The sequence below is a fragment of the Camellia sinensis genome, chromosome 3 (assembly GCF_055761805.1).
Source record: "Camellia sinensis isolate YWXY chromosome 3, ASM5576180v1, whole genome shotgun sequence".
Taxonomy (NCBI): Eukaryota; Viridiplantae; Streptophyta; class Magnoliopsida; order Ericales; family Theaceae; genus Camellia; species Camellia sinensis.
In genome coordinates this window covers 158969989-159022223 of record NC_138963.1, presented here as the reverse complement: position 1 = coordinate 159022223, position 52235 = coordinate 158969989, and the positions used below count along the sequence as shown (strand labels likewise).

Below are 52235 nucleotides of genomic sequence, written 5' to 3'. Positions count from 1 at the left end.
TTTGTTGTAGTGAAGTGACACTTTTTTTAATTGAAATGCCACTAGAGCCTTGTATGTTTGTGGCTCTATGACATTTTTCTAAAAAATGCCACCAAATATTCTTTTTGTGACATTTTTTAAGAACATGCCACTAGTATGGTGTCACTAAAATATGTTTTTTTTGTAGTGTTGTGACACTTGTTCATTGAAATGTCACTAGAGCCTTTTATGTTTGTCGTTTTGTGGCATTTTTCAAAAACGTGCCACTAAATATCATTTTTGTGGCATTTTCTAAAAATATGCCACTAGTGTAGTGCCACTAAAGTATGTTTTTGTTGTAGTTTTGTGGCACTTGTTCATTAAAATGTCACTAGAGCCTTTTATGTTTGTCGTTTTGTGGCATTTTTCAAAAATGTGCCACTAAATATCATTTTTTGTGGCATTTTCTAAAAATATGCCACTAGTATAGTACCACTAAAGTATGTTTTTGTTGTAGTGTCATCTTGAATCTACAGCATGTGTTACAAGTAGTAAAGAGGAATGAAAGTTAAATAGATAATTATATGCCTTAAAGGCTTACAACTTTCCAAGTCATTGCTTGGTTACAACAAAAGAGAGTCTAACTCTATGCAATTTAAGCCCTTGGCTATACAAATAAGTACAAAAGTGAAGCCCGTGCTCCAAACTCCTTCCGAGCTACTGCCTTGGCGGAGGCATAACATCAATACCTGAAAATGGTTTTTCCAAATAGGGTAAGCCAAAGCCTAGTAAGAACAACCTAACACAGTATATAGATCTTAACAAAGATATAAGTACAATGTGCATTTACAATGCTAGTGAGAAAAAATTTACATTCTATATCATCATAAAGTCCAAAATTTATAGCTCAATCCTTTTTCCTTCTCATCAATTCAGGTTAAATCATTTCATCTCAATTCATGAGCCAATTTCATTATCTTTCAAACAACCCATCTGAGACTACAACTCAGTGGTTCTCAAATTAACACAATCATCACACAAGCACTTCAAATTACCATTTTATGGAAATTTCGTCCGCAAGATCGGCACCCATGTATACGCGTGGTTTCGGGACTTTCACCCAGGATACACAAGCCAACTTAGTTCAATGGAGTCCATCCCCTATCTCCTCCCAAACAATGGAATACATCCCCTTTCTCCTCCCAAACAATCATACATATACAATGTATTCAAAACTTTGTCATATTCAATGACAACCACCAAGCGATTAGTTTCAATTTACCTAATCCTCATGCAATTTCTACAACAATCATAGCTATCCTCCACCGATAGCCAAATACAGATATTTCTAAACAAATATTAAATCCCAAGACAGATAGTTTATTCAAATTTCCAAAAGTGTGGGATAATGCATATCCAACTCCACCATTTACATCAACATTCATCCAATTTCATATTTATGATACCAATTTCATTTATTTATACAAAATAAATATTTGAACCTTTTTAGGTTAACTTCCCTATTTACCAAATACCAACCCAAATGCCAAAATCAACTATTATGACACAATATAACGTCATTTTCAAGCCCCATGACTATTTATAGCACATTCACTAGAAATCCCTTTTTTTTATTTTTACATCCAAAACCCTAGGTTTGCTGAAAATGTTTCCAAAACCCAACATTGTTACACAACAACCAATAACTAAGTTAAAACCCATAAGAAGGTGTAGAAAATCCCTACCTCAAGCTTAGAGGACGAGTAAAGCAAGGAATGCTCTAACTTTTTCTCAAAGGCACTAAGGTGGAGAACCCAATGGATCTAGGTAAAAATGTAAAGAGAAGGTGAGTTTTAGAGAGAGACTCAAGATCTAGGTTTTTGGAAAGTTTTAGAGAGAGAGAAATGAAAAAGTGAACTAAAAAGTCGTCTTCACGAACTAATATACACGCAATACGCTCGAGCGCAAGAAGTGACACTCGAGCACCAGATACATAATTCCGCTCGAGCACAAGAAGTGATGCTTGAACGCAGAATACACACTTTCAGAAGTTTTGCAGACGAAGGACATTGCTTGAACTCAAGATTAGCCACTCGAGCATCCACCTGCTCGAGCATAGAAAATGATGCTCGAGCATAGAATACACTCTTCCAGTATTTTGTAGGTCTGCAAAAAAATACTAAAAATTTGCAAAGTGCAATAAGTGCCGCTCGAGTGCAGGAGCAAAAATCTGGGCAACAAAGGTTCCAAAATCAAGCAACCAACCTGTTCCAAACAAGACCAATACAATCCAATAATCAAATTTAAGAATAAAAGGGAAAAGACATGAACAACCATACGAGGCTACGAAATTCGAGTCCAAAATACAAAATGGATCGAGTCTAAACTAGAAACGCTATAACCTCCCTCCTTAAGGAATTTCGTCCTCGAAATTGCAATTCAGGTTTCAAAACCAAGTTTTAAGCCATTACCACAATGATTACAATTCAATTCCAACACCATGACTCATCTACCGGTCATTCAATCCCATCACATTATGAATATACATTTCATATTTTCAACATATTCAATGTTTATAATAAACTCGTATTTTTCAAAACTTAAACAACATATACAATGTTTTCATATCTCATTTGCATAACAAATTTAATACATGTTCAAACATCAACAAATAAGTCCAGATACTTCTCATGGGCTTCCGACTAGCATTCCTAAGTTGCTTCCTCAACCCCGTGATGTTTCTATAATACCTTAACCAAGGGAATCAGCTTGCCTTGCAAGACTTGGTCCCGAGTATCCAAGACCCTCACCGGTCTCTCCTCATATGAGGCATCCTCATCTATCTCTAAGTCTGTCCAATCCAATACATGCGACGGATCCGGCTCATACTTCCAGAGCATAGTAATATGGAATACGCCATGAACCCCCGAAAGCTGTGGCGGTAATGCCAAACGGTAAGCTACCTTCTCGATCCGCTCAAGGATCTCAAAAGGCCCAATAAATCAAGGGAACAGCTTCCCACTCTTCCCAAATCTCATCAAACCCCGCTTAGGTGATATCTCAAGAAGACATGATCTCCTACCTCAAAAGACAAAGGTCTCCTCCTACGGTCGGTGTAACTTTTCTGGCGACTTTGAATTGTAACTAATCGCTTACGGATAAGTGCCACCTTTTTCGTCGTTTCCCAAACCAACTCTGGCCCCAATAAAGGTGCATCACCCACCTCGACCCAACACACTGGAGATCTACACGGTCAGCCATACAAGGCCTCAAATGGTGTCATGCCAATACTCGATTGGAAGCTATTGTTATAGGCAAACTCCACTAAGACCCTTTGAAGTCAAGGACACAACCTCGAAGCATATCCTCAAGGGGCTGAATAGTACGCTCGGACTGCCCGTCAGTCTAAGGGTGATACACGGTGCTAAAAGTCAGTTTAGTACCCAAGGCACTCTGTAAGCTCTGCCACAACCGAGCTGTAAAACGTGGATCTCTATCCGAAACAATCATCACAGGGACCCCATGCAATCTCATTATGTCCCTGATGTAAAGGTCAGCAAGATAGTCTACCGAATCACTCACACACATACGTAAAAAGTGCGCCAACTTGGTCAACCGGTCAACTACCACCCAAATGGCATCACTACCCCGTTGAGTCCTCGGAAGGCCCACAACAAAATCCATTGTGACATGCTCCCACTTCCACTCGGCTATAGGCAAGGGTTGCAACAAACTCGCTGGCCTCTGATGCGCGGCCTTCACTTGCTGACAAGTAAAGCACTTTGATACAAATACGGCTACATCCGTCTTCATACCTCTCCACCAAAACTGGAAACTAAGGTCGTGATACATCTTTGTGCCTCCCGGATGCACCGCAAGGCATGAATGGTGAAACTCTCGGAGTACTTCCTCTCAGCAAGACTCCGGTACAAACAAATGGTCACAATATCTCACACTGAGGTCAAGATACACATTCATGCCCTTCTCTACCTTCCCACTGGAGATCTTCTCCCAGAGGGATTCTACCTCGAGATCACTCTTGTATGCTTCTAACACTCGATTCATAAGTGTAGGTTGGACAACTACCGTAAACAACGCTGCAGTCTCAACGGACTCACCAAGATGCAAGTCAAATTCGCCAAGAGCACCCAGCATCTCCCATTCCCAGATGGCGATACAAGCTACGTTGCTAATAGATTTCCTACCCAAGGCATCGGCCACAACATTGGCCTTCCTCGGATGATAATGCAACTCAAAATCATAGTCCTTTATGAACTCCATTGTAGCGATCCTAATTTTTTGTAAGTCATTATTTATTATTATTATGATTATTATTACTTTATTTTATTTTTGGTTTTATTGATTGTGTGGTTACATGAGAATTTAATGTATTATTTAGTTAATTTAATGTGTTAGTTAATTATATATAATTAATTCAAATATTTATATATATATATATATATATATATATATTTGTGTATATAAAAAAAGAAGTTATTTATATTAATCTTATATGGGATATATATATATATATATATATATATATTGTATTTATATAATAAAATATAATATAATGTTATTAGATTATAATGGTATTAGGTTAACAAAAGCATAGGTTGCCTAACAAAACAAAAAGAAAACAAATAGGATCATCAGAAAGAGAGAGCAGCAGCCACGGAGAAGAGAAAAAAGAGAGAGAGAGAGAGAGAGAGAGAGAGAGAGAGATTAATCAAAATCAAGAGTGCAAACCGAGAGGGAGAGAAAGAGAGACGGCAAAAGAGAAAAGGAAGAAAAAGATTAGGGTTTTATTTTGGTGACTTTATTAATTATTCAAGTGATTCTTTGATCTTCAAAAAAATATTGTGAGTGCAAAACCCACTTTCCTTGATTTATGTTTAATTTGTTGTTTTTCTTTATTTATATTTATTTGATGTTGGTTTGATTTTGTATTTACATGAAGATGATATATTGATTTTAATTATTTTAATTAGTTGTGTATGTCAGGTTTAGGGTTTTTATATGTATTTATTTTATGGTTTTAATCACACTCATGGATATATGAAATTAACATAAACTTAGAACCCATAGATAAATTCCTTATACTCCACCATGACTCCATGGATTGTTGTTTTATTTGAGTGTTGGTGAGAAAGAGTGTATAAAAAAAAAAGTGAGGATTATGAGATTTATTTAAGTGCCTTAGGCTTGGCATTGTTATGTTTGTTCTCATGAGTAGATGAGAGATTGTGTATATATATATTGTTGCCTCGTTCTCATAAGTAGACGAGTGCTTTGATTTACGCACATACGTATATACTAACCATCTGGAGAGTGTGAGTCAAACTCGGGATGATATTCCCGAGCAAGTTTGGCTTTGAAGCGGTGTTAGGTGTACAGGAGGCACATGGGATATATGTGTAAGTCGGAAGTGAAGGGTCGAAGTGGTGAGATAAGGTACAAAGAATTAAATATGAACTTATTGGTATTGTGTGAATTGCTTTGATTTGTACATCTCGAAAAATAGTAAGCAGCCTTGATAAATTATGAAATTTAGGCAGAGGCATGTATATGTAATTCTAGACAACTTTTGTATTTTAACTTTCTAGTAAAAAGATCGATTAGAGCTTGTAATTGGATGATTTTGGTTATAGTAATTTTTATTCATTTTAGCAATGCAAATTTTAGAGGCTGTTTTAACCCACAAAATGAGCTCATTTTTATTGATTTTCCTTAAACTAAAGTAAAATATTATTCTGAACACTTTTTATGTTTTAAACTTTTTCGAAAAAAAATCATCTTAGGGAAGTTTCTTTTCGTTTTCAGTTCCAGATTTTTCGATCAAATTTCGTTTAGGTTTTTCTATTAAGTTTTTTTCTCAACCTATTCAATTTCTACTAAATTTGTCCGCCTATCCTTTTAGAAATTTGATTCTGTACAACTTTTGTTCTTTGAGTTTTGGTCCATTCGAATGATTTAAGCATGAAACAATGTGTTTTTATACTGCTTCGGCAATTTAATTATGATTAAATTATACTAACTTTATTTTTTTTGCAGAATAGTGAGTCTTACTAACTTTTTATGCAGGGCTGACCCACCATAATTTTTATGTTTATTTTGTTTATTTTATATTCAATTTATATTTAGTTGTGTACGGATAAGAAACTAAATGTCACCGTATCTCGAGAAACTACCCTCCGTCTCAGTGCGGGTGAAACTACTTGTCCTACCCCGTAACAAGAATTAAATGTACATTTATTTGTGTCTGGTGGACACGTGGGTGTCACATCTTGTACTCATACCAATATACTTGTATACTAACCCATTTTGTCTTTTAACATCTCGGGTGCGTTCTATTTAAGCTCAGCTAAGCTTCCTTCACAGGATTAGTTGGGGCTACGATGCTGACGAGAAATAACTGTAGTTTTTGGACATGCCTCTTGGACTTATTTTGTTTTTTTGAGCTTAGGGTTAGTATTAGTTTCTGTATTTATTTTTATTTTTTTATGACCTTTGTATTTTGATAATTTGGCATGGTTTGTAACTTTACATTATTTAAGTTGTTTTGACTATTTGTTATTACTTTAATGTTAGAGGTATTGGATAGTTATGAAATTATAGTTGATGGTTTGATTGGCATTTTGTTAGTTTTTTTTTTTATCCTTTGTAATCTTTTGAGCATGGAAATTTACTTAAACCTTATGGAGATGAGAACGTTTAGATTTTGCTTCACCCCTAGGATTTGGATAATGAAATATTAATTGGGGTTTAGTCCTAATTTAATATTTAATTGTCCAAATTTGGGGACGTGACATCCATCCACCTTCTCTGCCTCAAATTGAAGTCCTTCTGTGTAAATAGATACTTCACACTCTTGTGGTCCGAAAACACCAGAAATTTCTCCCCATGCAAGTAATGCCTCCAAATCTTCAAGTCAAAGATCATAGCTGCTAACTCTAGGTCGTGAGTAGGGTAGTTTCTCTCATGTGTTTTCAACTGTCGAGATCCATAGGCTACTACATTCTCCTCTTGCATCAATACACAATCCAAACCTTCTCGTGAAGCATCGCAATACACTGAATAGCCCAAACCCCTCTCCGGGATAATCAAAACTGGAGCAGTGGTAAGTCTAATTTTAAGATCTTGAAATGACATCTCACGAGTCTCACTGCACACAAATTTGATCCTTTCCTCATCAATCTAGTCAACGGTGAGACTAGCCTAAAGAAATCTTTCATAAATCGACGATAATACCTGGCTAACCCTAAGAAACTACGGATCTCGAAAGCATTCTTAGGTTGTGCCCAATCTTGCACTGCCTCAATCTTGGATGAATCTACAGTCACTCCTTCTCTAGATACCACATGGCCTAAGAACTTAATTTCTCTCAGCCAGAATTCACACTTTCCAAACTTAGCATACAGTTTGTGGGCTCTAAGCAACTCAAGTACTACCCGCAAGTGCTCCTCGTGCTCCTCCTCAGAGGGTGAGTAAATCAATATGCCGTCCACGAAGACGACCACGAAACGGTCTAGAAACTCACGAAAGATCCGATTCATCAAGTCCATAAATATAGCTGGGGCATTGGTTAGCCCAAAGGACATCACAAGAAACTCATAATGACCATACCGTGTACGGAATGCCGTCTTCGGAATATCCTCCTCCTTGACTCTCAACTGCTGATAACTCGACCTCAGATTTATCTTAGAGAAGCAACAAGACCCTTTCAACTAATCAAAAAAATCATCAATACGAGGCATTGGGTGCTTGTTCTTAACAATTACCTAGTTCAACTTTCGGTAATCAATGCAAAGTCGCAACACTTCATCTTTGTTTTTAGCAAAGGCAGCCGATGCTGTCCAAGGTGAAGTACTAGGGCGAATAAAACCCTTATCTAATAACTCCTGGAGTTGAATCTTCAACTCACTCAACTCGGCCGGTGCAAACCTATAAGATGCCATGGATCGGTGTTGTACCAAGCACTAGGTCAATAGAGAACTCTATCTCTCGATGAGGGGGCAAACCAGTAAGGTCCTCCGGAAAAACATCCGGGTATTCACAAACCACTCTTGGTAACTCGAATCGGACTTCATCACACTCACCACTTAAGAAATTTTCCAAAAGACAGCTGAGTTCACTCCACCCACGCGGGTCATATACCAATGATGAGAACCTACCCACCCGGTCCCCCAAGAAATTAAAACAATCACCGCTCAAGGTACACACAGTAACCCTCTGATGATAGCAATCTATAACAGACTGGTATGACATTAGCCAGTCCATACCCAAAATAACATCGAAGCTAGACATGTCAATCAACACCAATGAAAATGGAAGTCGGCAATCGGAGACCTCTACATCACAGCCCCGACACCCCTGCTTTAAAATCATCTCACCACCAATAGGTGACTCTACACAGATAGTGTAACGCCCCCAAATTATTACAATAAATCCAATCCTTAAAACAGAATGTTGATAGAAATAATATGCTTTTATTTGTTAGAGTTCGTATTACAAAAGATAACACATGCAGTATACATTCATTAATGTTCATCTTGAATCTATAGCATATACTACCAATTAATAATCAACAAAAATAAATGACCTACAGGCTTACACCTTTCCAAGACATTTCTTGGTTATGTAGACACCCCATTTTATACTACCCTTAAGACTTGGGCGCTTTATTCTGAACACCTGGTGATGAAAGTTATACTGTGCAATCATTTGAATTCTCAGCGAAAAAATTTGGATTCAAGCTCTAATCCCAAGATTTGCACCCCATTTTGGCCAATTTATTTTAGACCTTAAAACCCTCCTTTTCAAAATATATTTTTAAAATGCTTCTACGATGTTCTGAGGCTCGCATTTCGTTTAAAACATTGCAGTTTTCGGTAAACCGAGTAAAGACAAAGTGGAAATAAAAGAATGGACGTGAACTCTTTGAAAAATATTTAAAACATATTATTTATAGGTTTGGATTTGAAGAAAATAGGAGGGGAGGGAAGAAAACTAGTGGGCGAAGAAGTTGGGCATCAATCCATTAGGATACAAATGAGCAATCTTCACTAAAATAGGTATATCTCTTTGTACACTTAGAATTTAGATATGAGGAGACCACCATTTGAAAGTAGACTTCTGGGGCTTCAATTTAGACTCAAGAATGACCTAGAACCAAGTTTGAATGAAGGAGATATGCCCGTTTGAAATCGGTCCTGAAGTGTAGTCATTGAGACCCAGCCGGGTCCATTGAGGCCCGGCCGGGCCTCAATGAAAATTTCTCCTGAGTGTGTTTTTAGACCTTGCTTTGTATTTTTAGGCCCGGCCGTGGGTTTTAAGGGCCAGCCGGGTCTCGATGGCACCAAACAAACAGTTGGCAGGAATTGAACAAATATCTTTGTTTGAAGATATTTTTGACCATTTTGGCTCAAATTCTATAAATAGGACCTCTTCTTCAGAATTCAAGGTTAGAAAAACCTTCCAAGAGGCTTAGACATTGATGACCTATCCTTGAACCTCCTTGAACCTTCAAGCCTCTTTTCTTCTCTAAATCAACTTCCACCCTCCATACACCATTAAAGCTTGGATTTGAAGCTTTCTTGTAGAGAATTTACAACATATTTTCAAAACCTAGAGGGTTAGCAAATTTTGCAAAAGCTTTGAAGAGCTAAAAAGACCTCCTTCCATCCTCCTTGCTTCCTTTAACCTTCGAACCTTTTTTGAACTATACATACACAATACATACACCAATGGAGCTTGTTCTTGAAGCTTTTTGCTAGAGTTTCAAACCATATTTCATAAACTTGAGGGTGCCTTGGAATCAAGTTTGTTTAACCAAATCATTCTCTCTTCAAGAGGTATAAGCTTGTCACATTTTTCCTTGCTTTCATTTCCATATTTTTCTATCTTTTTCTTGTGTTTATACAGTGTTTTGGATCCATTCCAAGTGCTGAAACTTGGGGTTAAATGGCTACCAAAGGTAGAGAGGTTTAACCTTTCTTGCACCTTATCCCATAGCTCATACCCCTTTGTTTTCCCACTCTTTTCTTTGCTTTTTACACTGATTTTCAGAGTTTTAAAAGGCTGAAAAACACGGTTTAAAAGTCTCAAAAGTGGAGGGGCTAGCCACCTCTCCTTAATTTTGCTTACTAGCTTTATATTTTTTGTTTTTTTCTATCTTTTTTGTGCTATTTAAACACACTTTTAGCCACTGTTTTTGGGTTGTTTTGGGACTGTTCTTGGAATGTTTTGGGGCTGAAACATGTGATTTAAAATTGCAAAAAGTGGAGGGGTTAGCCACCCCTCCTTAGGCTTTATTCCATAGCTTTTTATCTACTTTTTTTACTTACTTTCTCTTGCTTTTAGCTACTGTTTTTCACCGATTATGGGGCTGTTTTAAGGCTATTTTTATTTATTTAAATAGCTTATGCTTTGATTAGTTTGCTTGTTGTCTCATATGTTCATATACATAGCTCATTGCATGTTTGTTCTAGCTTTTCTTTAAGTAATTTCCATATTTAATAACCTCATTTTAATAATCAAGTTGCCACTCCTTTCTTTCATTTGAGAGTTGTTTCAAATGGTTGATGGTTATTCAACACATGAACTAGAGTTTTGTGCTTAATGACTTAATCTCTACGAAGATTCATTGTCAACGGTGTAATCTCTCTTTCATGTTGAGAATTACTTCCCATTTGATGTTTCTCTCCTTTTAAAGGACTTAATCATCATTTTGGACAAATGAACTAAAGAATGGAAATGACTAAAAGAATTGGATTAAAAGCAACCAACACACTTAAAGAAAATGAGTCATCTTGCTTAGGCTTGGCCAGACGTTATGCCAAGCTTATTGAGTCAAGAGTGATCATGCGCTAATTCATGGTGTTTTATGATTCTTGAAGCGTCTCTACTACCCTCTTTGAGTTCATTCCGTGATAATAGAAATGGGTGGTCTTATTCATTGCATTCATTGACTTTTGTCCAAACTTGTATTCGGAATCATCAAGCAATCAACTTGCTTGTTAATGGTTTTGGGACCAACTTCATCCTTATCTCGACCCTCTCCATGATAGAGAAGGAAAGATGGGACAAACAGAGCTTGAGAACACTCTGTTTGCACTGGTTCACCTCAGAACACAAAAACATAGTTTTGCAACAAATTAAGGCACGGTCGGCCATCCATAGACTCGGCCGGCCATCATTGATGCATGGTCGGCCCTCAATGTGTGGCCAATAGTGTAGTTTTGCAGAAAACCGAGGGCAGTGGTTGAGGTGAAACAGAACAAGCTTGGGACAGACAGAGCTGTTCTTAAGCATTGTGCATGTGCATGCATACAATTCTTGCGCATCCTCGCTTCTATTGATTAGTATAATTAATTAATTTAATGTCGTTTATTGTAATTGGTCTCGTTAAATATTAAGTGTTGTATTTATTCATTATTGTCTATTTGTAATTGTTGTACTTAATTAGTTTAAATAGCTAGTTTTCTTTATCTTGATTATCCTTGTTGTAATAGCCTAGATAGCCTAATTAGCTAGTTAATTAGCTTAGCCTATTCTATTCATTCGGTTTTGTAATAATTAGTTTAATTCGGATTTTCAGACTTTGATTTGCACCCTCCTGCGTGAGGGATCAAATGTTGTAATAATGTGTGTCTTCCAACCCCACATCTTTCTCCCTTTTATTTAATCGCTTACCATGATTAGTATAGGGCATCACGTTTCATTAGCATTCTCATGTTTCGCATCCATTCGTCATACATGCATCTAAGGATCGGCTCATCATGCTAACCTAATATCAATGCCCAAACTCATTTCTTGAATACGTGCCTCATCGCATGTCTTGAATGAAATCATATGCCATGCTCATAGCCGAGCCTATAAAATACATAATGTGTGTGTTGCATTAGTCATATTGCATTAATTAGGAACATGCATATTTTTTCTAATTATTTTGCTTTGTTTTGGCTCGGAGTACTAGGTGAGCTTTTTATTGCTTTAAGCATCTTGCATGAATGTTTGTGTTGCCATGTCCAAAGCATAAATACCATGAGGCTAATTGCTTAAATGATATAATTGTTTAAATGCTTGTGAATGAAGGCTAGTTGCTTGAATTGGGATAGTTTGATTAATGTCCATTTTAAGCCCACCTTTTTAAGTGGCAAATTCACAAGCTCTTTTCAAAACTAAACATGAAATCAAATGTTCCAATTCTTACAAATTAGTCTATATTTGTGTGCATCACATAGTAAAAATAGCTAATAAAACTGGAACAAGAGCATATAATGTAAATAAGAATCAAATCATGATTAGTAGAGGCCAATCTTTGATTGGGCGAGTGGGGTACTCAATTCATGACCTTCCCTTCTTGTACCTAAGTTCATGAGCCGAGACACTTTAGTGATGACGGACTAATGGCCTTTGGCACGAGTCTTGAGTTTCCTAAATTTTCTAAAAATACTTAGGTGGCGACTCTGAAATCTGGCAAAGTAGTCCATTTTTGGCATTTGATTCAAATATCGATTTTCCAAAAAGAATTGCTGGATTTGGACTCTTTTTGTGTTTTCACTGTTTCACATTGCACTCGTGAAATCAGATTCAAAACCACAAGTGGAGTTCGAACTGTAGGGCTATTCACCTTCCGAAAGGAGCGCGGAAAGTCGGGCTACAGATTACAATAAAAGAGAGTGTCATAAACTCTGTACATATAAAGCCCTTGGCTTGAATAAACATTAAGTACAAAACAACAAAATAGAGCATCCAGCTCCTAGGTCCTCCCAAGCTACGTCCTTGGAGGAAGCATGTCACCGGTACCTGAAAATGGTTTCCCAAAGTAGGGTAAGCCAAAGCCCAGTAGATACAATCTAACACAGTATATGAGAATTAACAAGGTATAAGTATGATGCACATTTTCATTGTCCTACAACAAAATCTTTATAACTTTCTCCAAAACCATAGTATACCAAACTTACATTTCATTCCATTCATTTTAGTCCGATATATATAGATATATATATATCCACTACATTTTATCTACTCAACAGAGGATACACCTTACAGGTTTCTAACAAATTAAAATCATCACATAATACATTCACTTCTATTTGCTATTTTACGAAAATTTCGTCCGCGGGTATCGGAACCCATGTATACAAATGGTTTTTGGGACTTTCACCTTGGACACACAGGCTAACTTAGTTCAACGGAGTCCATCCCCTTTCTTCTCCTCAAAACATGGAGTACATCTCCTTTCTCCTCCCAACTATCATACATATACAATGTATATCATTCATAATCATATTCAATGATAATGGTTAAAGGATTAGTTTCAATTCGCCTAATCCACATACAATGTCTACAACAATCATGACTATCCTCTACCGATAGTCCAAAACAGTTATCTCTAAACAGATATACAATCTTTATAGCAGATAATTCATCAAATTCCCATAGGTGAGTGATTAAACAAATCCAACAACACCATTCATGTATACATCCTCCCAATTTCACATTCCTCATACCAATTTCATTATTTGTACAAAATAATTATCCAAGACATTTTAAGGCAAAACTCCTTATTTTCCAAATATCAACCCAAAGGCTAAAATTAACTATTTTGACACATGATAACTTCACATCCAAACCCCATAATCATTTATTTAACATCCACATAGAAAACCCTCTTTCAAACTTGAACCGAAACCCTATGTTTGCTCAAAACATCCCCAAATCCCACCCTCTTCACACAACGACCTATAACTAAGTTAAAACCCATATTAAGGTGTAGAGAGTCCCTACCTCAAGTTTAGAAGACCAATGGAGCAAGCACGAAACTCCAACGATGCCAAAACCAAATTTCAATCGGATCAAAGTGAAGCTCCCAAGATGCTTTACCCTTTTTCCAAAGGCACTAGGGCGGAGAGATCAATGGATCTAAAAGAAAACGTAGAGAGAGAAAGAGAGAAAGAGAGAGAGAGAGAGTCGCACTTCAGTGTTTTTGGAAGAAAAGATCTAAAAAAATGATGTAAAAAGTCATTTTCGCAATCTGATATACGCACGGTCCGCTTGAGCGCAAGATTTGACGCTCGAGCGTCAAGCACAAAAAGTTGTTCTACTCGAGCGCAAAAAGTCCCGCTCTAGCGCAAAATACACACCTCCAGTACTTTTGCAGACAACAGACAAACTGCTCGAGTGCCCACCCACTCGAGCATAGGAAATGCCGCTCGAGCGTGAAAAACACCCCTCTAGTACTTTCGTAAACCTGCAAAGTACTGAGAGTTTGCAAACCCCGCTCGAGCAGAGGACCAAATTCTGGGCAACACAAGGTTTGAAAACTAAGCAACCAACCTGTTCCAAACACACTCAACGCGTCTAAATAACCAAGTTTAAGTAGGAATAAGGAGCAAAAGACAATGGACAACATTCAGAAACCATAAACCCGAGTCCGGACTACCACAAGCATCGAGTCAAAACCGGAATCACTACATATAGGAGATGCTAATCGAGCCAACTCTAACCCCAAAATCGATACAAATGCAGACGAAATAAATGAATGGGATGCACTCGTATCAATCAACACATTAGCAACTGAATTACAAAACAAGAAAGTGCCTCTCACTACCGAAGGCACTAGTACCAGATCCGGCGCTGTAACAGCATACACACGCCCGGTAGGTCTCTGCTCAACCTGTTCACCCCTTGGAGCATATGCCTGATGCACTAACTAAGCCGAAGAGGCTCCCTGATTGGTCCTCAAGGCCTGTGCTGACTGTGCAGGCTGATGGCTCTACGTCTGCCTCGAGCCAAACGCACCAAATGTGCCACCCAACTAAGGGCAAAATCTCTTCATGTGCCCCGCCTGCCCACACTAATAGTAAGCGAACAGCTACCCTCTCCTATGATTCTGGCCCTGAGAACGAGCCGATGATGATGCTACTCACTGCCCTCCTCCTCTCTGCGAGCAAGCTGGAGACTTATGGCTAAGCTGACCACACTTGTAACAAGTCACATCTCCTTGACCACCCCTCCCAAAACCCGAACTCGGTACTGGAAAAGTGGACCTCGGCTGTGCTTCCTAGGACGACTGGGGGTTAGAACCCCTCTGCCTCTTACTGTCCCCTTGACTCTCCTGACTCTTCCTGGTGCCCCTTATTTTCTCTTCGTCCATCGGCATGATGGTCTCAAGATGGGTCGCCACCTCCACAAGGCGCCCATAATCTCTAATCATAGACCTGGCCACACAGAACATGAGTCTGGTTCTCAATCTCTTCTCAAACTCCAAGCAACGGTGCTCCTCAGTCGCCACAAGCTTAGGTGCAAACCTAGAGCTAGTGAAGGTGGCCTCAAACTCGGCCACTGGTGTGTTCAGCTGCACCAACTTAGAGAACTGGTCTCTCAGCTTCTCCCTAACTGTAGGAGGCAAAAACTTGTCCTGGAAGGCGTTGACGAATGCCTCCCAAGTCACCCCAATGCGCCTACGCGTATACTTCCACCACTGACCCACATCCCTATAGCTCGACTTTTTTGCGCCCCCTTTCGGAAGATGAATATAAGCCCTACAGTTCAGACTCCCGCAGTTCTAAATCTAATCTCACAAGTGCAATGATCCGGCAAATCTTTTGGAAAATCAATTTTGAATCAAATTGCCCAAAATGAACTGCTTTGCCAGATATAGAGTCGCCACCTAAATATTTTATTTTGGGGAAAATTTAGGAAACCCATGACTCGTGCCAAAGGCCATGTGTCTATCATCACCAAGATTGTCTCAGCTCGGGAACTTAGGTACGAAAGGAGAAGGTCATGAATTGAGCACCCCACTCACCTGATCAAAGATCGGCCTCTACTAATCATGATATGATTTTTATCAACATTATATGCTCTTGTTTCAGTTTATTAGGCTAGCATTACTATGTGATGCGTGCACACACAAGTATAGACTAACTTGTGAGAATTGGAACGTTTCGAGTCATGTTTGTTTTGAAAATTATTTCGATTATGTACCACTTGAAAAAGTGATCGCATATAAACATTACTCAAATTATTCCAATTCAAGCAACAAGCCTTCATCCACAGGCATTCAAATAATTTAGCACTTAAGCAATTAGCCTCATGGCAAGCATGCTAGACATGGCAACATCAACATTCATGCGATATACTGAAGCGAGTAAAGGCTCACCTAGTACTCCAAGCCAAAATAAACTTGTTAGAAAAATGCATGATTCCTAACTTTATGCATTATGACTAATGCAACACATATAAAGAATGCAATTAATAGGCTCAGCTACTAAACATGACATATGAAACAATTTTGATAATATGTGATCTAAGCACATATTCGCAGAAGTATTGAAACGACAATACAGTTAGAATGATGAACCGAGCCTCGGTGCATACAATACAAGTGGATGCAAACATGAGATATGCTAAACAAAACATGATGTCCCTAAACTAACCATCATAAGCTAGTAAATAAAAGGGAGAAAGACGTGGGGTTGGAAAACATACACATTATTACATTACGCTGTCATGAAGGAGAGTCCGAATAAAGTAAGCTAATTAACTAACTACTTAAAGCTAAGCTAATTAAGCTAATTATTTCAAAACAAATTAAATTAGCTAAACTACTTAACTAATTATTACAACAAATGAATCAACTAACTATTCTAGTTAATTAACTAATTAAATACAACACTTTAAAAAATTAATTAGCTACAACTAATTAATTACAACAATTAGTTATTCTAAATATTGAAACTTTAAATAAGCACGGAATGTGAGGGATGCTCATGCACGTGCTCAGTTTCCACCCGGAAAGCCACTGTTTTGCTTCCGAAGAGCCTTTATTGCACAATAGAACACCAACACTGTTGCTCACTTCCAGAATAACTCTGCTATGCCTGAAGAACACACTGCCAAATTTTGCATCAGTGGCCGGCTGGCCAGTGATGGTCGGCCGGCCATCAAAGGTGGTCTGCCGGCCACTGCTACCCAGTTCTCCTTACTGCAACAGAGGACAAACAGAGCATACACAGGGTATTCTCAAGGGTTGTCTGCACAACTCACCTCTCCTTTTCATGCACAAATCAAAGAAGAAGTGAACTTTTAGTCACAAACTACCAACTCAAGCAATTTCATTGCATGATGTCTTGTGAACCAAAGTGTGCAAGTTCAATAAATGCAACAAAATGAGATTTTCAAAACCACCTCCCTATCAAGAATGATCAAGGGAAGTGATGACCTTGGAGACTTGAATCATTTTATCACTAATGAGTATGAAATTGCCCAAGCTTCCACGTGTTCAATTAACGTCCGATTGAACGCAACCAAATTATTATCTTACTCACTTTTAGTCCCAAGTTTTAGTTACTCGTTTTAATTTACCAACCATTCTTTAATCCAATTAAGTCCAATAATGAATTAAAGTCCTCTAATGGAAAGAGGGTTCAAAACACAGGTTGCTTTGGGTATGAAAGTAGCATCATACCATTGGTAATGAACCCCCTTAAGGGATTAAACCATTAAGTACGAAACCTTAATTTCATACTTGGGCAAGCAAGCGACTTGAAACCACTTTCAAAGCAAAATAAAAAGCCAAGAATAGAAGGAGGTTGCAAAGATTATTAGTGCTAAAATGAAGTATGAAAAGCCCAAAATAAGTGCTATCAACTCAAATAAGTGATGTCTAAGACCTAAAATATCAAGCTTATGAGGACTATTACACTAGACGCATGCAAAAAAGCTCAAATGCAAACAACAGCCCAAAATAGTGCTAAAATAGTCTAAAATAAGTCCTAAAACATGCTGGAAGTGAGCTAAAAAAGTCTAAATTAATATACTAAAACATGGCACAAACTAAGCTAGTAAGCAAGACACAAGGAGGGGAGGCTAACCCCTCCAAATTTGAACTTCAAAACATGATTTTAGCCACTGAAAAAGCTTTGAAAATTAGTGTTTAAAAGCTTGAAAAAAAAAAGATAGTAAAAAGGTGGAAAACATAAGGACAAAAGCCTCCAAAATAAGGTACAAAGAATGGTGAACCACCCCTCAACCTTTAATGGCCTTAAACCCAAGCTTCAGCCCAAAAAACACAGAGTTTTGACAGCCCAAAATAATAGAAAAATAGTAAGAAAGAAAGTAGAGAAAGCAAGAAAATAGGTAAAGCCTTGTACCTCTTGAAGAGAAGAAGCAATTTCAAGCACCAAAACAAGCAAACAACACCCTCTAGAGCTCAAACCAAGCTCAAAAGTACCTCAACTCAAAGATGAGAATATTTGGTTAAGGGTGTATAGGCAAAGGTTAAAGATTTGTAGGCAAAATTGTATAGATTTGGTAGAGAGAGAGAGAATTGTAGAGAGAGAGAGAGAGGAAAAAATTTAAGCTCAAAATTTTCTAACCTTAAAACATGAGAGATGGGCCTTCTATATGTAGAAAACATGAAATTCCCTCAAGGAGATCCAGCCATACACGTGGGGATATATGCATGCATCTGTGCAAACAGTTGGCACAGCTGGCATAAAATATCTGCAAAATACACTGCTGGCCGGTCGGATATCACTGGTGGCCGGCAAGCCACAACAGCGGCTGGCAGCCCAAAAGGGGTGGTCTGCAGGCCACCAGAGGCTGCAGGCTGGAAAAACTAGGCTTGGTCCAAAACTGGGATAACAAAGGTACAGGGTTTGAAAGGCTCAAAGTTGTGGCATTCCGCTGCGGACTTCGAGCACTTGGTGAGCAAATAAACTCATCATCAAGTGTGCATGCAAGGACGTCCAAGTCGAAAGGGCCATCAAAAATGGGGTGTCTACAATCCGCTTTCGGCTGGAAGGATGCCAAGGCCACTCTTAACTGGTTGTCCTCAATGCCAAGCATCGCGAATGTTTTCACTATCTGCTCTAGCCACTCATATACCTTCAATGGCTCTTTGGGATCACCCAAAAACTCATCCGGATTCGACCGGAAAAACTCCCACTTCAGGAAGAATGGCCCTGCCTCAGCTACTTAGGCCTGGACTTGGTTCTCTGCCTTGAGAATGTCCATGGATTCCCGCAATGCCCCGGCCATTTCACGGGCCAAGGTGCCCATGGCCTACTGACCAACTGGTTCAGACACATTGGCCTAACCAACTCCTTCTTCCTTTACCAGAATGTCATCCGGTATCAGCATCTCCTGCTGCCTAGGCCTACCACGCCTACCACCATGACCACGTCCTGACATCCTAATTAAGGTAACAAAAGAGATTAACACATTTACAAATGTGACGAATCTAACTCACTTGCGTCTTAATGCGATGCCAACAGTAATTCACTCCACGTAAGCACGCATTCACATAAACACATACGAATTTCATCTCCGAATAATGACCATCCCATGGCGTTGCCAAAGTTCTAATTAGAAACGGCAGTGATCAAGTGCCTTCCTAATAGGACTCCTAGAAACCCGTGGACTCGATCAACATCCTAGAAATTAAATCCCATACCCATATAATCACATAAACATGTTATCATATAACATTACTAGCATACAAACATCTCTGTAAAGCGAGACAAACCCATTGTGGCACTAACCACTTCTCACGTATCCAAAGTATTCAAACCCGGTACGCTTTGATACCAAGTTGTAATGCCCTGAAAATAATTACAATAATTCAACCCAACACAATATACATAAGACAACATAATCAAAATAATACACTTCCATTAACCTGAGTTGTTATACAAAAGTGACACATGCGATATATATTCATAAATAGTTCATCATGAATCTACAGCATGTGTTACAAGTAGTAAGGAGGAATGAAAGTTAAACCGATAATTATATGCCCTAAGGCTTACAACTTTCCAAGTTATTGCTTGGTTACAACAAAAGAGAATCTAACTCTATACAATTTAAGCCCTTGGCTATACAAATAAGTACAAATGTGAAGCCCGTGCTCCAAACTCCTTTCGAGCTACTGCCTTAGCGAAGGCATAACATCAACACCTAAAAATGGTTTTCCCAAATAGGGTGAGCCAAAGCCTAGTAGGAATAATCTAACACAGTATATGGATCTTAACAAAGATATAAGTACAATGTGCATTTACAATGCTAGTGAGAAAAGATATACATTCTATATCATCATAACGTACCAAAATTTATAACGCAATCCTTTTTCCTTCTCATCAATTCAGATTAAATCATTTCATCTCAATTTATGAGTCAATTTCATTATCTTTCAAACAACCCATCTGAGACTACAACTCAGTGGTTCCGAAATTAACACAATCATCACACAAGCACGTCAAATTGCCATTTTACGAAAATTTCGTCCGCGAGATCGACACCCATGTACACGTGCGGTTTCGACTAGGACACACAGGCCAACTTAGTTCAATAGAGTGCATCATCTTTCTCCTCCCAAACAATCATACATATACAATGTATTCAAAACTCAGTCATATTCAATGACAACCACCAAGAGATTAGTTTCAATTTACCTAATCCTCATGCAATTTCTACAACAATCATAACTATCTTCCACCGATAGCCAAATATAGATATTTCTAAACAGATATTAAATCCCAAGACAGATAGTTTATTCAAATTTACAAAAGTGTGAGATAATGCATATCCAACTCCACCATTTACATCAACATTAATCCAATTTCATATTTATGATACCAATTTTATTTATTTATACAAAATAAATACTTGAACCATTTTAGGTTAACTTCCCTATTTCCCAAATACCAACCCAAATGCCAAAATCAACTATTATGACACAATATAACCTCATTTTTAAGCCCCGTGACTATTTATAGCACATTCACTAGAAACCCCTATTTTGATTTTTACATCCCAAACCCTAGGTTTCTCCAAAATACTCCCAAAACCCACCATTGTTGCACAATAACCAATAACTATGTCAAAACCCATAAGAAGGTGTAGAAAATCCCTACCTCAAGCTTAGAAGACGAATAAAACAAGGTGGAAACTTTAATGACACCAAAACTAAGTTCCAATCGATTCAAAACGAAGCTCTAGGAATGCTCTAACTTTTTCTCAAAGGCACTAGGGTGGAGAACCAAATGGATCTAGGTAAAAATGTAAAGAGAAAGTGAGTTTTAGAGAGAGAGATTCAAGATCTAGGTTTTTGGAAAGTTTTAGAGAGAGAGAGAGAGAGAAATGAAAAAGTGAACTTAAAAGTCGTCTTCACGGACTGATATACAAGCAGTACGCTCGAGCGCCAGACACATAATTCCACTCGAGCGCAAAATGCACACTTTCAAAAGTTTTGCAAACAAAGGACATCGCTCAAGCTCAAGATTGGCCGCTCGAGCGTCCATCCGCTCAAGCGTAGGAAACGCCACTCAAGCGTGGAATACATTCTTCTAGTATTTTGCAGGTCTGCAAAAAAATATTAAAAGTTTGCAAAGCCCACTCAAGTACAAAAAGTGCCGCTCGAGCGGAGGAGCAAAAATCTGGGCAACAAAGGTTCGAAAATTAAACAACCAACCTATTCCAAACAAAACCAATATAATCCAATAATCAAATTTAAGGAAGAATAAGAGGGAAAAGACATGAACAACCATACGAGGCTACGAAATTCGAGTCCAAAATACAAAATGGGTCTGGTCTAAACCAGAAAAGCTATACCTCAACATTTTCACATAGAAAATTTGACTTAGAAAAATTTTGCCCGACTCAGGGAAATTTTGCCCCAACTTAGAGAAATCTCAATTTTCACAGAGAAATTTTAAAAATTCTCTGAGTCAGGGGCAAAATTTCTCTAAGTCAAATTTTTACTGTGAAAATGTTGAGAGACCTTAACTACTATAAAAATATTGTACGTCCTTTATCTTATAAAATTTTAATATTAGAAACCTTAAAAAAAAATTCTCCTAATTTTAATCTATTTAACCATATTAAAAGAAAAATCAGTATAATTATATCAAAATTATATAATTGCATAGTATTTGTTCTTGTCCATAACGTTAAAAAAAAAAAAGATTCCATAGCGTTTGTTCTTATCCTCCCATTGGTCATTGTTGTCGCAATAGTTGACTGTCATTTTTCATTAGTATTTCATTTAAAAAAACATTATGGGTGTAATTACTAAAGGGACAATTACACTAAAATGAAGTAAGAAAAAATAAACTACATATTAATTAAAAAATTTATAATTTTAATTATTAATATTTATATAATTTTTCATTGATTTGAAATTTATTTTTGAAAATCCAATGCTAAATAGGACTAAAGTAGATTGGTGTAATTTATTCAATTATTTATTTATTTATTTATTTTAGCAGGAGTTTACCATAATGCATATGCACGTTGCATGCATTGGTTTTTTTACTCAAATAGCAATAACAAATGACAAATAGATCATAGTAGAACAAAAATGAAATTATTTTAAATTGTTAAAAATGAAATTATTTAAAATTGTTAAAAATTAAAATAAAATTTTAAAAAAATTATAAAGATGAATAGTGTAACTAATCACCTTATTTAAAATATATATATATATATATATATATATATATATATATATATATATATATATATATATATATATTTCAATTAACATTGATCGCCTGATTGCAGCTGCAATAGTTTAACTAGTTAATTTGATAGAAAAGTACTGATTTGTAGATTTGTAGAGTCAACAAAAGTCATCTCGGCCTTTGGAATCCAGTTGGGTATGGAAGGATTGATGTGTCTGTCTTGTGTAGCCCAAATTAAAGGAGTCACGAGACCCTATATCAATCACACATCTTTGAGAATGCAATTAAAAATGATCATTTTTAATAATATTTAGATTCCATCTTTCAATTGTAATTAATAATATTTAGATCACATCTTTCAATTGTAATTAATAACATTTAAATTACATTTTTTTAGTGTGAATAAAAACTAATAAAACATGTGATAATAAATATTTAGATCATATCTTTTAAGTGTGATTAATAACTAATAAAACATGTGATAATAAACATTTAGATCATATCTTTTAAGTGTGATTAATAACATTTAAATCACATTTTTTAAGTGTAATTAATAACTAATAAAACTTGTGATAATAAATATTTAAATCACAGATTTTAAGTGTGATTAATATCTAATAATACATTGATTAATAATGAGATAAGATCACACATTATATACATTTCTCATTACAATTAATAAGTGTGATAAAAAAAAAGTTCGACATATTTAAAGAATAATCAATATTATTTTTGTTCTCGCATTTCAAGAATATAATACACACGATACACTATACATTGAATCACAATCACATATTGAATAGAATAACGTCATATATTTCATAAATAAAAGTTAAATATGTTCAAAAGTATATACAAAAAAATTAAATAAAAAGTTTTAAATTGTGCTTACATATATTAAAAAATGAAAAAACTTGAAAAAGTTATTGAATTCTTTGACCATATTTTGCATCTCTCCAAGAAATTTCTGACCTGAAAAATGAAAACACAAATTAATTCAGAAACTGCTAGAAGCATATGAATAAACTAACTATTTGTAGAGATTATTCTAGTCATACAAAAGATAAAATCTGACTGATCACACCCCTTCAAATGTCTTAACATAATACCCTCTAGCATGACATGAAGCATATAAAAACAAAATGTCATTTTACCCACAAAAATTACAGAAATTTTACTATAACCAACAACTTCGTTTAAGAAATGCAATTAAATGTTAATTGTGCAAATACCTTGAGTGCATTTCAGATATCTGCGACCATTTTTCATCATCTTCTCCATTTGAGCTCCTAGAAACTTTTGAACGCTTGGGAGGTTGGCCAAAGTTACCTTAGAAAGAATAAAAACAACTCTACTCCTTGGGTATACACATACTGGTAATTGCACATTTGTAAAAAATGTTCTAGACACCATCATATACAAAGTCAAATAGAGATACAATCCCAAAGTACAAATTGGGGGGGTTCAAAATTCCCAAATTGACAATCTAATATATCATACAGAGTACTACCTAACAGTTTATTCATGATAAACAGTCTTCAAAAAAAATTTAAAGGATATACTTTCATAACTTTTTTGCTCAAAGCAGAAGGAGAGGACACAAACATCACTATATTACTTGATACAAAGAATTTCAAAGAAAGTAATGTCTAACACTCAGGTTTCATAATGGCCTACAAAAAATTACATGCCATACCATCTGTGACTTGAGCAATGGATGGATTCTTCTCAAGTAATGCCTGTCAAAATAAGCATAACATGTAAACAAAGGAACGGAGATTGACAGGTACATCAAATTTTAATAATGCTTCGAAAGCATCAACTACTCATCACATTTTTAGAATCCTACACAACACAAAAGGAAAAGAAAAAAGGCAAGTAAATGGGTCAGATAATCTCTTACCTCCTGTAATTCCAGTAGAGAATCCAAAGTCTTCTTAGATGAGGTAATCAGATCTGAATATGCTTCACTCACCTTCAAAGTTGTTTTGACTGGCAATGTAGCATTGGGATCGAAGACCTCATTCTTTGGACTGACCTTTAACAAAAAAAATCGGGCTTTTTCACATATCCACAACCACCATTGGCCCTAAACATCCCATGTATCAACCACAATGATTGTCCATAGCCCTGTCAAAAAAAAAAGACATTCTTGGTATTTATTTTTTTGTCTATTTAAACTTCCAATAAATAAATCTCCAAAGCTCAAATCAATCATCCAGTCAAAGCACAGTTCACATATAGATTGGTGAGTTCAATTGCATACAACTTATGGTGCAAATAATGATGTGATTAGTCATTGCTTCAAACAATTTCAAACCACGCTGTAGAAGGCTAAAAATTTGATGACTACACTATTATGGGAGATTCTTTTGGTAAGCTTTGTTCTGAACAGTTGCTATTAGCTTCCTCAGCCACTTGTGTAGCTTTCATAAGAATCTAGTTGAGCATTGACCAATTAAACTGTGCATGTGACTTGAGCTTTATTTCAGAATTTTTGAAACTTAAAAAAATCAATTGTCCTTTGAATCAGAAACAGACCAATGATTCTATTAGTGCTCCTAATTACATAGTTATACAGAACGATAAACCCTATTGCAGCTTTGGCCATCATATTTCCCATCTAATGGCTAAATCTCTTGCAAAGACAGACACTAGTTAAAATATTTCTTGTTATTCTGGTTCTATAGGCAATACTTTTCAATTTACTTGATTATTATTTATGAAAAAGGTAAGAAAAAGAACCCTGGTTGATGTTATTCTTTTTTTGTAAAGAAATAAAGCTTATATATACACAGAACAACGAACAAAATTCAGGAATTCAACGTAGGAAGTGCATGTAGCAAACTAACTCTACAACAATAAAGTCTTTGCATGGAGGGAGGAGGGAGAAAGAAAATGGAAAAACTAAATAAATGAATAAATAACTAACCTGCATATTAAATTAAATATGGTTAATAATCACTACAGAAATGCTTATACTCACCTCAACCACTTTAGCTTGAAGATCTGGGGTAAGGTGGTCTTCTAGAGTGATTACAACAGGATAATCAGATGCAAAAAAGGCATGATCTTTAATAGACTTCAAACATTTAGTGAGTTCAACTGGAGTGGTCAGCGTCCTACATAAAAGAACGGATCTCTTGAATGAAATGAGGATACTTACCATACAGATCTTTCATGCATGAACACAAAGACAGGGCACAACTAGAGATAGATTTGGCACCATATAGATGTAAAGACAATAAATTGTTATAAACTAGGACATGGACAAGATGGTAAGGTAAGATACAAACACACTCATGCACAAGCTCATAACACATACACATATAATACAAATCTTGTGCTCCCCCACACCTCTCAACTCTCCATCCTTTGTTTGAAACCTTGCTGCATCTCATTGCTTCCATTTCTAATATCCAAGTTTTTCACAATTTATGTGGAAAGAAAAACATATTTCCAACTTATTGGCAACATGTCCAATGCATTTAAAAATATCATATTACAGACTTGTCCAATGCATATTTGAGACATTTTCTGAAGTAACTTGTCCAGTTTCATGTAGTGTGCAACTTTTATTAGCTCGCAGCATACCAGAAAGTCAGAAAGTTTTTCCTCAAAATTTATGTTTAAATCTAAGCTAATCCATTAGAGTGCTTCATATCAAATAAAGCTTTTACTCAAATTTGAATAAAATTTTGAGTAAGGACTGAAGATTTCCTAAACATAAACACACTCAAAACATTAACGTATGTTTATATAAGCACGAACACACACATACACACATATACATGTATATGATAAGGTTAGAGAGTGAGTGAATGTTGTTGTCAAATAAACCAGTTCAATTGCAACAAAAAAACACTTGTGATTAATAACATGGTGTGATTAAAAGATGATTAATAACATGGTGTGACCTTATGTCATGCACTTTTTATACTAAAATTACTCGTACGTAACTGCTCACATTTCTTCTTTTAATGACACTAAATACTGTTGTCAAACACTTACTGCTTTCAATTAGGGTGCAACAAAAAAACTCAGAAAACTTGAAAGTTAAATCAACTCGATCTCTGTGAGTTGAGATAGTTCAATTTTGTCAATACGTTAGTTTGATTTTGAGTTTAAAAATAATGTATCCGATCAAAGTGGTTCAATTCTTATCCTAACCCGAATATTTTCTTTATAATACCTAAGGCAAAGTAGGGCCAACTAGACAATGCCTCCTTAACTTGTGGGATTGCACTCATCCATATCTAACTTAAGATCACGACATAAAAACTTATATTTCGTCCTTCGATTATTACCTCATAAAATTTTCCTTCGATTATTAAGCTCAGACAAAACTTTACAATAAAGCATTAAAGTGAGAAAAAAAAAAAAAACTCAGCATCAATGAATTGTGTACCCTTCACTTCATCCTCGGCATTCTCATTCTGCTCTTCTCCTTGCAGAACAGTAAGTACATCACGGGGCCAAAGTCTCCTCAACAGTAGGACTGCTAAGGGCAGTCAAATCAAAATCTCCATCAGAAACGTAGGTCTTTAGTGGCACAAAGCCATATGGGAAAACCTACAAAATTTGCATAAAGAATCAGTAAAGCTCAACTTAAAGGTAAACCAAACCAAACCAAACGAAGCCTTAAGTCCCATCAAATGGGGTCGGCTACATGAATCCTTCTTCTCCACGCGGCCCTATCAAAGGTCATTTCATTAGTCAAATTAAGTAGATTCATATCTCTATTTATAACGCTAGTCAACGTTAATCTAGGCCTACCCCGTCCCCTAACACTTCTATCTACCGTTACAGCATCGCATCTCTTCACTACTGCCTCTGTTGGTCTCCGTTGAATATGACCAAACCATCTCAAACGATTCTCTCTCAACTTATCTTCTATCGGTGCTACTCCTACCCATTCCCGAATACACTCATTCCTAATCCTGTCCTGTCTAGTCTTACCACACATCCACCTTAGCATCCTCATCTCAGCCACACTCATCTTATCTACATGTTGTTTCTTAGTTGCCCAACACTCCGTCCCATACAACATAGCTGGTCTAATAGCCGTTCTATAAAACTTACCTTTTAGTCTAGTGGGTATTCGTTTATCGCACAATACCCCAGACGCACTTCTCCACTTACACCATCCCGCCTTAATCCTATGGGCCACATCTGCATCAATCTCTCCCGCTGTTGTGATAATCGACCCTAAATAACGAAAATGTTCACTCTTAGGCAGTTCTTGGTTCTCAATCTTCACTTCTCCTCTGCTTTCATTGTTACTGTTACTAAATCTACACTCCATGTACTCTGTCTTAGTTCTGCTTATTCGAAACCCTTTAGATTCAAGAGCTTTTCTCCAGATCTCCAACTTTGTGTTAACTCCTTCTCTAGTCTCATCCACTAACACAATATCGTCTGCAAAAAGCATACACCATGGCACGTCATCCTGAATATTTATCGTCAACTCGTCCATAACTAAAGCAAAAAGATAAGGACTTAAGGTAGATCCTTGGTGTAACCCTACAGTGATAGGAAATTCATTTGTTTCTCCAGCTGGCGATCTAATAGTGGTCACCACCCCTTCATACATGTCCCTAATCACGTCAATGTAGCCTTTTGTCACCCCTTTCTTCTCTAACGCCCACCATATTATATCTCGGGGCACTCTGTCATATGCTTTCTCAAGGTCGATAAACACCATATGAATGTCTCTTTTCTTTTCTTTATACTTTTCTATTACTCTCCTCAAAAGATAGATCGCTTCCATTGTTGACCTACCAGGCATAAACCCAAATTGATTCTCTGACACCTCTGTTATGTCTCTGTTAAAGCTCAACTTAAAGGTACTTCAACAAAATGGAGTAATAGTCCTCCCCACATGAGTAAAGATAATATACAACCTAACTGTATAAAAAATTCATACAATTGGAGATATGAATCTTAATTTTAATTTGAAGTGTGGAAGGATCCTTTGGCATTAGTAACAACATATCTCAGCTCCTAAAGTGGAGATCTTCATGGTTTTCCACTTTAAGAGAAAATGAGTGTATGTGCCACAATCTTCCAAGTATAGGAACATTAATAACTAACAAAGTCAGACTGCTGTTCATAAAGAAGAAACTCTACATTTAGAACACAACCACTGACACGTTTCAGCAAGAAGTGCTTAAGTCTAGGAAATAGAGCATAGGAGATGAGAGGTAAACAGATGTAGAATGCTCAAGAAACTGCCCAAATTGAAGCAAGTGCAGCCTTAATGAAACAATTGAAAGGAGATTTAGGAGAGTAAAAGGTGGTGAAGAACAGCAAAGAAAGAGGTTGACAAAAGCCCAAGAGAGAAAAAGAGAGAGCAACTAAATACAAGGACTTCCAAGATTTTGAAACTTAGCTGAAGCAGGGCAAAAAATTGGGAAATAAAAAACTCAAGTAATTGCACAAATTGATTCACATGCATTTCTTAAGCCTAGTAGCTAAATTATTAAAAATAAACAAATGAACAAATAAGTGGTGGAAAGAGGGAGCAAGGGTACAAATCCTAATCGAAATGGGAAGGATCTAAAACAACCTTAACATGACTTGTATCTTTTGTCAACACATTAAAGAAACTACTCAAAGCTGCCTTTTTCTTTTCGTTTTTCCTCTTTCTTCTTCTTTTTTTATTTTATTTTAAATTATAGATATTAGCTCCCTCAAATAGGTTCAAAGTGAAGAAACAATTCAAAGATCCTTTTACATCATCATTTACACATCATTTGCACTCTTCCATGTTGATTGTCCATATTTTGCAAATGGATTGCACACCCTTGGTTACTCTTTTCTACTACAATACAGTACCTATCAAAAAACAAGGTGGTTTGCCAATCACGAATCATGGTCTGATGGGGGTAGGCTGATATAACATATGGGTTGATTTGATATAACAATTTCCAACACAACAATGTAGGTTCATACAAAAAAACAGATTACTCCCCATTACATTTTTTTTAAAATAAAAAATAGTGAATTACAATGACCCCCACTAAGGGTTTTGACAAACATAAATTCCCCTGGCAATAAACTTGAAGGAAACCAAGTTAACAAAGAATGAAAAATGATTAAAAAAAAAAATCCTGTCTCTCTTACATGCATAAAATAATTTTTTTTAAAAAAATCAAAAAATTCTCCGTCCCAAGAATGATTAGAAAAACTAATGTATGTCAAAGATAATATTTCACATAACATTATTTAGGGTAAATTACAATGACCTCCGTTGATATTTCTAACAAATACATTTAACTCCCTGAAATACACGCTCGCCCCCAAAAACTAGTAATCGCATAACTAACAGCCCCTCTCATTAAGTGGTTGTTGGGGTTTGTGATAGTAACTTTCTAAGGTTTTTTTTTCCTTCTTCCTACAAAAATGAATAAGAAAAGGAAGAACTAAGAACTAATGAAAAAAATGGGTGCCAAATATAATGACTGCAATAAAGGCATACCACAATTAGATCATAGGGCAGTGGCAAATGGTAGAAACACTTCCCCAATCTATTAATTGCCCTAAAATAGGTTGAACAAAACCTTTCTTAACTAACTTTTCAATGCAATGTTTCACATATATTCAAGACCAAATAGGCTACACTACACGATCAAAGGATGTCCACAAGGGGTTGTTTGGAGTGTCCTAAATAAGGCCCCGTTTAGGGACTTACCTTTTTAGCCAAAAAGCCAAAAAGTTACCCTTTTAGCCAAAAAGCCAACAACTCATACCAAAAAGTCAAAGATTCTCTTTTCTCTCTACTTTTTGCACATCTTTTCGTAATTAGCCAAAAAGTCATCCCAAACATATAAGTTTTTTTTACCTACTTTTTTAGCTAAATAGCCAAAAAGTTACTAAATTAGCCTATTCCCAAACGAGGCCTAAGTGTACTTTTTATCTTTTTAGACTAAAAAGTTGAGAAAAAAAATATGAATGTTTGGGTTAACTTTCTAACTTTTTATGAAAAAAATGTGTATTAAAAAATTGTATAAATATGTGTGTCGGAGAAGATAGGATAAAGAGATGGTATGAATTGGCAGTGGACCGGCTGAGTGAGTAGATGAGGAAATATTGTCTCCTTCTCGGGCTTTGATTGGATGGTGTTGTTTGGCCCGTGGGGGCCAACCACGGTTTTCGTTTTTCTAATCGGAACCGTTCAATTTGTAGAATTCATCAAGTACTATATGCTTGTAAAAAATCAAATTGATTGGATATCGATAACTATTTGATCGTGTTAGCTTTTCTTGTTAACTGTTAACTATTAACTATAACACTATCCATTTTTATACAAAACTGATTTGATCATGTAGTTAGCAATATCCGATATAAGTGATTTTTTACAGGCATATAGTACTAGACGAGTTCTACATATTGAACGGTTCAAATTATCAAAACGGGACCCATGGTGGGCCTCCACGGGCCCAACTTTACCATCTAATTTAGTTAATATTCTACTGTAAATTTTTTTTTTCTCTATCAGCGACTGACAGCATCACATCAGTACATCATTTGGGCCAACTTTTTGATTTGTATTAATATTTATATATTAATTTTTTAATTTTTTTTTTTTTTATGAATAGTGATAACTTTTTAACTTTTTGGATAACTTTTTGACTTTTTGGATTTTTCTAAGGTTGCCAAACCAGCCCTTAATCCCTCAGGTTGTATTAAATTATTACACTATATGTGGGTGACTCAACAATGCCAGATGCAACAAGTGTTAGATAGCCACGCCAATGCCAGCTTAACTGCCTCAAATCATCTAAACATAAGAGCTAAAATGCTTCCTAAGTGATCATTCATAATGAATTCCTGATTTCACTGGGAAGCCATAAACAATAAAATTTCCCCTAAATTGTCAACCCCTATAAAATTCAACAAATACTGAATGGAAATGAGTCATCAAATATATCCACAACAACAACATACCAACACAACTTAAAAAATTTAAGACAAAGAACAAAAGAACTGTTCACAGGATACACAGAAAAGTAGAGTGAAGCCTCTTCACTGGAAAATAACCATGCCTGAACACCTCAGAAATTGAATTGCTCTCACATGCATTTGAACAATAATTTCAACTCCTCCAAACATGAAAGAGGGTTCCTCTAACTATATATTGAAGATTGCAAAAAAGTAAATAAATAATCAAAAAACTATATACCCACAAAACAGAACCAACACAGGATGACCCAGGTAACAATTTAACCACACAAAACTAAAAGTGAGGCATTGAATTCACCTCAAATCCAAGAGAACATCTGATGAGTCTCTGAACATATTCAATTACATCTTTCCTCTTCTCACGTTACTGTCAATCCAATAACCCTCACAGTGTAATAAGCCGTTCAATTCAAGTGCACAAAAGAGCTGACCTTTGGGTCCTTCCAAATAGCAATAATTCAAATTCTAAGGAAAAAAACAGAAACATAGCAGAAGATGAGACAATTTAAGATAATAAAAAAAAAAAAGTTGAGCCCTCCAATTAAATTTGATCATTTGGTAGCTACCATAGAAGAATCTAAGGCTCCGTTTGGTAAACCTCTCAAATTATAGTTTCACCCATTAATTTGAGTGTGCTGTTTGTTTTGAGCTTTCAAATCATAATTCTACACAGATTTCTCAAAACTCAATTCAAAACATAATCATTACTTTTCAAAACTCAGAACCAAACACATAATTAAAAACTCTTTTCAAAACTCAATTCAAATCAATATTTTAATTTTTTAAATATTTTAATATTTTAAAAATATTTTAATTTTGTTAAGATTTTAAATATTTTAATATTTAAATATGTTACGATTTTTTTAATTTTTTAATTTTTTGAATATTTTTAAATATTTTAATTTCAAAATATTACGATTTTAATTTTTAAAATTTTAAAATATTTTATAAAAATAAATTCAAACTCTATTTTATAAAAATATTTTTAAATATTTTAATTTTTTTGTTATGTATTTGGTTACTATTTTGAGTGTAAAGTTGTGAAAATAGTATGGAGTTTCGAGTTATGTGTTTGGTTATGAGTTTTAAAAATAATTTCTTAATTGAGTTTTGTTTTATGTGTTTGGTTACGATTTGAGTATAAAATTGTTTTTAAATTTAAAATATTAACATTTTAAATTATTTAAATTTTATGAATATTTAAATTATTTAAATTTTTACGATTTAAATTTTTTGAATATTTATTTTAATTTTTTACTTATTAAATTTTTTAGATTATTTAAATTATTTAAATATTTATGATTTAAATTTTTTGAATATTTATTTTGAAAAAAAATTATTTCCTTTGTAGTATTTTCAATTAAAAAATTGATTAATATTATTTTCTGTTAATAATAAAAAATTTTAATTGAATTTTAAAAAGAGTTTGATTATGAGTATTGATCAGAATTTTCAATAGTGTGAAAATAGTGTGTTTTGTTATGAGTTATAACAATTTGAATTAAGTTTTTAAAACTCTTTCCAAAACTCATAACCAAACAAACTTTCTTACTTTAGATGTCAAATCAAACTTTCAAAACTCAATTTTACACTCAATTCAAAACTCAATTCAACACTCTATTCAAAAACCATAACCAAACAAATTTTCTACACTCAAATCATAATTCCACATTTCACAGACTCAAAATACAACCCATACTCTCAAATCATATTTACAAAACTCTACCAAACACAACCTAAAGATTTATCAACCCGTAGTTTGCATGAACTAATATTCTTCTTTCAACTTCATCAAATTTTCCCAAGTGCTGTGTTAATTTACAGTTCACTTTTTTCTTAGATATATATGCCAACCAAACCGCTAATAGTTATGGAGACTATATAAGCTCTGTTACGATACTTGCCAACCTTGAGCAATTTCCAATCTCATTTGGGAACATTTCCAGTGAAACTATTGTAAGAAACATCTAGTTTGATAAGACTAACCAAACTGCAAATTCTAGGGCTCAGGGTCCCAGAAAGGTCCATTGAATTCAAATCAAGAGAGTCCACTACTAGATCATAAGAATTCCATGTGCAATTCACACTAATCCATCGACATGGTGTTTGGTCACTAGAATTCCAGTTTCCCAGATAATTAAATTCCTCATGGATGGATTTCTTGAATTCCAAAAGGTAAAGCCTATCCAAATTCAACCTTTCTGAAACATAAACCAGCAGAGCCATAATAACTAAATTCTGGTAAACCTAATAGCCAAACATCTCGTAGAATCAGACATTACATATACCCTCTCTAGTGTATCAAATTAACAGCAAAATTGGATAATTCAGCAACTCTGTGTATGCAGAAATAAGAAATCCAACAAAACTAATTAATGGTTATGCAGAAATAAGAAGAAGAGGTTGATTCAACAATCATCTCAAAGAATCAACTAAAATAAACACATCAAAGTTCATGGACTTTGACATACCTCCAAAGTCCATCACTCATCAGAGAAGAGAGAACCAAAACAGCAAAGACCACAATTATTCAAGTGACTCCTTGAGATGATGGCAGAGCAAAACCCATGTAATTCACAAATTGGAGAAGAACAAAAAACAATAGTTCCAACTTTTTCCAAGAATGGTGAAGATCTTCCAAGTTGCAATCTACAAGCACGATTTGCGAAGGGGAAGAAAAAAAAAACATTTTTTAAGAGAAGGACAGTGGAAAACCCATATCGAATGAATCAACAACAACCAAAAAAAAAAATTGAATTTTGCAAACCCTAATGATCTAGAAAGAGGGGGAAAAGCTTAGGGTTTTGGTTCAGGACCTTGAAATCGCCATGAGAGAGAGAGAGAGAGAGAGACGATCAGATTGAGATAGCAAGAGAGTCTTGATGTGATGAGAGAGAGAGAGAGAGAGAGAGAGAGAGAGAGAGACCTGGAGAGCAACTTGACGATGGAACCAATGGTCGGCAACCAAGCAGTGGTCGGCAACCAAGTAGTGGTAACGGAAACATAGATGAAAGGTTTCTCTGTGCATTTTGATCAGAAGGCAAGGAGAAGAGATCCAAATCTTGTTGGGAAAGCCAAGAGTCGTTTGCTCTCAATCGTGGGGGTATAGAATGGGCGCCAATATATCTATAGAATCACATTTAAAGTGTGATAAATATTATATATAATGATACTTAATTAAAAAAGTGACATAAAAAATAAATATAATCACATGTAATTAAAATGTGTGATTAAATATATATATATATAATTATACTAAATTAAAAAATGACATAAAAAATAAATATTATCACATTCAATCAAATCAAATGTGATTAAAATATCAATTTAATTTTTTTTATCACACTTCTATTAAAAGTGAAATATTTTCATATGTTAAAGTGTGATATTTAACTATTTTTGTAATAATTTCAATTGACAATTCTCAAGAACAATTCTAATGACAGCATGAGTTATCTATGCATTTCTCATGTTTACCACATATTGTAAAGAAATTTTGACACCCATAATTAAAAGCATTCATGAGCAACTCCAAGGGAAGAGCCATATTGGTGGTGTTAGCTATTTTAGCTAATATTATCCTAATATTGTCACTCCAATGGGCTAGCTAAAGGCCTTCCTATTTTACCTCTTGCAATCTCCGCTAGCTTCAATTGGAGAGTGATTGAAGGCTTTCCAAACTGTCTCTCCCACAAAATCGATCTACTCCTTCAGCGTGAAATCGATCTTCTCCTTCAGCGTTGTCTGCAACTCCCTCCATCTGACCTCTTCCTCAAGGTATGAATCCTTCTATCTCTCTGTCTTCCCCTCTTTTTGAACTCATAAACCCTCTCTCTTCGAGAAAAGCAATCTGCAACCCTAGAGGCATCCAATCTGATTAAAAATTAGGGCATCCAATCTGATTAAAAATTCCGTATTTAATCTCATATTTGAGACAAAAAAAGAAGAAGAGTAGGCGAAGCTCCAAACCCATATTCAAATCTATCTTCTTACTCTCTTCAGTCAATTCCACTTTATGGTCGATTCATGTATTTGGTAAGAACACATTTTGTTATAGTTGATTTTGGGTCATTAATATCTTTATTTGTTCTTTTGTTGAGTTATTCTTTGGTTTTCACATTTTATATGCAATATCTGATGTTATCCACTAGTGGGTGTTTGTGATTTATTAGTATTTTGTGAAATTGCTTTGTGGGTATTGAATATTTGTCTTTTTTGGGTACTCATGTGATGTGGGTATGTGATAATTTACCAGGATTGTTAAAATTCTGTAATGTCAACTAAGGAGATTTATTGTTTTTATCAGAAGGGTGTATTGAAATGCATGGTTTTGTTGATGATTTTTAGAAAGATTTCAACAATAATGTTGGTATTAGATCTCTTTTTATTTTGAAAGTAGATCTCTGTAGTTCTCTTGTTTTAGGATGCTTTATGCCGTATGGAGTATAGACAACTTGAATGCAATGCACTTCTTCCTCTATATAATGTAAAACATCAAAGTCCACACCAAAATTATGCATCCAAATTTAAAACAATGTAAATATTCTGTTTACACCCGTCTGAAAGACCAACTTATCAAAGGCATCTAATTTAATGAAAGTAAAAAAATTCCTCACAATGGGGATTGAATGCCTTTCCTTGAATATAGATGACGTTTAGTTTATGAATTTTAGTTTATCAATTTTACTTTCAATGATCAGCAATTAGGATATAGAGATAAAATTAGTTTATGAATCAGGACTTGCAAATTATTGGTCAGCAATTTCAATGTTTTTAGTTTATGAAATAGGTCAGAGATAATATTATTAGTTTTTAGTTTATGTCATAGACTTTCAATGTCTATGTCTTGAATTTCATAAACTAATGTTGGCCCTATAACCTGCAAATCATAGGTCAGCGATTTCCTTGAATAAAATTTCTATAACAATTGTTTAATTGAAGAGGCTGTCCTGATTGTCTAGTTGAAGAAGTTGTCCTGATTGGTGAATTTTACTTTCAATGATCAATGTTAGTTTTTGATGTGTCCTTGATAAGGATAGCAAATATGGAGATCATTAAAATGCAGGGAAACAATATGGAGAATGCTTCACTCTCCCTCCCTCTGTATCTACAAAATAGGTTTCTCTTTATAAAAATTGTATGCTCCATTTAATTTTTTTCCCCCCATGCTTATGCCCTTCACATTGTCATTTTATTTTAGCTTAGCTAGTCCATTGGAGTTTTTCATAGAGCTGTTACATGGCCAACATTTTAACAAGAGTCCCATTTTAATTTTTGCGTATACTTTAACATATTTATTTTTTAACTTAGTACATAGATGGTCGTATGAAGTTTGAGGCCTCAGTTTTTAACGTATAAGCTTGGTGATACTATGAAATGGTGAGTTTAGTCAACATAATGGCAATATAGTTAACATATTAAGGTAAGTATGATTCTGGTTCATCATCAATGAACAATCTATTTGTAGCTACAGCAATAATACAAATTTTATTTTTTATTATATAAATTAAGAAAAGTTTAGAGAATGTTTGTTTTTTCTTTTCTTTTTTTCACTTTTAGAGGTAGTTATAGAATACTCTCAAAGCATTCATGTGGTATTAACAATTATACACCTTATAGATAGTCAAACATTAAAATGCACTAACAATTATATTTGTGCATCATTTTTATTTTTCTTTCTACAAGAATCAAAAGGACATTTTTTTTTTGTTGCCATTCATACAATTTATTAATATAAAGTGAAATAGTTTGGGAATGAAATGAACAGGGGAGAAACATTGAAGGACATGTGTTTTATAATATATAGGCTTGATAGAATGTTAGCAGAATTAGAGATCTTGTTACATATCATTAGAGAGTTGGTTGCAGACTTGGGATTCTAGCTTTAATTGTAGTAGAATTCTTCATTGGAAGCAGAATGTTAGCTCTTGTTATATATCATTAGAGAGTTGGTTGCAACTATCACTGAATCCTTTTTCATTGAATTTACATGATCTCCATTTATTTATCTAAAATTATCATTATATCATTTTCAACAAAACAACTAGTGTTTTAATTTACATGATCTCCATTTATTAATTAATTTGCTTCCAACTGAGAATCTTAGTCATTTCTCCAATCTAATATATGTTGCCATAATTTTCTTTACCTTGTCTATAGATGAATCATCAACAAAATGGTGCATATTTCACCAACTTGATGAATGATGAGACTGACTATGAATTGATGGATGAATCTCTTGACCAAGGGGATCAATCTTCCCCAATCTCTCCTCAAATAGAAACCACCAAGAAATCATAATGAGGTGGCAACTTCACTACAAAAGAAGACAATAAGCTCATATCGGCATGGCTTAGCATTAGTTGAGATCCAGTGCAAGGGAATGAACAAAAATCAAAGGCATATTGGCTAAGAATGTGGAGTATTTCCACCAGTTCAAAATGTTTTCATGTAATTGCATCTATGAGCCGAATAAATTTATATTAAGGAAAGCCAAATCCTTTTGAAGGAAATCAGGACAGATACTATACGGCTCTGTCCTGGGGGATCCTGAAGCCAAATAATTAAATCGGCCATGGAATCAGCCATTCAAGAAGCCGAGTGGGAATTGGCATACGACAGAAGGACCAAATAAGCAATTATGCGCTGGATTAAAAGTGGGCCCAAACCCTGGGACCAGAGACTAGTATAAATAAGAGGAACATCAACCAAAGAAAGATATGTGAGAATAGATTAAATAAACTTGAGACAAAAGCAAACCAGAGAGCATATACTAACTTGTCCGTCGGAGTGATAATTCCGGCACCCCCGACCGGAGTGTTCATCCTGTTTCAAGTGGCAATCAGAGGATCAAGAATGTCTTACAAGATCTAAGAGTATTTCCAAACCACATTTCCACAATTGGCGTCGTCTATGGAAATACTCAAGCACATCCATGGCGGGCGTAACAGAAGATCCTCCGGTAGTCGCTGACGAAATTACACCAACAGACGACATCACTCCAAGAAACATGCTTGGACCAGAGAACATCACCGCACGAGGCCTTGAACTTTAATTCAGTAGCCGAGATCTCACCCTCAACATTAGTGCATGAGACAATGCAGACGATTATGGATCAAGCAAAGCAAAATGAATAGCGGATGAAGAAAATGATGGCTGAGAACGAGCGCCTGGGATTTGGCTTTGGAGGTGGCGAAATCCCAACAGGCTGCATGCCAAGACTGGGGTTGACCTTCAGGAAAGAAGGATAGTCGATGACGTCGACTTCGGAAACGCGATAATAACAGTGATTCTGACTCACCATCCCCGGAACCCAGAAAGAGAGGACGAGTTGATGTATCCAACTCATCTGAAGGAAGTCCATATGTATGGCACAAGCAAGGGAGGAGTGATGATTCGGATGAGGAAGATAAGCATGACCCTTTTGTGCGACGAATTGCAAGAACAGTGCTACCCAAGAAGTTCAAAGCACCGTTGTTCACCCTGTACGATGGAAAATCGGACCCCACTGATCATATTCGTCATTATAAACAAGTGATGACACTTTATGCTGACGATGAAACCTTCATGTGTCGAATATTTTCAAACAGTCTGGGACCACTGGCTGTCAGATGGTACTATAAACTAGAGTCGACATCGATTAAGAGCTTCCATCAACTTCAAAAGTCCTTCAGGGCAAGATTCATCACCAATGAGATCTAGCCAAAGCAAGCCGATTCTCTCTGGGCAATGCAAATTAAACTAGAAGAAACCCTTCATGAATATTCGGCACGCTACTGGGAATGCTTTAATCTGGTAGATGATGCCTGCAATGACTCCATGGCCGTCACGGCCTTTAAGATGGGATTATATCCTGATAGTCCCCTCTGCAGTTCATTGACCAGACGGCCCCCCAAAACAATCTGGGTGCTAATGAAGAAAGTCGAAGAATATTGCAAAGTGGAAGACGATGCCCTGCGGGTCAAAGCCGGGCAGAAAGCCGATAAGACAGCTATGCCTGGAATCGTTCAGCCGATAAGCATCGTGCCACCAAGAAGCCCTGAACCGCGGAATCAGGCTAAATGAGACAAAAGGCGCTACTCATGCTGATCAAATGACCAATGTTCACATCGAGCGAATAAACAATATCAAGTGGATAACAGGCGCACAAGGCGCTCAGACAAGAAATACACGGAGTTAACAGAGCCGATCAGTAAGATTTTGTTGAAAGTTCAGCACCTTTCGTTCTTTAAGTGGCCGCCCAAAATGATCAGACCTCCCGATACAAGGAGACGGGATAAATGGTATGAGTATCACAAAGACCACGGTCATAACACTGACAGTTATTATGCACTGAAGGATCACTTGGAGGAGTTGGTGCAAGACAGCCGGCTTGTGCAATACGTTCGAAAGAACAATTCATCAAACACAGTGGCCTTACGGCCGAATTCGCCTCCACTTGGTGTAATTCATATGATATACAGCTTGTCGATGTCATCCGAGGTGCATACAATTCAGTTGCAGTCTAGCCCACATAGGCCAATCACGCCAGCAAAATGGCCCCATGAAACTAGGAGGATTAGTTTCGATGACACTGACTTAGTTGGAGTGACTCTCCCACACATTGATCCCCTCGTCATCAAGCTATGCGTGAACAGATTCACCATTGAATGTGTTCTCATTGATCAAGGAAGTACTTCGGAAGTAATGTACCACAAAACTTTCGTTAAACTCGGCTTCGTTGACTCGGATCTGTCTCCGGCCGATTATCCATTATTCAACTTCAATGCTAACCCAAAGTATCCTTTGGGCAAAATCACACTACCAGTTCGGGCAGGCACTAGATCAGTAGATGTTGAATTTCTGGTTGTCAAACTTCCTTCGCCATACAATCTCATCATGGGAAGAACTTGGTTGCATACCATGCAAGCCGTGCCGAGGACCTACCATCAACTACTTTGTTTTCCGACTGAGTACGGTATCGAACAAATTCAAGGTTCTCAGAAATCGGCACAAGCATGCTACCTTGTTGCTGCAAAGAAACCAAAAGAGCTGGAAGTGAATTCAATTGAGGTACCGGATTGGGAGGGCCTTGAGGACATTGGGAAGACCCCGAGCGAAAAGGCAACCGAAGCCCTGGATTGGGTCAAAATTAACGGGAATCCTAACAAATTCTTCATGATTGGCGCTTCCCTGAACGAAGTTGAAAAGTAAGAGCTTGTATCCTTCTTACTCAACAACCTCGATGTGTTTGCATGGTCACCATACAAGATGCCAGGGGTGGATCCATTTGTGGCCTAGTACCGCTTAAACGTTGATCCAAAATGTAAGCCAATTATTCAGAGAAGTCGGCCGTCAGCCGCGGAGCATACTTCGGTTGTTGTTGAAGAAGTTGATTGATTACTTGATGCCAGGGCAATTTGCGAAGTAACCTATCCTACATGGTTGTCCAATACCGTGGTAGTAAAGAAGAAGAATGGATCTTGGCGTGTTTGTGTGGATTTCACGGACTTAAACAAAGCTTGTCCCAATGACTGTTTTCCCCTCCCCAAAATAGACCAACTCATAGATGCAACAGCACATCATCAACGTATGAGCTTCTTGGATGCCTACAAAGGCTACCATCAAATTGCCATGCATCCGGAGGACCAAGAAAAAACCACATTCCTCACCCTAAGAGGAACCTATTGCTACAAGGTCATGCCTTTTGGGCTAAAGAATGCGAGGGCAACTTACCAAAGACTAGTGACTGCCATGTTCAAGGAACAACTCAGCCATACCATGGAAGTATACATTGATGATATGGTGGTCAAATCCAAGGAAAAGCATACCCATCTAGCTGATTTGGCAGAGATATTCGGCATTCTGTGAAAGTACAAAATGAAACTAAACGCCTCGAAGTGCGCATTCGGCATCGAATCCGGCAAATTCCTTGGCTACACCATTAACCACTGTGGAATCGAAGCCAACCCGATGCAAATCACAGTAATTCCAGAACTTGGCTCTCCTCGGTCGGTCAAAGAGGTTCAGAAGCTGATGGGAATGGCCATCATGCTCAACAAGTTCATTAGCCATTGTACTGATCGCTACCGACAATTCTTTCACGCACTTCGACAAGGTAAAGCTTTTGAATTGACCGCCGAGTGCCAGGTCGCTTTGGACGACTTGAAGACATATCTCCGATCAGTACCACTCTTGGCAACACCTTCGGCAGGCGATTTGCTCATTTTGTATCTGGTAGTATCCGACCGGGCAGTCAGCACCGTACTGTTAAGGGAAGAACTTGGAGAACAGCGACCAGTTTACTATGTGAGCAAGACAATGGCTGACGCCGAAACACGTTATCTTTCATTGGAAAAGCTCATCCTTCCTCTCATCATGGCTACAAGAAAACTGATGCATTACTTTCAGGCGCATACTATTGGGGTACTAACGGACTACCCCCTTCGGTCAGCACTTCGTAGCGCGGAAGCATTGAAGCGCATTTCAAAATGGGCTCTGGAACTCGGCCAGTATGATATCCAATTTCTGCCCAAAACTTCCATCAAGGGGTAAGTGCTCGCCCACTTTGTAGCCGAATTCACGAGATCCCTCGCTGACTTTAAGTCTAATCAAGTGCAACCTAGGCCCAACTAGAGAATATATGTTGGAGACATTTGGCAGATGTATTGTGACGGGTCATCCAACCAATGTGGCAGTGGGGCAGGCGTAGTAATCATGACCCCCGAAGGGACAATAATCGAGCAGGATGTCAAACTGGGCTTCGATGCATTAAACAACGAGGCCGAATACGAAGCATTGTTAACTGGCCTACGAAATGCACTTCACCTTGGTGCGCGACGTCTGCTTGTTTTTTGTGACTCGAAACTAGTCATCAACCAGTTGAAAGGAGAATATGCAACCAAAAATGACCGCATGGTAGCCTACATGAAAACGGCGAATTCTTTGCTCGCGAAATTCGATCATCACAAATTGAATCAAATAACCTAGGATTAGAACACGCATGCGGACGCCCTGGCTTGCCTAGCCTCTGCCATCAACTCATAAATTAAACGGACAATCGAAGTAGGATTCATCCCTGAGCCGAGCATTTCCTCTTCTGAATCAGTTCAGATCAACACCATTGAACCAGGTCCAAGTTGGATGGACCCTATTGCTGCATTTCTATCCTCAGAGTAGCTCCCGATGGATAAGAAAGAAGCATACAAACTGCAAAACAAAGCCCTGCAATACTACTTGGATCTATAGGGGAAGCTCTACAAAAAATCCCTTTCTGGGCCATACTTAGAATGTGTTCACACGGATAAAGTTGAGGAACTCTTGGCTGAAATACATAAAGGCAGCTGTGGTGCCCATTCTGGCGAACGTTCTTTAGCCCATCGACCTGTAACACAGGGATACTTTTGGCCGACCATGCGAACGAATGCCAAATGTTATGTCAAGAAATGTGAAAATGCCAGAAGTTTTCCCCTTTAACTCATCTGCCTGCCGAGGGGTTAAACTCTATCACTAGTCCTTGGTCGTTCGCTCAATGGGGACTTGATATCGTCGAACCACTACCACGGGCTCCAGGGAACAAGCGATTCCTGATTGTCGCGACAGATTATTTCACAAAATTGGTCGAAGCAGAGGCACTAACACATATTCGAGATGCCAACGTTAAGTGTTTCGTATGGAAAAACATCATAATGCGATTTGGCATACCAAGAGCACTTGTCTTAGACAACGGCACACAGTTCGATTGCGGCGTCTACCGAGAATTATGCAACACGTATGGTATTCGGCCCTATTTTTCCTCCCCAGCTAATCCACAAAGCAATGGTCAAGCGGAGGCCTCCAACAAAGTCATTCTAGATGGAATCAAGAAAAGGTTGGAGAAAGCTAAAGGTAGATGGGTCAAAGAGCTGCCCAGTGTGCTATGGGCTCATCGTACTACTCCAAGGCGATCCACTAGGGAAACGTCGTTCCCTCTATGCTTTGGAACCCAGGCAATCATCCCCCTAGAGATCGGCCTACCCACTCTAAAATTGAAGGTTTTTGACATGGGCCGTAATGACATGATGTTGGCCTTGGATTTGACTCTGATTGAAGAACACCGAGACCATGCCCTTGCTCCCATGGCGCAGTATCAGCAACAGCTCGCTAAATCATATAATCAATGCATACAGCTACGTCGTTATGCACCTGGTGAATTGGTCCTCAAGAAAGTGCTTCTTGCTACTAAGAATCCTGCTGACAGAAAGTTAGGTCCCAACTGGGATGGCCCTTATCAAGTTGACTCAATCGCAGGAACAGGGGCATATCGGGTCAAAGACATGGCTGGAAGAAGTTTGCTACGTCCCTGGAATTCCACACATTTGCGCAAATTTTATCATAAAGCCAACTTGTACGGCATGATAGCTTGTTTTGAATTTTCGTTGTGTACATCTTTCATTTTTCCAATGCAATGCCTTTTCTTTCCTATCTTGTGAATAATGGTTTGGTCACAAAAAGCCTCTGAATTCGGAGCCCCTCTATGAATGACACGTTTAGGCCAAATAAGCCTCCGAATTCGAAGCGCCCTTTGTGGATATCACAATTGGCCAACACAAAAAGTCTCCGAATTCGAAGCCCTATTCGTGAATGACACGTTTGGGCCAAATAAGCCTCCGAATTCGGAGCGCCCTTCGTGGATATCACGATTGGCCAACACAAAAAGTCTCCAAATTTGGAGCCCCATTTGTGAATGACATGTTTGGGCCAAATAAGCCTCTGAATTTGGAAGCGCCTTTCGTAGATATCACGATTGGACAACGCAAAAAGTCTCCGAATTCGGAGCCCCATCGGTGAATTACACGTTTTGGCTGAATAAGCCTCCGAATTCGGAGTGCCCTTTGTGGATATCATGCTTGGCCAACGCAAAAAGCCTCCGCATTCGGAGCCCCATCCGTGAATGACACGTTTGGGCCGAATAAGCCTCCGAATTCAGAGCACCCTTTGTGATTGTCATGCTTGGCCAACACAAAAAGCCTTCGCATTCGGATCCCCATCTGAGAATGACACGTTTAGGCCGAATAAGCCTCCGAATTCGGAGCGCCTTTCGTGAATGTCACAATTGGCCAACACCGAACAAAATGTATGACTCAACAATATAGAAGCTGGTATGGATGGGTACGATTACCACAAGCAAAAATAAACATCAAATTGGAACAATATAGAAATTGTTTACTTCATTAAATAAAACCTCAATACATGACCACCTACAAACTTGTACAATGCGATATATAAATTTATTGACATATAAATTTATTCGGCATCCTCTTCATCATCGGTTTTCTCGGCATCATAAGCCTCGAAGGGAAACTTGTAATTCTGATATAGAGGTGACGTCGAGTCAATACCCGCCGCTTGCAGAGCCTTAGTCCACCCATGTTTAAACCCACGATTTTCGCACCAGCAGACATCCTCAGCTAACTTTTCTTTTGTCTTCTCGATACCAATTTTTCGGCCGTAAAACAAACCTTCATTATAGGCCTTCGTTCTTATTGCTTCTCTTGCGAACATGCTCGCCGTATCTCGATCGGCAATGGCATGATCTAAAAGCCACTGATTGACCCTTTTTGCTATGATCGGGTCCTCGTGGCACGAAGACGCATGCCGATTTCATAAGAAGTGTACAAACCCCCTACCGCTCCATGGACGCCATCCCAAAAAACTTCGTAGTCAGGCCGACCAACCATTGATTGCTGGACCTCATGCGGAAAAATCTGTCGAGCAAACTCGACCGCCACATTTGGGTCGCAAATGATCGAATCTGCTTCAGTCATCGGTTTATTCCCAACAAAAATCGAAAAGCTCAACGGGCGCGGAGCTCTGCTCAGCTCACTTCGCGCAGCACTCTGACCGTCAGTATCACTCCTTAATCCCCCTCGTTGCTGCACCCCATCCCTGGGAGACCTCACTACGTCGCCTTTTTTGGGGGACCGACTCCGACACTTGGGAGACCGACGTCTCTCCCTCTCCTCCGTTGTTACATCACCGCTCTTTGCACTTCGCTTCCCACAGTACGATGCATTTCAGCGTCCAACTCAACTAAACTTCTTGCTTCTCCTTTACTATTGAAGAATGGCCTCTGCAACATCTATGGCCCAACTCGCGTTTCTGCTCTTCCTCCAATTATCTATCATCGTTGTATGTGCCTGCAGCTTCTTAAATACTAAATACCTCGTTCATTAATTATGGACGCAGTACTTGCGATGCGCCCAACAGTAGCCCCGCGTCTTTCGCAGGGTCTTGAAATATTTCCAAATGCATATGATACTCGGCGCAGTAACGATATGCCCAAATGGGGCAAGGACATCACAATATTCCCAAGTTGCAACCTGCAAAGGACACAGTTTATTCGGCGTTGTAATGGTATGCCCAAATGAGGCAAGGGCATCACTATAATCGGCATCTAATGATATAGCCGAATGACAATACATTACCTCATTTGGCCAGACGTTGAGCTTAGAGCCGAATATTTTGTTCTCGAGTTGCAACCTACAAAGGACACAAGTTATTCGGCGTTGTAATGGTATGTCCAAATGAGGCAAGGGCATCATTATAATCGACATCTGATGATATAGCCGAATGACAATACATTACCTCATTTGGCTAGACGTTAAGCTTTGAGCCGAATATTTTGTTTTCAAGTTGCAACCTGCAAATGACACAGGTTATTCGGCGTTGTAACGGTATGCCCAAATAAGGCAAGGGCATCACTATAATCGGCATCTGATGATATAGCCAAATGACAAGACTACCTCATTTGGCCAGACATTTAGCTTTGAGCTGAATGTTTTATTCACAAGTTGCAACTTGCAAGGTACACAGGTTATTCGGCGTTAACTTGTCCTTGCTAACAAACTAGCCAAGAATTGTATATAATTTTATAGCCGAATTGAGCTGCATTTATTTTGACTTTCAAATTAGTTATAACTATTGAGCTCGGCATATAATTTGATAACTATTGCCCTCTCAAAATTAGCACCTGGAAAATAGACAAAAAGACGATTTTCATTGAGTACAATCGGTCATCATTTTACTCATGAAAATTGCCTTACAAAAATCTACAAAAAATTACGTACAAGGAAATGCTAATCAAAAAACAAAATTACACTTTATTCCTTAGGGTTAGACTCCAGCAGCTCAACCTCTAACTGCTCATACGGAATTGGTTGCTCCAATACCATATTAGCGACTGCTGGAGCTTTGAGCCAGCCATGTTTGAATCCCCGATTCTCAAATTTAGGCACTTCCTCCACATATTTCTCCAAGGTAGCGACCTTTCCAGCATTGAACGCTTTGGAAACCTCGAAGTCAACAATTTCTTTCGCCTTCCTCGATTCTTCCAAATCGGCCTCCAGCTTCGCAATCGCTTCCTTGGCTAACTTTAACGCCTCTTCACTAACGTTTGCTCTATCTTCGGCGGCAACTCTGAGAAGATCCGAGCGTTTAGCCTTCTCTTCCTCGGCATCAGCCCTTGCCCGCTCTTCCTCCGCCTTCTTGGCTTCAGAGTCAGCCCTGAGAGATACCACTGCCAGTTCGGTTAATGCCTTTTTAGCCTTATTCTTTTCGATTTCAATTTTGGCTTTGAGAGAGCCAATTTGCTCAATGGCGTCATAATGTCGGTGACCGATCTCTGCGATCCTGCCCGCCGTCTGAAGCAAAGCACACATAAGTTAATCGGCATAACAATAATGAAAAATAATAGTAAGTGTACATACCAATACTGCCGACTGAGCAACTAGCGCTATCAACACCACGTCCGGCTCTGCACGGAATGCAGCCCTATCAACTGGCGAGGATATCGATGAGGACACACTTAGCACAACAGCGGGGTCCTTTAAAGCTGATGCGTTAGCAGAAATCAGAGTGTTCTTTATTTTTGGTTGGATAATAAACGGCGCCGTGATATCCTGCGGTTCTTTCACGCGTGGCCATTTGTCGACTAACTCTTCAGAAAGATCGGCTTTCCCCCCTCTGTTCAGCCAACTAATTGTCCGATTGGCCAATGGTCGACTCCTCCACAATAGCTTACACCGTTTCTTCAACAATAGTTGGAGAAATTACAGCCTCAACCAGAGCTGGAGGAAGAGAGTCAGTCTGAACAGGTGGGGAGCTCAGACCTGGCGGCCCCAGCCCTTCTTCGAGCCGCCATCTTCTTGGCATTCTTTTTCCTGGCCATCTATGCAAGCGACTCACCGGCCATATCTTCAGGTTCCGTGCCGGGAAGATCTTCTAAGTCGGTAAAAAAATCGTCATCCAACGATATGCCAACCCGCCCTGAAGTGGATGGAAAGTTAAGGTCGACTTCCTCAAAAGTCGAGTTGAGAGCTGCGTCAACTTCCTCCAAATCGGCTTTGTTTGGTTCAGCGACCTGGTCACGGACTTCACCTTGCTCCAAATCTAAATCTCCGGCACCAATTTCCCTAAGGTTCTTGTAATTCAAGAAACTAAGTGCCGTGAGTTGTTGTTTGCCCTTCGGAATCGGAATATGATCCGCAGTTGAAAAATTGGCGTATGTAGGTTTGTATCACAACAGTATATGGGCGGCCCGCCCTTGTTTTTGAAGGTTAGGACGGCCAAAAAATTCTAGTGTTGTTTTGACTTGTTGAAATACGACATTGTCGGCCGAAGGAAGTACTTTCTTCAAATCGTTACTTGTACAAATTGAAATGATTAGTACATGGGATTAAATCCGAATGAACGTATAAGAAATGCGTGGAAAAATGGGACTACACGGCCACTTGGTTAGCCCTTTTGTCTAGGCACAAGATCTAGGCGATCTTTGCCCTCGCCGAATTCCCAGTTGCCTCAGACAACGACCAGGACATCGTCAACACGCTTGCCAGAGCTGGCAAGCATAGTCACCAAATGGTGGTCAGTGTCCTTAGCCCCAAGAAAGTAACGTCCCTGTTGGCCAGAGGATTTGGCCAAGGCATAACAATGTCGAATAGCAGGAATTCCAAGATTGAGCCTAAGACGACGGTTTAATTCTACAATTCCCATTATGATTCGGTAAAAGTTTACGTTAGGCTAAGAAGAGAGTAGATCCCAATAGCGAAGGACGACCCTCAAAAATGGGTGAAGGGGGAAACGGACTCCGCCCTCAGCGATTGACAAGAGGGGAAAGATGATTGTACTGTCATTGGTCCTCTCCATATCAACTACGCTATCTTCCATGAGTGACAGATGGACGTTATCAGGAATAGAAAAATGGCGTCAAAAAGCGGAAATATGATCCGTAGAAAAAAAAGGGCTTTCAAATGTTTCGCCATCAAAGCCAGAATAGGGAGTACTCTAAACTAAAAACAAACAAGGAAATGAGAGTTGGAATGAAAAAGAGAAGAACATACAAGGAGTAGAGAGGACAATGAGGAACGAGAAGAAGATGTAAAGGTCGTGAAATGAAGAAGGGATGCTAACAGGCAACCAAGAAGCCTTGCGTATTCAAAAAACATACATTCGAAGGGACAACACGGTTTTAAATCGCATTAAATGAACGATGCGTATGAAGGGCCGGGAAATTATAATGATTTCTAAAAAGCGTGGACGTTCTAACGCTTCAGTATTGGAAAGAGTGTAACCACCGTATTTTTGACTCTCCGAGTTTATGCTGACTAAATGGCGTTAGTAGGATGTTTGGGGGGCAATTGTGGGAGCCGAATAAATTTATATTAAGGAAAGCCAAATCCTTTTGAAGGAAATCAGGACAGATACTATACGGCTCTGTCCTGGGAGGTCCTGAAGCCAAATATTTAAATTGGCCATGGAATCAGCCGTATAAGAAGCTGAGTGGGAATTGGCATACGACAGAAAGGCTGAATGAGCAATTATGTGCTGGATTAAAAGTGGGCCGAAACCCTGGGACCAAACACTAGTATAAATAAGAGAAACATCAACCAAAGAAAGGTATGTGAGAAGAGATTAAATAAACTTGAGACAGAAGCAAATCAGAGAGCATATACTAACTTGTTCGTCGGAGTACTAATTCCGGCTCCCCCGACCGGAGTGTTCATCCTTTTTCAGGTGGCAATCAGAGGATCAAGAACGTCTTACAGGATCTAAGGGTGTGTTTGATTGGACGGATTGGATAAGGGGGGATTAGAATCCATCGGACTTGAGTCCTGGGACTGTGAATCCCACAGACTATTTGGTTAGATTGGATATGTATCATGTGTTTATTTTTTCATGGGATTAGATGTCTGGAAATGACTATTTTTAATGAATCCAACGTTTGGTTGGACGGACTGGATAGGATAAATGAACAAAAGACTATTTTACCCTTTTTCAATTGTTTACTAAATAATAGCAATATTAAACATATCTTTAATATTTAATTATTTTTAGCTAGATTAAATAGAAATTTATTTTATTTTATTTTTTACAAAATTAAATAAATTTATTTTTTAAAAAATAAATAAATAAATAAATAAAATATCAATAAAAATATATATTATTTTTTTTAATTAAAATTTTAAATAAATTTGTTTTTAAAAATAATAATAATCAAACAATGAAATTAAATAAAACATCTATTAAATTTAAATAATGAAATTAAATAAAATATAAACAAAATTTTAAAATAAAACATCAATAAAATATCTATAAAAAATTATTTTAAAAAATTAAATAAATAAAACATCAATAAAAAGTTAAATAAAATTATTTTATTTTTAAATTGAGACATTTAAATTTTATTGAATTTTATTAAATATAATACATAATTAAATAGTAGAAAGTTAAAATGGTCATTTTGACCACCTAATCCCAACAGTGGATAGTCCCCCAAAAACTATCCCATACCCCCCCTAGGACACAATAGTCCCCCATATGGGGATAAGGAGTCCGGCCGGACATGGAGTCCGACGGACTAAAAAAAAATCAAACGGCAGATAAGGAGCACTATTTGGATTACAATCCAAATAGTGGATAGTCTCCCCCCCTAATCCGGCAAATCAAACACGCCCTAAGAGTATTTCCAAACCACATTTCCACAGCATCAGAGATAGACAAACTCATTCTAAACTCCAAGAAGACCTAGTTGAGCCTTTGTGGCATCAACATGGAGATTTGCAACAACTTGAATTAGAAATAGTTTATTTATTTTTAAGTTTATTCCTAACTTTGATATTTATGATTTTTTTTTCTTATTTTATTCATTGCCCTTCGTAAGGTTTTTAATTAGTTAATTTGTATTCTTTCGGTTCTTAATTTGATAAATTACAATTATTGAAGAACTTCCTTTGTATTGTTATTTTTTTAAAATTCTTTATTGTTTTCTTTTATATTTCCCATCCCTTCCCCTTCCAGATGGTTCCACAAAATTCATATGTTGGTATATATTCACATACTATACATTTTATAAAATAAATTAAATATTAGTTAAAAGTATTTTTTATAATATTTTTAAAATTAATATTAAAAAATATTTTTTAAAAAAATATTGTTGCAAATGTCACATTGGCAACCATATTAGCATTTGATGCGTATGTGGCATTCTATGAAAAATACAGTAATATATATAGCATTTTTTATTTTGAAAATTGGTTAAGTTAGTTTGAATGACTAGTTAAAATAAAGAGTATGGTTGGAACACACAATAGCTAAATTAATTAGGTAAAATAAAGAGTAAACTTTTTTTGTACTTTAGCTAGTGAAAAATAAAGAGTGTGGTTGGAGTCGCTCAGTAATGGTAAAACTTACCCTATCTGAACAAAAACACAAATGTTAGCAGTTATATTATGAATTCAAAGCGTGACTCTATTTGAGGTAATTATTTAGTAATCTTAGAATATAGGCACGTGGTAATGCATAATATTGTGATTGATGGAGAATGTGGGTAGATGGGGTATTACATTGGGTGATTAAGGAACATGAGGGACTATAATGAATGATAATTGGTTAAGAAGTACGGAAACGTGGTACTCCAAGAATATTTTATAATTTCCCCTCTATTTGCATCCCAAACATTAGGTTAATCACCTCAACTTAATGAATTTTTTTTATTACTATTATATTCCTATTTAAAATGACCGAAAAGTACTTAATATTGAAAAAGTGCAAATTAAGTTTTTTGAACACTCCATTCATAATCAATCTTTCATTCTCTCTTATCTTCTTACTCTCTTCACTTAGCATCTTCATACTCAACCCTATTTTGCTTGGATCTATCATTCTTTGTATTCTATTTCATATTGAAGTAGAAAATGGACAATGATGAAGACATTTTCAAGTAATTTTTTTATAGAGAATGTAGGCTTTCAATTCATGTTCATCGTTTTTTGCTGATGGGTTTATTAAATTTGGTACTGAACAAATTATGTTTATTCAAAAACTTGTTTCTAAGCTAGAACCAATTTTTTGTTGTTTGGAACCGAGAATCCAGATATATTTCATTTGTTTGGCACTAAGTATTCGGATGAAAAAATTGGAACTAATTTTTTGTTGTTTGGAATTGAATATCCAAACATATTTAATTTGTTCAGAACTAAGTATTCAAAGAAATTTAATATTTTTAGAATTAAGTATCCTGACGTATTTAATTTGTTTGGCATTAAGTATTTGTGGAAGGTAGAATTCTTCTTGTCACGACCCAAACCCGCTCCTATAGGTTTAGCGTCGCAACCGGCCAGTAATATGTGATTACCATAGGCCTGCTTAACAGTAATACAGTAAACGGGACTGGCAAAAGCCAATAAAAAATATAATGTATCGTCCAATGAGCTGTGAGGACTTAAATGAACTAAACAAACTCTTATATTAAGTCCATGTCAATATATATGTACAAAACATAACATCACCTAGGGAATTAAACCCATCAACAAAAGTCATAAA

General features: G+C 37.1%; 1 protein-coding gene and 1 long non-coding RNA gene across 4 annotated transcripts; one reads left to right on the top strand and one right to left on the bottom strand.

The window, feature by feature from the left end:
- Window positions 1-23228: 23228 nt before the first annotated feature.
- LOC145822860 (uncharacterized) lies at window positions 23229-32004 on the bottom strand. Of its 3 annotated transcripts, XR_014364699.1 has the most exons (7): window positions 31696-32004; window positions 26842-27005; window positions 25420-25555; window positions 24409-24563; window positions 24130-24172; window positions 23666-23762; window positions 23229-23405 (listed from the first exon to the last, which is right to left on the bottom strand). It is a non-coding gene; the product is annotated as an uncharacterized LOC145822860 (long non-coding RNA). The 3 variants fall into 3 exon arrangements; XR_014364698.1 differs by lacking the exon at window positions 31696-32004 and having other exon boundaries at window positions 24337-24563; XR_014364697.1 differs by lacking the exons at window positions 23229-23405; window positions 23666-23762; window positions 31696-32004 and having other exon boundaries at window positions 23792-24172; window positions 24337-24563.
- Window positions 32005-39641: 7637 nt separating this feature from the next.
- On the top strand, window positions 39642-40589 carry LOC145821973 (uncharacterized). Its single transcript, XM_082918539.1, has one exon. It carries the CDS (start codon window positions 39642-39644, stop codon window positions 40587-40589), a length of 948 nt encoding a protein of 315 aa, XP_082774665.1.
- Window positions 40590-52235: the final 11646 nt, after the last annotated feature.

What these genes read in the sequence shown, in the direction of transcription:
- LOC145821973 (XM_082918539.1), top strand. Translation starts at nt 39,642, where the DNA reads ATGATCAGACCTCCCGATACAAGGAGACGGGATAAATGGTATGAGTAT.